The sequence below is a fragment of the Primulina eburnea genome, chromosome 11, assembly GCF_022965805.1.
Source record: "Primulina eburnea isolate SZY01 chromosome 11, ASM2296580v1, whole genome shotgun sequence".
Lineage (NCBI taxonomy): Eukaryota > Viridiplantae > Streptophyta > Magnoliopsida > Lamiales > Gesneriaceae > Primulina > Primulina eburnea.
This window is the reverse complement of record NC_133111.1, coordinates 40,666,374-40,720,252: the sequence shown is the minus strand read 5'-3', so window position 1 is coordinate 40,720,252 and position 53,879 is coordinate 40,666,374. Positions and strand designations below refer to the sequence as shown.

The 53,879-nt window shown below is 36.0% G+C and overlaps 6 protein-coding genes across 7 annotated transcripts; 4 read left to right on the top strand and 2 right to left on the bottom strand.

The window, feature by feature from the left end:
- Window positions 1–12,440: 12,440 nt before the first annotated feature.
- Window positions 12,441–14,633, bottom strand: LOC140805630 (protein FAR1-RELATED SEQUENCE 5-like). The gene has a single exon (XM_073161889.1). The coding sequence runs from the start codon at window positions 14,631–14,633 to the stop codon at window positions 12,441–12,443; it is 2,193 nt and encodes a 730-aa protein (XP_073017990.1).
- A 10,435-nt stretch (window positions 14,634–25,068) lies between these two features.
- LOC140806082 (U-box domain-containing protein 9-like) lies at window positions 25,069–27,611 on the top strand. Its single transcript, XM_073162545.1, has 2 exons — window positions 25,069–25,479; window positions 26,518–27,611. Exons 1-2 carry the CDS (start codon window positions 25,160–25,162, stop codon window positions 27,368–27,370), a joined length of 1,173 nt encoding a protein of 390 aa, XP_073018646.1. The 5' UTR covers window positions 25,069–25,159; the 3' UTR covers window positions 27,371–27,611.
- A 1,351-nt stretch (window positions 27,612–28,962) lies between these two features.
- Window positions 28,963–31,851, top strand: LOC140804958 (probable aquaporin NIP-type). Its single transcript, XM_073161125.1, has 5 exons — window positions 28,963–29,441; window positions 29,533–29,757; window positions 30,654–30,851; window positions 30,976–31,037; window positions 31,441–31,851. The coding sequence occupies exons 1-5, from the start codon at window positions 29,301–29,303 to the stop codon at window positions 31,640–31,642; spliced, it is 828 nt and encodes a 275-aa protein (XP_073017226.1). The 5' UTR covers window positions 28,963–29,300; the 3' UTR covers window positions 31,643–31,851.
- A 1,519-nt stretch (window positions 31,852–33,370) lies between these two features.
- On the top strand, window positions 33,371–33,944 carry LOC140806081 (uncharacterized). Its single transcript, XM_073162544.1, has one exon. It carries the CDS (start codon window positions 33,472–33,474, stop codon window positions 33,685–33,687), a length of 216 nt encoding a protein of 71 aa, XP_073018645.1. The 5' UTR covers window positions 33,371–33,471; the 3' UTR covers window positions 33,688–33,944.
- A 3,563-nt stretch (window positions 33,945–37,507) lies between these two features.
- On the top strand, window positions 37,508–40,050 carry LOC140805629 (uncharacterized). Its single transcript, XM_073161888.1, has 3 exons — window positions 37,508–38,636; window positions 38,852–39,342; window positions 39,463–40,050. Exons 1-3 carry the CDS (start codon window positions 37,508–37,510, stop codon window positions 40,048–40,050), a joined length of 2,208 nt encoding a protein of 735 aa, XP_073017989.1.
- An 8,354-nt stretch (window positions 40,051–48,404) lies between these two features.
- LOC140806079 (transcription factor MYB3-like) lies at window positions 48,405–50,658 on the bottom strand. Of its 2 annotated transcripts, XM_073162542.1 has the most exons (4): window positions 50,532–50,658; window positions 50,315–50,466; window positions 49,104–49,236; window positions 48,405–48,862 (listed from the first exon to the last, which is right to left on the bottom strand). In XM_073162542.1, the coding sequence occupies exons 2-4, from the start codon at window positions 50,442–50,444 to the stop codon at window positions 48,634–48,636; spliced, it is 492 nt and encodes a 163-aa protein (XP_073018643.1). In that variant the 5' UTR covers window positions 50,445–50,466; window positions 50,532–50,658; the 3' UTR covers window positions 48,405–48,633. The 2 variants fall into 2 exon arrangements, with proteins under 2 accessions (XP_073018643.1, XP_073018642.1); XM_073162541.1 differs by having other exon boundaries at window positions 50,315–50,599.
- Between the last annotated feature and the right edge of the window lie 3,221 nt (window positions 50,659–53,879).

The following is a 53,879-nucleotide window of genomic DNA, read 5'->3' as shown; positions in this document are numbered from 1 at the left end:
TTAGTCGACACCGGCGTTGTTCAACAATCACATAATCGTCAAACAACAAGCCTCGTAGTTCAGTATAAACCAAAACCAGTCTATTTCATAAATAACTCAAAATAATCTTGTCTTACAATGATAAATTCCAAGACGAAATGAAATGTGCGGAAGCAGTGTACAACTTGAATCGAAACTTAGGAAGAACATAAGCGAGAAATCTTCATATCTCGAAACTTCATCACCAACTCCAAAGCATGTCTTATTTCATCCTCGTCTACTTGATCTGCATTCTTATCTGGGGAGGAATGTAAGGGGTGAGTGTTTGGGAAACACTCAGCAAGTGGGGGCCGATCGATTACCACAAATACATATAAATATAATTTAAAACCCATATTGCAAACTGATTTTTCAAAACATAGTATCTTATATCAGATCAGAATCGGAATCGAAGTGCGAAACAGAGATTATCAGACAATTCAGAACAGAACGAATCAGAGCAAACGAAAACACTGTTATTCATCTCGTTTTCCATGGTCAAATTGTCCCCAATATGTTAGTCCTCTAAGGGTGAGGCCAAAACACAGTTTTATACCCACTGATGGGGGCCGAAACACAGTTTTATACCCACTGATGAGGGCCGAAACACAGTTTTATACCCACTGATGGGGGCCATATATAATTTACAATCGTCGTTCCATATCTCACTCGAATCATAACAGTGCACCACAGAATCAGGTATATCAAACAACATTTATCGCAATTTTTGAAAGAACTCATCAGAATCAAAGAACATCGGAAATAGAAGAAGATATCGTACATCGATCGAGATTTTATAAAATATATAATAGCATTTTCCAAAAATGATTTGACACACATAGACGCATGTCATGAAATACTTATACAAAGTTTAAGTTACAAAGAAATACATAGCAAAAGCCCACTTACTTGATTTCGTTTGGGTTAAGGCGCTAGAAGGACATGCTAAAAGAACTTCGTTCGAACAAGGTTGCGGTAGAGCTTCGACTAGGCTGCTGCAAATGCTAAATTTCGAATTCTTGAAGTTATGGGGAGGGAGTTTGCTTCTTATATAGGCTTGAATAATCAACTATAAAGGTAAGCCCGTATCACTCCAAGAATTTCGCTGATTGCTTAATCAACGCGATGATTGCACTTTTCTCTCCCGAATGAACGTGGCCTCTTCTTGATTAAAGATACACACCAGAGATTCATGAGTGATTTTGGTTTTCCTTAAGTGCAAATGGAGAGTGATTTTGGCTGCATTAATTTCTTCCAAGATTGGTGCACTTCCATATAGTGATAAATGGTCATTAATGAAGGGACAATGATTATTCGAATTTTCATGATTATGATTGTATGGAACTAAAAAATGTTGTGTCAAAAATGATCTGAAATTTCCTATGACATATATAGATTTTCTCGTTGCAAAATTTCGGGTTTTCACATCCCTCCCTCCTTATTAGAAGTTTCGTCCTCGAAACTTGAGTTAACTCGATGATTGATAAATTCGAAATTTAAATCAATGTTGAATAATCTATGGTTCGAGTTCAATTGATTCAAGGAAAATTTAAACTTGAATTCTATAATACGAATACGATCGGTTTCAAAACACAAGTAGTGAGATGTAAAAAGAAATAATATGGACAAGAGTGTCCTTATTCCAAAATACTTATGGGATCTTAATCTAATCAATAATGTTTCCGTCTCCTAACTCCTCGTTATCGTCTTCTCCTTGTGCATTTAGTGGTTGTTGCATATGCTCGAGTGCAATTTGTTGGTTGGCGATTTCTACACTCAAGTTTTGGTTGTTGAGCTCAAGTTGTTGCACATAGTTTTCCATTTCCAGACGATAGGCATTGAACTCCTGTTCAAGTTGGTCACAAAACCATTTCTTAGCGTGATAGTGGTTGCACCAAGCTTCGGAGGTGGCAAACATTTGTTGACCATATTTTTGCGACTCTTGCAACTCCTCTTTGTAATCTTTGAGTTGCTTCTCCGCAAATTTCTTGTCGAAAGTGAGTTGTCTCACTTCTACTTGAAGGTGATCCCTAGCTTTCTTCAACTCCTCTTTGTCATAAAGTAAACCCGTAATGGTACTCCTAAGTTGCTCGATTTCGAGCTCGAGTTCCCTAACGGTCTTGGCTTGCGTCGTCATTTGCGAACACGAAATTGAGAATCTTGCTTCAAGGGGGGCACGAAAGTATGAGGGGATTGTGATTTTTGTGTGTGTTTGAGTGACATCCTTCATTTATATAATTACTTTCGGTGAGATGCATGGTAACAAAAATTTTGGCCATTAATTCATTTAATTGTTATAATTTGTACTAATTGAGTGCTAAATTTTGGGTCAATGTTTCTAAATTTAAACAATAAGAAGCCTTAAATCACAAGTTAATTGTGGGTCACGATTTTTTTGGGAAATAAGGCTACGGTGGATTCAAATTTATTTATCTTTTATTTATTTATTATTATTATTATTTTTATCAAACAGAACTTTAATAATAGTTTAGGACCATTTTTAAACAAATGAAAATTTTGTTATTTGACATTAAAAATAGAATTGGGAATGATGTTTCAAATCAAGACCATATATTTTCAAGTCAAGAAATTTATATGTTCACATATATTTGCTTAAAATCCTAAATATAAATTTTTTTTTTTACTCTATTTAGTCATGAGTATCACCTCCACACTTAAAAGTCAATCTAACTTAAACCCAAAAATTAGGACTTAAAACTTTCTATCGATGATTTAATATAGATACTAGTCCCAAAATTAATCTACTTAAATCCAAAAATTAAAATATCAAATTTTCTATTGACCAATTAATATAAAGACTAGTCCCAAATCGACTTCATATAAATCTCAAAAATCATATCTTAATTTTTTTTTTTCTGATCATGCGATGTAGAACTAGTTGTCAATCATTATTATTTTGTATTCGGACACTTGCACTAATATAAAATTCTTAAAAGTCAAACTACGACCCAATACTGTCAAATTAACTTAAATCTCAATAATAATCTCCTAGAAGGTTGAAATTCCAATCGTCCGATTTACATAAACACTATTTCACAATTTTTTTTTGAAACATGCATATGCATATGGATAACAAATTTTCGGTGAAGAATCGATAGAATATTCAAAAGAAAAGTCAGAATAGTTTTATATGAATAATTCATGAGGATCAAGGAACGATTGTCAAATTTGGATTTCAATTTTCTACGCAAAGTTATAAGTTCTACGAGAATTTCAAAATTGGCAAAAACTGAGCATTGTGACGAGGGGCGTATGAAGCCATTTCCTGAAAAACACTGGAAGGCTTACAAAATGATAAGGTCATCAAACAGTAAATTTTAGAGTCATCTCGTTCGAGTTTTGATTCAGAAAGGGTTCAAAGATGGAAAATTCGATAACTGACGTATGATTTGAAGATTATACGTCGAGAGAAATAATTAATGGAATTGAAATCTTGAGTTTCCTATGGGAAGTCACAAATTTCGAATCAAAATTGGGGTGGATATGAATGACTAAGTTTTTACCAAAATCTAACTTCGTCAAATTTTGTCTATCGAAATCCCCAGCCGGATTATGAACCTGGCGGCTCTGATACCACTTAAATGTCACGCCCCGAGACCGGGGTTAGTCGACACCGGCGTTGTTTTACAACCACACAATTGAAAACAACAAGCCTCGTAGCACAGTATAAACCAAAACCAGTTTATTATCATAAATTTCCCAAAAGTTCACTGTCTTTACAACTCAAAAGAAATAGAAACATGCGGAAGCGTAAATACACGATACTAAAATCATAAGACATAATAATCGACCGGTCCCGAATTAGACTGCTTCATCACCATCCCCAAAAGTAGTCTTGCTCCTCATCCTCAATTTGATTCTCATTCTTATCTGGGTGGGAATGTAAGGGGTGAGTATTTTGGGAAATACTCAGTAAATGGGGGCCGATCGTGCATAACAAATATCAAGGATATACTTACGAATAAATTATCGAAATTTCAATATTAAGCATGTTGAATCAAATACTAACACAAATACGAATATAGCACTGAAAATCATCTCATTTTCTATGGTTTTACTGATCAGTCCCCTATATGTTACTCCTCTAAGGGGCGAGGCCAAAGGAACGGTTATTATAACCCACCGCATCAGGGCCTAAACAAAGCATATCAAAGTTCGGAATTTCCTTTACCATTTCTAAATCAAATCATTACAGTGCATTTCAAATAATTCAACATGCTTTCAAATATTATAACTGATATCGAAAAACGAATAATTCAGGGGATTTCATACCAAAAGGAAATGAATATATCATGCCGATCGAATTTTCAAAGTCATATTTAATTTGTTTTCGAAATATATCATGCTCACTTAAAAAGAAAATAAGTGTGCCAAATCTTTTATATAATAATACATATATATTCAAAAGTCCACTTTAAAAATAATTAAACAAGTGAACCGTATTTATCAAAAGAATATAAATATCGAGAGCCACTTAAAATAAACATAAGTGTGCAATTTTATATAATAATATCAAAAATCCGCTTACGAAGGAATACATATATCAAAAGCCCACTTACTGTATTCTGACTGCTCAAGGAAACATGAATGGTGAGATTGCGGCAGAGCTTCGCTACTTGAGAATGAAAGCTTCGAAAATACGGTTATGCTAGAGAGGATTTCGAGATTTGGGAGTGCAAGTTCTGAATGAAGAGTCCTCCTATTTATAGGCACGGAAAATCAGCTTACAAGGTAAGCTCTGAAGTCGCTCCACGAATGACGCTGATGGCTAATCAAATGGGTGATTGCACTAATCTCTCTCGGATGAACATAGACTGCTTTCTTGTACAGGTTCGTGACGTATCTGGACTGTATTGCAAATTTGCTAGCTTCCTTATTGAGAAAACTTCCTTATATACAATATAATATTTCCAATTAAGTGGATATCCAGCATTAATTTACTGTGTATCTTGCACTGGATTTCGATTTCCATGTATTATTTATATTTTCAAATTTATTATAACTCGAAAATAAATTCTTATACATGTCTATATTTGATTAATTATGTGCCCAAAAATTTGGGTTCTCACATCCCTCCCTTCTTATTAGAAGTTTCGTCCTCGAAACTTGAGTCGGTTTGACTTTCAAAAAGGTAAGGATATTGCTTGCGCATTTTCTCTTCAAACTCCCAAGTAGTTTTCTCGTTCTGTGTGTTTTGACTATTGCACCTTGACGTAGGGGATGATACGTCGTCTTAGTACTTGGTCCTTGGTGTCCACAATATGAATAGAGACATCTTCATATTTCAGCTCTTCTCCCATGTTACCTTTGATCATTAGCGGTTCAATATCCATAACATGGCTTTGGTTAGAGGTGTATTTCCTTAGTTTGGACTTGTGAAATATATTGTGGATTCTAGATATATCTGATGGCAATGCTATTCTGTAAGACAATGTGCCAATCTCTCCAGAATTTTGAATAGTACTGCGTACCGAGGTTTCACTTTTTCAGCTTTACTGAATCTAATGATTCCCTTATATAAGCTTTTTCACCCAATGTGAATTCCATTGGTCTCCTTTTAAGATCAGACTAACTCTTTTGCTGGTCTTATGCAACCTTGTGTCTATCTTTGATGATGACCATTTTTTTCATTGTCTCTTGGATTAGTTCTAGCCTAGTTATGACTGTCTCCTCTATTTCTTCCATGCACAGTGATGAACGACACTTTACTTGTTGGCATACTTGTCACTTAGATATAAACTCGGTGACATCTCTTTTCATTATGCTTCACTAGAAACTTACTTTCAAATCCCTGTACATCTTTGTACTACCTGGGTGGGCCGGGAATATTGACTTATGTGCCTCTTACATCACTTCTTATCGAAGATTGTTGATATCTGGCACACATAATCGTCCTCTCATCCCTAGGATTCCGTCTGGGTCCACTTGAAAATCTGATGACTTTATTTTCTTGGCTTGTTCTTTGAACTTCTCTAGTGTCGTGTCTCGACTCTGATTTAACTTGACTGCTTCCCGAAGGCATGGTTGCGCGGAGAATGATGTTATGTTATCTTACCCATGTTTGAATCAAAGGATCGGCTACCTTATTTGCTTTGTTGGCGTGGTAGCTTATTGTCAAGTCACAGTCTTTGAGTAACTCTATCAACCGTCTTTGTCTCATTTTTAATTCTTTTTGAATGAACAAATATTTGAGACTTGGTGGTCAGTGAGTGAATATTTCACACTTGACATCGTAGAGATAGTGTCTCCAAATTTTCAAAGCAAAGATCACTGCTGCCAACTCGAGATCGTGAGTATGGTAGTTTTGCTCCTGTGGATTTAGTTGACTAGCCTCTCTTCCATGAGTATGCCTCTGATATCTTCCTTTGATCCTTGTCCTCAGTAGATAATACCAACATTGGTGTAGATGCTAGCTTCTCCTTTAATGTTTGAAAGCTCTTTAACATCTCTCTCTTCAGTTGAATTCATAGTTCTTTTGTGCGAGTCTCGTCAGTGATACGACTAATGAAGAGAAGCCCTCGACGAATTTCCGCTAATAGCCTGGTAATCTAAAGAAGCCTCTAATTTCGGTTCCATTCTTATGTTTCGGCTAATCTAGATTTGCCTCTAATTTCTTAGTTCCACTGATATTCCTGATTTCGATCTCACATGACCTTATTCTGAATGCTGACATTGGGGTGTCTTCTGCTCTGACCTTTAGCTGATGATAGCATGTCCTCGGGTCAAGTTTAGAGAAGATTGTAACTCCTTTACGTTGATCGACAAGACCGTATATTATTGGAAGAAGATACTTATTCCTGATTGTGATCTTATAGAGTTCTCTATATTCTATACACAATCTCATACTTTCATCTTTCTTCCATACAAATAGGACTGCAGCTCCCCAATGAGATGCACTTGACATAATATGCTTTTTGTTTAACAACTCTTAGACTTGTTCTTTTAGCTCCTTGAGTTCATCTGGAGCCATTCGGTACAGTGCATTGGAGATTGGTGCATCATCAAGTACCGAATTTACTCGAAATCTACTTCACCATCCAAGACCATTCCAAGAAGCCTTTCTGGAAAAACGCCCGAAAATTTTCGTATTACTAGAATATTTTCCAACTTCAGCTCATCTACTCTTGCACTTTGTTTACCATTGCTAGGTAAATTTTTTTCGCCCGATATTATGGCTTTCCAAGTCTGGGAAACAGAAAAAAATGTATTTCTGTTCCTTGGCGTTGCCATGGTACCTGATTTCTTCTTGGTTCGGGGTTCAGAGTTTGACATTCTTACTCTGGCAATCTACTATTGCATGGCTCTTAGATAATAAGTTCATCATTAAGATGGCGTCGAAATCTATCGAAGTGAGTTGAATCAAGTCGGCACTCAATATATGCGATTGATGCTTATTTAATCTTATCTTGAAATTATCCCGATTACTATCACAAAAATTAAAACCCATATAGAATATTGAAACTTAACTCAATATCGATCTATAGCTTAAAATCCGAAATTATAACATAGTCGTTACCTCAAATAATTATTCTTTTACTAAATCTTACTTTTATCAAGATCATGAGCCTATCACACTCTAATACAAAGGAGTTCATTAAATGTCATTCCCTTTGAATCATTCTTAGTACCATAAAAGTCAAAACTTATTGTACTATACTTTCCTTGATACCCATCAATATCTCATAACTTATTTTATTTACGTAAGGTCATAGCCTACTTTTTATCCCAAAATAATATAAATTCTTTAACCTGGAGATATTGTCTCACAAGATATTCCAAGGTTGAAGGTCCTACATATTTAAAGTTAGCGCTTAACATTCTTAATAACCCAAACTTAATACCCACACAGTTAATTGTTACTACAAAATCAACTTATCTATTGGAATACCCAAAACTTGTGATATAGTTTTTATATCATCTTTTCTGATAATAGTTTCCATAAATAACTTATCATCCCCGAGTCAAATCTTTTATCTTAAATTAGAAATTTCAGTCAACTTATCTCTTATAGGTATATTCCCAAAAATAAATACAAATACTAATTGTTCTCATAATACAATTCCATAAAATTTCGACAAGTAGTTCAAGAAACACGTTGAACGGGATTTTTCGAGAAATTTTCCAAAAGTAGAAAGTTTGGACGTTGACCCATGGATAAAAATAATACGTTGAGAGGAATCTAGAACAGTTGACGGAATTAAATTCTGAGTTTTCTACGAAAAGTTATGAGTTCTACGAAACTTTCCTAAAATAACAAAAACGCAATTTCGAATATCTAAATAAAGGAATTTCGTGTTTTCAGACTATGCCTCGCAACAAGTTGTGATATTACTCGTTGGTCGTTCCGAATGGGACTGCATTGGCCGATTTTTAAATTTCCACCGATTTTTTTTTTTCCGAATAATTTTCTTCCCCAACCGGATTATGAACCTGGCGGCTCTGATACCACTTAAATGTCACGCCCCGAGACCGGGGTTAGTCGACACCGGCGTTGTTCAACAATCACATAATCGTCAAACAACAAGCCTCGTAGTTCAGTATAAACCAAAACCAGTCTATTTCATAAATAACTCAAAATAATCTTGTCTTACAATGATAAATTCCAAGACGAAATGAAATGTGCGGAAGCAGTGTACAACTTGAATCGAAACTTAGGAAGAACATAAGCGAGAAATCTTCATATCTCGAAACTTCATCACCAACTCCAAAGCATGTCTTATTTCATCCTCGTCTACTTGATCTGCATTCTTATCTGGGGAGGAATGTAAGGGGTGAGTGTTTGGGAAACACTCAGCAAGTGGGGGCCGATCGATTACCACAAATACATATAAATATAATTTAAAACCCATATTGCAAACTGATATTTCAAAACATAGTATCTTATATCAGATCAGAATCGGAATCGAAGTGCGAAACAGAGATTATCAGACAATTCAGAACAGAACGAATCAGAACAAACGAAAACACTGTTATTCATCTCGTTTTCCATGGTCAAATTGTCCCCAATATGTTAGTCCTCTAAGGGTGAGGCCAAAACACAGTTTTATACCCACTGATGGGGGCCGAAACACAGTTTTATACCCACTGATGAGGGCCGAAACACAGTTTTATACCCACTGATGGGGGCCATATATAATTTACAATCGTCGTTCCATATCTCACTCGAATCATAACAGTGCACCACAGAATCAGGTATATCAAACAACATTTATCGCAATTTTTGAAAGAACTCATCAGAATCAAAGAACATCGGAAATAGAAGAAGATATCGTACATCGATCGAGATTTTATAAAATATATAATAGCATTTTCCGAAAATGATTTGACACACATAGACGCATGTCATGAAATACTTATACAAAGTTTAAGTTACAAAGAAATACATAGCAAAAGCCCACTTACTTGATTTCGTTTGGGTTAAGGCGCTAGAAGGACATGCTAAAAGAACTTCGTTCGAACAAGGTTGCGGTAGAGCTTCGACTAGGCTGCTGCAAATGCTAAATTTCGAATTCTTGAAGTTATGGGGAGGGAGTTTGCTTCTTATATAGGCTTGAATAATCAACTATAAAGGTAAGCCCGTATCACTCCAAGAATTTCGCTGATTGCTTAATCAACGCGATGATTGCACTTTTCTCTCCCGAATGAACGTGGCCTCTTCTTGATTAAAGATACACACCTAGAGATTCATGAGTGATTTTGGTTTTCCTTAAGTGCAAATGGAGAGTGATTTTGGCTGCATTAATTTCTTCCAAGATTGGTGCACTTCCATATAGTGATAAATGGTCATTAATGAAGGGACAATGATTATTCGAATTTTCATGATTATGATTGTATGGAACTAAAAAATGTTGTGTCAAAAATGATCTGAAATTTCCTATGACATATATAGATTTTCTCGTTGCAAAATTTCGGGTTTTCACATCAAATCCAAACCTTATTTTTTCGGGTTGAACTGTGTCGGGTTGATGAGTCGTGTCTGATTTTGACACCCTTATTTAAAAAAACATAAATTATTATTTTAATAAATTTGTTATTTATCTTATCTATATAATTGCCTTATTACATACCCGTTATAAAATTATTAATTTTTTTTATCTTTATTTATATTTTTAAATGTATAGAGAATGCAACTTTCCAAAACTTTTGAAATTACTTAAATATGTATTTATTCTTATCTTTTTTAAAATTATAAAAAATAGAGAATTTATCACTTTAATCATAATAATGATGAGGCAAAATTTGTGTAAGACGGTCTCACGAGTCGTATGTAGTGAGACAGATCTCTTATTTGGGTCATCCATGAGAAATTATTACTTTTATGCTAAGAGTATTACTTTTTATTGTGAATATCGGTAAGTTGACCCGTCTCACAAATAACAATTAATGAGACCGTCCCACAAGAGACTTACTCGATGACGAATGATTTAAAGAATTTTAAAAATAATTAATTTAATTTTTTAAAAAAATCCTAATCCATGAATGCATGAATGGCTAGTTGTTGATGGCGATAGCTGATTAGTTAACTTTCAGCCCAATAAGGGGCCCAAATACTTTATTGGGCCATCATATTTGTTTGTGTGTACATAGTATAAAGTTTTCTTATATTACACGTTCTGCTACATTTATCGTTACAAACTATCCTATACTTTACATAAACAAGTTTTGTTTACGAAAATTATGAACTTTTTTAAAGAAAAATGTTGAGGTACACACTAAGTGTAATGTAAGAAAACTGTATCTTTTATCATAAACATGTACTATCTATCCGACATCGATTTATAAAACCTTAATGAATTAATGTTGAAGAATTTAACTATATGATATTTAATATTATGAATTATTTTTCATAATTAGTCATGCATAAATATTGTATTTCTTCTTTTTAAATCTATGCGTTTTCAATAATGATTTTTTTTAAAAATATTTATTATTTTTATAAAATATAAGTAATGAATATTTAAAATACATCATAAATAAATTATGTATATATAAATATATGAAATCTGTAAATTGACCGTGTGAGTTGATTGTGTGATCTATTACATGATAGTCGAGATATTTAAATTGGGCATAAGGTCCATAAAAAAGTTAAGGATTTTTTCATAGTGGAGAGTTGAACGGGGTACTTGTAGGGTTTTTAGGGTTGTAGATGTCCTAAAACAAAAATATATAATTTACAAGTTATATATATTTTTTAATTTACTTCTGGATTAAAATAGATTTCTTGATATCTCAACGCTTATTATTTGGATAAAAACTTGTGTGAGACAGTCACACGGGTCGTACTTTGTAAGACAGATCTCTTATTTGGGTAATTCATGAAAAATTATTTTTTTTTTATGCTAAGAGTATTATTTTTTATTGTGAATATCGATAGGATTGACACATCTCATAGATAAAAATTCGTGAGATCGTCTCACAAAAGAACTACTCTATTATTTGTATAATAATTTTTTCGATTATATATATATATATATATATATATATATATATATAGGGAATTGATACCCTGGGCGCCCTTTGTGAGCGCCCAGTGGGCGACAGCTCACATGTGCAGTTTATTTTTTTTTAAAAATTTGACGTTTCGCGACGGTTTTAAATATCCGTCGCAAATCAAGCTGACGGATTTTAACAAACCGTCGCGAAACCCACATGTGCAGTTTATTTTTTTTAAAAATTTGACGTTTTGCGACGGTTAAAAAATCCGTCGCAAAACGCGACGGATTTTAACAAACCGTCGCAAAACGTCAAATTTTTTTTATAAAAAGAAAAGAGGGGACAGAGGGGCGTTCCCAAATTTCGTGTCCCACCTTCGCCCAACAGCCCACAAATGCATTAGACAGGTGGAAATTAGAAATAATTTACTACGCGACACAAACATGATGTTTTACGTCGACCACAGCGGGTTTTTATACATGTTCCATAAGTCATATGAAAGAGAACGATACAACAATATGGCAGCAGGAAAATTAAAACACCAAGATTTCTTGACAGAGAATGGTTATCATATTGAATTTGAAAATTCTACAATGCTAATTCTTGAATTAAGCAGAGGATCCTTCTCATGGTGACAGAAACCTCAAAGCTCGATGTTTCATCCACGACAGAGGTTTGATAAAGCACTATAAAATGGTTACCCCATCGCACATATTCAACTTGATAAAATAATAACCTTTATCAAATCCAGTTGTTAGAACCTGTAAAATTCAAAACAGTTATGAATAAAAAAAATATTGATGATTAACAACATATATTTAGAGATTTAAATTACCATCTATCGATCCAAAATCTTCGTCATCTGAGCTTTCTTCTTCGTTTTTATTATTAATAGTTGACCTGAAGAACGTTGAGTATGCCACCATATATTAATTTTGATGATTAACCAAATATATACAAAAATACTAAAAATTTACATTGTTGATAAACACATACCTGTCTTGCAAATTTGGACAGTTACGCTTGTCATGCTGCACACCTCGGCGTCCACACCCACGACATTTTCTTCCCTGTGTGGTTGCCTTCTCCTTTGATGACTTTAATCTCTTCCCACATCCCTTTGTTCTAATTTTTTGATGATCAACGATATCAACAGCCCTATCTGTGGCTCTTCTACATTGACTTCCACCGCTTACTGTTGTAGTCATATTCAAATCTTTCATTTTGTTGCCAATATAATCAAACTGTGCATTCAAGAAATTTGTTCCCTCAACAGTCAATGATGCAATATCAACTAATGCAGAAGCTTTATAGGATAACCTCAAATGTCTTGACATCAAACATCTTTCTGGAGCTTCAACCACATTTGGCTCATCTGTAGGAAAAAATTCTACATTCTTTGCTGCTTGCGTCCAACGTTTCAGTATATATTTATCAGGCAAATGAAAGACTTGGTTTATACGAAAAAATGCTAACATATGCCTGCATGGAATGCCCTCAAACTGAAATTTCATACAACTGCACAATATATCATCCCCTTGTATGACATGTGTAAGCACTCTTGGTTTCGAAGAAGAAGAAGCTTGAAAATTCATTACCTTGTAAATCCCAAACTCATTTCCCACAGATTCTGTTTGCACGTAATAACCATGACTCTGACTCATTTCTTCTAGAAACTCCAACCATTTCTTTTTCGTGTAAACCGTCACCATCTGAGATTCCATTGGCCATTTGGACTGTAGCTTGGGACGCTCATTCATATCGACATGATCTGCAACTAACTCATTGTGTCTTTGGTGCCGGAGTGCCTTATTGAAACGAATGATAAAATCCATCAATGAGTTCTTGCTAGATATATATCTCTTGAAAAAAGCATGTGAACTTTCGGACCGCTGACTACTTGACATACCCGCAGAAAATACATGATTAAAATATGCTGGCACCCATTTATGTCGCAAATCAAACATCAACGACAGCCAATCATGTTGTTCCAAGTTAGCATTAGACATAGCAGCTTCCCAGGAACTCTCAAATTCCTCATCTGTGGAGGAATGTAGAATGGCATTCCTTATGCTTTCGTAGTGATCACGGAAAGTCATTGGGTTTAATTTCTCAGAGAATTTGTTCAGTATATGCCACAAACAATATCGATGTGTTGTTCGAGGAAAAACTTGTGATATGGCTTTCGTCAGAGCCGGATCTTGGTCAGTGATAATCAAGTTTGGGGCACCTTGACACATGGCTTCTAGGAATTTATTAAGCAACCAAACAAAAGAATCTGTTTTTTCGTCACTCAACAATCCACAACCAAAAAGAATGGTCTGATGATGATGATTAACTCCTACAAATGGTGCGAAAATCATCCCATATTTGTTGGTGTTGTATGTAGTATCAAACACAACCACGTCACCAAAAGCAGTGTATGCCCTTCTTGACACATGATCAGTCCAAAAACACCTGGTAAATCTGTTGTCCGAGTCAGTCTCATAATCAAAAAAGAACAATGAATTCTTCTCTTTCTCAGATTCGAAGAAATCGACCAATGTTTCTGCATCAATACCCTTATGCTCATCCCTAACACTTTGCTCGTAGTTTCTGATATCTCTTTCTATGAAACCTACATGTTCAGGCCCACCAGACTCTATCTCAAATAATCTCATTTGTTGACAAGTTGGCACATTAGCTTCTGCAAATTGTTGACTCAACATTTTTTTTGATGCAGAAATACCGCGATGCGAGCGTAACAAATGCACCTTCGACGGAGTCGATAATGAATGATTATGACTTTCAACGAAAGTACTGACAACCCAACCCGGACCTGTTTGTTCCTTGACAACTGAAATCTTGGACAAACATCCGGTTCTAGTCTCACCACGGGCTCTTTCTTTTCTTGGTTGATCTTTTTTTGTCTGTTTGCTCCATCGAATATCATCTGTATGCCCTTCTTTAAAGCATACAAATTTCTTCCATACAATTTCGTTTGTTTTCTTACTTTTCTTGCTATTACTCATTCTCGCGCTAAAACCGGATTCTCGGGCATATTGGTTGTAGAATGAGAATGCATCCTCTAACGAATCAAATCTCATACCAATCTGGGGTTTCTGATCATCACCGACTTGGGGGATGTACGATTGTTCATCTCCACTATATTGATCCATTTCATCTACAGTGGCGCTAGGCAGACGTGGGGTGGTGCTCGAAAATCTTTGCGGGCGGTAAGGTGCTGGCGAGGATTGTCTGGGGATTAACCGAGCACGATTAGCGACGGTAACAATATAATCATATGAGAAACAACATCAAGTATAAAATATATTTTAACAAAACATACTAGAAATGAATAAATTTATAAATACTCCAGATACATAAATAGCTAGATCATCAACACCATTTCCTAGTGCAATTAATTAAATATGCAGACTTACACTTCACAAACATTAAAGAACATGTATGCCAATACACCGGAAACCTTCAAAATCATAAATTGGAAATTTCTTCGGAATATGAAATTTAGAACTACATCGATTTACCTTCTGATGTCGTCGGAATATTTCCCCGCACGAGAGCTCCAGAAGTTCGCTCAATCTTCTTAACGTAAAGATTTGAGCGTAGGTGGGAGAAGGGCTGTTGGGCGAAGGTGGGACACGAAATTTGGGAACGCCCCTCTGTCCCCTCTTTTCTTTTTATAAAAAAAATTTGACGTTTCGCGACGGTTTATTAAAATCCGTCGCCAGTTGCGACGGATTTTTAAAACCGTCGCAAAACGTCAAATTTTTAAAAAAAATAAACTGCACATGTGGGCTTCGCGACGGTTTGTTAAAATCCGTCGCCATTTGCGACGTATTTGTAAAACCGTCGCGAAACGTCAAATCTTTAAAAAAAAATAAACTGCACATTGAGCTGTCGCCCACTGGGCGCTCACCAAAGGGCGCCCAGGGTATCAATTCCCTATATATATATATATATATATATATATATATATATATATATATATATATATTGTATCTAATTTGTAGCTCGAGGGTGTAATAATGAGGTGAAAGTTCCCCTTGATTAAATTTCGTGCCCATTATTTATTGATGACGTGACAACTCTGCAAGATTCAACCATTTTTTCTTCCAAAAAAATCTAAAACAAAAAATTTGAAACTCGGATAATACAAAAATATTTCAATAAAAGAAATAAAAAACTATTACAAAATTAAATTTAAAAATTATTTAAGTAAGTGTTAAATTTTTTTAATGAATATTTATTTATTATTCAGGAAAAAGGCAATTGATTTTCAAAGCATAATTTTAGGTACTGGAAGTCAATCAAGTCGGCTAATTAATTCCTCTTAACAACACTATTAGTAAGTTTAATGGGACCATCTGGTCCCATTAAATTTAATTTGGCAGACTAAATATTAATTTTTTTTAATAATAATAACAAAAACAACGACAAACGTAACTATTATATGTTTGGGATATTTAAATAATCGCTAATAATCTATGTACGCGAAAATCCAAAATCATAAATAATTTATGTTATATATTAAACAAATTAATAGTTTAGCTATTTTTAAATTGATATAATAAATATAAAAGATGATAGTTATAAATGATAAATAATAAATTTATTGAAATATGACAGAAGCGATACTTCTGTTCACCTATTAAAATGACCAAAAATAGTTACTTAAGAAGTTTGTGTGTTATTATATACATATATATGTCGCGGATTTCGTATCTTCTAATGAAGTAGGTTTCTTGTGAGACGGTCTCACGAATCTTTATCTGTGAGACGGGTCAAACCTACTGACATTCACAATAAAAAGTAATACTCTTAGCATAAAAAGTAAAAAAAATTTATGAATTGTCCAAATAAAGTTCTGTCTCACAAAATATGATCTGTTTCATATATTAAGTGGGGTGGGTGTATTCAATTCAGAGTTTTGATGAATTTTAATGACTTTTTTAAATGATAGACTTTTATGGATTTGATAAATTTTTATTGACTTTTATGGAATTTCACAGATTTATAAACAGATTTATGTAGATTTATGTAGAATCCATTCAAATCTTTGGGGTGAACCAAATACAATTTTTTACAATTTGTAGTTGTACCTTAGGCTTTAATGTTTGTATGCCAATGAATTCCATGGAGTTATTAAAAGTCCATTGAAAATTTGAATACCTGTAGACTTTTATAGAGTTTATAAAAGTCATAGTTGAATACCACTTGACTTTTTAAAACTCCATGAAAGTCTATTTTGAATACCACAAGACTTCTATAGAGTATGCAAAAGTCTTGATTGAATAACTCTAGATTTTTAAAATCTACAAAAATCATTAAAAATCAATAAATTTCCTACGTTGAATACACCCCCTAAGAATATTTTGTCATCTCTGAGAATATTCACGTGGACTTAGAGTCTACGACAGCTTTTTTCGGGGTCTGGGCCCCACTTTATATGGGCCCATCTGATATTTATCAGCAAACTTTCTGGGCCAGAAAATGCTAACGGGCCCAACGTACGGAATAGTTGACTTCCTTCTACTTGGGCCGTAGCATGCTCATTAGCCATTATACACAATGCGTTAGCTTTCACATAACTTTTATAGAATCACTTCGTTTAAAATATAAAATAAAATAAATATACATCCATAATTGGTATGTCCTTTTTGTGTATTATTTAATTTATTTAACGAGGAAAATATATATTTTTGGAGAAAATAACTAATATTTGATTTAATTTAATTGAAAATATTATTCGCCCGTATAAAATACATTAATTGTTATACATTTGATGTGAAAAAAAAGGTTTACAATTATTCGGAGACAAAGGGAAGAATGGCTCATACATTGTAAATATCGAGACTTACACTAATATATATTTATTATGAACTGTCTTCTAAACCACACGATAAAATCTTATAAACTTTACGTTTTAATCGTTTATTTATGGACATAAAGTGATTGATAAATGTCCAATATCGATAATATTAAGTCCTCAGGCCACCCTCACATCAAAAACTAGTTCAAATGAATAATTATTCAAGTTCATATACAACTCTGAATAATTTAATATATATAATGTTGGATATTTAATACACCACCTCACGTCTAGAAATAGAAAACCAGAGCTCGAAGTTTACAATAGATGAATAAATTAATATCATACTTTAGTTTATATTATGTTTCAATTTTCTAAAAAATATTTTCCTTGTAGAATTAATTTTATGGGTCCGATTTCGATTTCTGGCTGCTCGAAAATCTAGAGCCCCCACGAACACGTGGGGATAGGCCAGTGTTTGGCGTGCCGCCTAACCTAACGTTTCCAGAAGAAACTTCAATAATTAGGTATAAAATATATAGAAATTATTATTTTTACTTTTTTTAGCAGAATATATAAATATTATTTTTCTGGAATTTATCAGGTGGTTGTGGCCCCGATCTTGATCTTTCCTCTTTACGCTCAAGGCTGCTCTATTTTTTCATCATTACCCACACCAATCACCATGGTCTATGTTTTTGCAATAATATATATATTTCAAGTTTTTTAAAAATAGTAATTCCATTTTTTTAATAATAAAACTCTAAAAAGTATAAAATTAAAAAGAAGTGGAGAAATATCGATTCATCGATGACGTAACGGTAAAGCAAAGCACTATAGGTGATAACGTAATTTAGATGGCATTTGCACATATAGTGCACATGAGATCTGAAAACGGAATTCAAATATATGAAGAAGACATAAAACAGAGGTGTCAAAATCAGTTAACGAGGTAGGTCGAACTCAGGTGGGATAGAAAGAATGATCGATCCGTCTTTTAGGGGTTTTTTCAACCTACTGCCTGCACGGGCAATGAACGGCCCGGATCACTCCACATGAGTAATCCGGGCCCACCTCCAATGAAAAAAAAAATTGACTCGAAAAAATCGAGGGTAGTGTCGAGTTAAACGTTTTTTAGACACTTTAGAAAAACACCAACTCAATATTAGGTGACGAGTAAGCCAACTCGACAGACCCAAACAATTTACATGTTATTTGGCCGATTGAGGTGAATTGACCTGCGAGGTAACCTACCGTTAGGTGGGACGAGTCAGTCCTAATTTTGGTTGTTTAAAAATTTGTCAAACTAACTCACTTATTTTCATATGAAAAATAAGTCAATCCGATGGTCTAGCCATTATGATATTTTTAGTTATAAACTATAAGAAAATTGAACTTTTAGGTATTAATACATTTTAGAAACTGAGAAAATAAGAGTAAATGCGATTGCATGTAACTTTTTTTTTTATATTGAGAATATGAAAATTCACGAGATTTTGTTTATAATTTTTCAAGAGTTAGTCGTTTCATGAATATTATAATTGAGAAAAGCTCGATTCAGTTCCAGATGTTTTGCCATTCTCCTTAGGTCATAATTATTTCGATAGTCCTGTTTAATCATAAACGTTTCAAAATTTTGATCAAATCGGTCATTGTGTGAATTGAAGGTTAAAAGTAACGGTGAAAAGTGTTGTGAAATATAAGCACACAGCAACCTGGAAAGAATATAAGGAAACAATCTGTCTTTATTGAATGCAAGCCGTTGGCTTATATAGCCTTACAAAAGAGATAAAATTGAAATAAACACACCATGTTTTACAGTACCTAATAACATGGTAAGTAGCTAAGGAAATAGTCAAACACTACCTACATATCCTAAATAACAGGATTTATTAACTGAATCAATTTGACAACTTCAACTTCAACAATTTCTCCCCTAAACTGATAGCAGCAGTGCTTTCAGTTTATTCTTGGTACCTCGCACACACCCAAGGACTTGCGCAGCTTCAAAAACACATCCAGCTTAAGTGGTTTTGTCATGATGTCTGCAACTTGTTCTCGTGTGACACAATGCTTCAGCTCAACCATTCCATCTTTAGTCAAATCACGCAGGAAATGAAACCTTACATCAATGTGTTTGCTACGTCCATGCATGACTGGGTTCTTGGATAGCTTAATTGTAGAACTGTTGTCACATAACACAGTAGTACACTTGTCTTGAGAATGACCAAGTTTCTCCAATATTCTCCTCATCCATACCCCTTGACAAGCACAAGAAGCAGCTGCCACAAACTCTGCTTCAGTAGTGGACAAAGTTACTACAGGTTGTTTCTTTGAGGACCATGACACAGCTCCTTCATTGAGTAGAAACACATAACCTGAAGTGCTTTTCCTGTCGTCCACATCTCCTGCATAATCACTGTCTGTATATGCCATCAATTCTCCTCTACCTTTATTTTGATAAAAGATTCCCAAATCCACAGTACCTTTCAAGTACCTCAACACCCTCTTTGCAGCTTGTAAATGCAACTCGGTTGGACTTGCCATGAATCTGCTAATGAGAGAAACCACATACATCAAGTCTGGCCTTGTTGCAGTTAGATACATAAGACTTCCGACCAATTGTTTGTACATGGTAGCATTCACCTTGGCTCCTGCTTCATCTTTCATCAATCTGACACCAGGAACAATGGGATTCTTCACACTATTACTCTTCCCCATCCTAAACCTCTCCAAAACTTCTTTTGCATATTTTCTTTGAGTAATATAAATTCCTTCAGGATTTTGTAAAACCTCAACACCAAGAAAATATTTCATCTTACCCAAATCAGTCATATCAAATTCAAGTTTCATAGAGCTTTTGAACTTAGCAGACATACTCTCATCATTACCAGTAAATATTAAATCATCAACATATAAGCTAACAACCAAAATTTTACCTCCAACATTTTTTTTTATGAATAAAGTGTATTCATAGTTGCACCTTTCAAATCCCTCTTTGACAAAGTATGCTTCAATCCGGCTGTACCAAGCACGAGGGGCTTGTTTAAGACCGTATAATGCCTTCTTCAATTTGTACACTTTATACTCTTCACCTTTCTTCTCATAACCTTGTGGTTGTTCAACAAACACTGGTTCATTTAACTCTCCATGCAAGAAAGCGCTTTTGACATCAAGTTGATACACAATCCAACTATTTTGGGCTGCTAAAGCAATTATCATTCGAATGGTATCCCACCTAGCCACAGGCGCAAACACCTCAGTATAATCTATGCCCTGCTGTTGTGCATATCCTTTCGCCACTAACCGAGCCTTACACTTGTCAACCTCACCATTTTCATTAAGTTTAGTTTTAAAGATCCACTTTACCCCAATCTGCTTTGTTCCTTGAGGTAAATCTGTCAGCTCCCAGGTTTCATTTTTTTCAATTGCTGCTATTTCTAAATCCATTGCAGCTCTCCACTTGGAACTTTGAGCTGCTTCTTCAAAGGTAGTCGGATCAGTAGTTGAGGCAAAAAGAACCAAGTTGTTGTGCGTAACTTCTTCTTCTGATAATTCTTCCCCACTTGCATAGTCTCTCATCCAAAATGGTACTCTTCTATTCCTCCCTCTTGGCAAGTTTTCTTCAGAGGTTAGAGTATTATCTTCAGGTGACTCAAGTGATGAAAATTCATTTGAAGATGAGCCAATCTCCCTCCCTTCTTTTTCTGCTGCCAATTCCTCTTCAGATTCTGCTTCACTTTGATCTTGTTCAATTCCTTCCTCATTACTCTCTCCCCACTCAAGGATATCTGATCTTACTGCTTCATCACTTCTCCCCCAAACCCAACACTTATTTTCTTCAAAAACCACATCTTTGCTTACAACTATTTTCTTGGATGCTGGATCATAAAGTCGGTATGCTTTAGACTCTTCACTTATTCCCAGCAGCACACACTGGAAACTCTTGTCATCCAACTTCGTTCTTTTATTATCTGACACATGAACATGACCAATGCATCCAAAAACCCGAAAATAATCAACATTGGGTTTGATACCAGTCCAAGCCTCTTCAGGAGTCATGTCTTTTACTGCCAATGTAGGACTTCTATTGAGCACATGTGATGTCCAATTTATTGCTTCTGGCCAGAAATTTTTTGGAACTTGCTTCTCCGATAACATGCTTCTAACCATGTTCATGATTGTCCTGTTCTTGCGCTCAGCTACTCCATTTTGTTGGGGAGTATATGCTGCAGTGAGCTGCCTTCTAATACCATTAGATTTGCAAAAAACATTGAACTCATGAGAGGTGAACTCTCCACCCCTATCTGTGCGCAGACAACGAATGAAAGTCCCTGTTTCTTTTTCAACAAGATTTTTATAATCCTTGAAGATAGTAAAGGCTTCAGATTTTTCACCAAGAAAATATATCCACACTTTACGACTGTAATCATCAATAAAACTTATGAAATACCTCTTATTACTGTTTGAAACAGGCTTAATGGGTCCACAAATGTCAGCATGTACCAACTGTAGTTTTTGTGATGCTCTCCATAAGCTTTTCTTTGAAATTGCATCCCTGTGTTGCTTTCCCACCATGCAATCAGTGCATATTTTGGATGGGGCATTTAACTGTGGTAATCCTCTCACCATTTGTTTATACTGTAAGGTTCTTAGCCCTTTGAAACTTAGATGCCCATATCTACAGTGCCAAAGGTGAGTGTTGTCTTCAAGAATTGTTTGGAAACAAGTGGGATCTTTAGGCAGAATTTTTGCAAGCACTACGAACATTCTGTTTCAGGACATTGTTGTTTGCATGATGAGTCCTTTCTTTGGATGATAGATTTTACACACTCCTTGTTGTATCAAAATAGTTACCCCTCTTTCTTGCAATTGTCCAATACTTAATAGGTTATTCTTTAACTCAGGTACATAAAAAACCTCAGTGATTACCTGAGTAATTCCAGCAATGTGCAGCCTAATGTTGCCCTTTCCCAACACTGTCATCTTGGAATTATTCCCGAGCTTCACAAATTGCCGGAAGTCCTCATCAAGATCCAAGAACCACTCCTTATTTGCACACATGTGATTGCTACACCCTGAGTCAAGGAACCAGACTGCTCCACTCCTCGATTGATTAAGCTCCACGTATGACATCAACAACATTTCTTCTTTCTCCTCAAGCTCAGCATAATTTGCTTCCTTTTCCCACTTCGGACACTCATATTGAAAGTGTCCTAATTGATGACACTTATAACACTCAATTGTAGCTTTGTTGAATATTTGTCTACCTCTTCCTCTGCCTCTTCCACGAAAGGCTCCACGAGCTCGACCGCCACCTCTTCCACCCTGTTTATCATCATAAGTTACCTTTAATGCCTGATCATCGCCTCCATGCCCATTCATCCTCTGCTCATGTACTAGTAGACTGCTCTGTAATTCATCAATGGTTAGGGTGTCTAAGTTATTAGACTCTTCAATTGAACACACAACATAGTCAAATCTTGAAATCATTGATCTCAAGATCTTTTCGATAATCACCACTTGCTGCATGTTTTCACCATGAATTTTCATCTTGTTTGCTATGATGAGTGTTCGAGCAAAGTATGCATCAACACTCTCCCCCTCTTGCATATGTAGAACCTCAAATTCTTTCCGAAGAGCTTGAAGTTGTGCTCTTTTTACTCTTGTAGAACCTTGGTACTTCTGCTTCATAGAGTCCCAAATGTTCTTGGCAGTGTCTTTGTTGAGAATTGTCTCCATAATAGTTCGATCAATGGCTTGGAACAAATAATTCTTTACCTTCAAGTCTTTCAGCTGCTGATCTGCAATTGTTTTCTGTTGGGCTTCAGTAAGCTCAACTCCTTCTGGTGCAGTAGGGATTCCAGTATCTACCAAGCCCCAATACTCCTTCGAACGAAGGAAATTTTCCATAAGCATGGACCAATGATCGTAATGGCCATCAAACTTAGGAATTGCAGGTTGAACGAAATTATTTTCAGTTGCCATACTCCAATGACTAAACTGTTGTTTCTTTTCTCTCACAAACAGGCCCTTGATGTGGCTCTGATACCAGATTGTTGTGAAATATAAGCACACAGCAACCTGGAAAGAATATAAGGAAACAATCTGTCTTTATTGAATGCAAGCCGTTGGCTTATATAGCCTTACAAAAGAGATAAAATTGAAATAAACACACCATGTTTTACAGTACCTAATAACATGGTAAGTAGCTAAGGAAATAGTCAAACACTACCTACATATCCTAAATAACAGGATTTATTAACTGAATCAATTTGACAACTTCAACTTCAACAGAAAAGCCATGTGCAAGTCACGATAAAAAAAACTAGAAAGGCCCAAAATAGAATCTCTACTTTCAGTCCCCAATTTCGTGCTTTACTTCTGAAAAGGTACCTATTCTTCTCGCTACATCACACTTGAAGATTTGTCTCCAACTTGAGGAATGAAATGGATGTTGCAACAACTAACTTTCAGCAGGTACATGACATTTACTGATACTTTTAATCTTAAATTGATTGGGAGGCCAATTTGGTAAAATTTTGAAACATTTGAGATTAAATCGAAAAAATCAAAACAACTGAGATAGAACTGAAAAAAAATCTCAAAAATTTTGAACTAGAGTGAGTCTCATGTGAGACCGTATCAGGGATCTTAATCTGTGAGACGGGTCAACTCTACCCATATTCACAACAAAAAAATAATACTCTTAGTATAAAAAGTAATACTTTTTCATTGATGACCCAAATAAGAGATCTGTCTCACAAATACGAACCGTGAGACCGTCTCACACAAGTTTTTGCCCTTGAACTAAATCGTGTATTTCCCGTAATTTTTTGAACCGGTTGAATATGAAGTGCTCGCTGAAAACTTTTGTGATGTGCGTCAGTGCGTGAGCATGACTCCTGCTCGATACATGATGGAGAGTTAGTTCAATCAATTTGTTTTCATTTTCATTAAAAGAAATCCACTTGGATGATTAAAATTTATTAAACCAATTTCCTAATGCTTCGGCAACTTTCTTATAAATTGATATTTACATATTAAATGAACATAGTTGGTGAGCAACATATATTTAAAAAATATAATTACTTTTATTATAGTAGGTCTTTTGTGAGACGCTTTCACGAATCTTTATATGTGATACGAGTCAACCCTATCGATATTCACAATACTTTTTCATGGATGACCCAAACAAATGATCTGTCTCACAAAATACGATCCATGAGATCGTCTCACACAAGTATTTGTTCTTTTATTAATCTCTTGCTATTTCTATATGGAGTGGGTCTCATGTGAGACCGTCTCACGGATCTTAATCGGTGAGACAGGTCAACGTTACACATATTCACAATAAAAAGTAATACTTTTAGCATAAAAAATAGTACTTTTTCATGGATAAACCAAATAAGAGATCTGTCTCACAAATACGACCCGTGAGATCGTCTCACACAAATTTTTCCTTCTATATGTGTCCTTTATTATTTTATTGTTGGTTGATATGAAAAACACATATCAAACAACGTAAATTGGAATCAAAATCAAACCGTCAATTAAAAAACAAATCAAAATCAGAAGTGAAATCGAGTTTATATTGTTTAGTTCTACATCTATAAATAAGAAATCGGTTCAAATCAAAACCAAAACATTATGAATCGAAAACAAAATTGTAATAACCAACGCATTTTGATCCATTGTCGGAACAAATTTATATATTAAAATAAAAATTATATAATTTTTAATAAACCGTTCCAACTTCCAAAACATATATAATTAGTCAATCAGCAATGCAGGAAAAGCTGCAACGGTGCCACATCTCCTTCGACTCGTTTTAGTATTTTTTATTTCTCTCTCTCTCTCTCTCTAGAATCCATGGGCCTCGAAGGCGGCGGTAGCTGCCACCTCGCCGCCACGATTTTCGAGGCTGATACTGCTGCGAATTGCGCTTCGATCAGCCCATCTTATTCACCATCCGTTGTCAATCAAACGCTCTTTATGCTTCAATCTGACGACCCATATTCGAGGCTGCAGGCGGCGAAGGATATCCGGCGGATGACGAAGACGTCGCAGAGGTATCGGCGTCATTTCTCCGCCGCTGTTGGGCCGCTTGTGGATATGCTCTTCTGCGGAGACGCCAACACCCACGAGGCTGCGCTGGCCGCACTCCTTAACCTTGCCGTCAAAGACGAAAGGTCAGCTCGATACACTGTGTGTGTGTGTTGTTCGGGGCTGGTGTTTATTTAATTTTTTCAGTTATAGTCCCAAATTGAAATTTCAGTTTGTCTACTGCCATCGATTTTGAATTCATTGCAATTTCAAGGTTTTGAATTTTGTTGAGTAATTTCTAATTTGATGCCAATAAGTTTGATTCCTCTCAACAGAAATATTTTTATTGCTATTTTTTTTTTTGTTTTCGTGGTCAATTTCTCGCTCTCTCATTTTCCTTTAACCTTTCTTCAATCAGTGGTTTGGTCCCATCAAATAATTATATTCAAGAGAGTATTGAAATATTAACATGTATTTAAAGTCTTCACCGAAATTAATTTGGCTTCAAATCAAATTAATGTCCAATCTTTTATGAATTAATTCTTGGACTGTTTTTAGCTTATTGGTTGCTGCAGAAGAATTAGGTGGGTTATCCTTTTCTTTTTCTTCCCATATTTTATATTTTCGTTTCGCTTTAGCCTTTGATTTTATGTCATTTAAACCTTTATCTTTAATCTTGGTCTTTAAGCTATCCTATGGATTATATTCCCCTTTTCTTTTCTTCGAAGAAATTATCCGCTTTTTTACTGACTTACTGCCTCTGGCGTCTTTAATATTAATTAAGAACGAAACCAAATCAAAAGGGCTCTTTCTTTTTAATTAATTAAGTTCGGTTCGAATTCAATCTTTTTCAAATATTAAGCAACAACAAGCACTTTGGGTGGTTAATAATTCTGGAAGCACGAATCTCGAATAAGAAAACTGTTAGCAAGTTGGGATTTTTAATGTGAGGTTACTGTGGATTGAAACTAAGGTGGCGTTTGTGATTTTGACACGTAAATTTTTTTTTTGCTGGGAAGGATAATATTGATCATAGATGTCTTGGTTAAATATATGTTATCAGTGTGTCATAGAGGATTGGATCTTTTTGTGTGTAATTTATGTATTATAGACTGCATTTTTAATCCTCTGCGGCTTTATTTTATCATAAAACTTAAACTTTGATTCGGTTTTGTTTCTTACAGAAACAAGATAAACATAATTGATGCTGGTGCCTTAAAACCAATTATCGGTTTCCTTCAATCTGAGAATCTAACTCTTCAAGAGCACGCGGTTGCAGCGTTGATCACTCTCTCCGCATCATCAGTCAACAAGCCAATTATTACTGCTTCTGGTGCCATCCCTCTCCTTGTAGAAATTTTGAGAAATGGCACCTCACAAGCTAAATTGGATGCCGTGTTGGCTCTTTATAACCTCTTGACTCATTCAGACAATCTTAACCGCATCCTTCAAACGAAGCCAATTCCGCCTTTGGTAAATCTGCTAAAATCGTGTCCAAAGTCCTCTAAAGCAGCAGAAAAATGTACTGCATTGATCGAATCTTTGGTGGGTTTCGAAGAGGGAAGAACAGTACTGACATCTGAAGAAGGTGGGATACTTGCTGTCATAGAAATACTCGAGAATGGATCCCTTCAAAGCAGGGAACACGCAGTAGGATCACTTTTAACTATGTGTCAAAGCGATCGATCCAAGTATAGAGAACCGATTCTTAAAGAAGGCGTAATACCGGGACTTCTTGAGCTTACCGTTCACGGAACTCCCAATTCTCAATTGAAAGCCCAAATGCTTTTGCGACTATTAAGAGACACCACTTATGCAAGGTCGGAACTTGAACCCGATACACTCGAGAACATAGTCTCCAACATTATATCTCAGATGGATGGGGAGGAGCAAACCGAAAAGGCAAAACAAATGCTTGCTGAGATGGTTCAGGTCAGTATGCAGCAGAGTTTACGACACCTGCAGCAAAGGGCCCTTGTGTGCACTCCAGCTGATATATCTACTAATAATCGTGCTTCCGAAGTTCCATCGAAGTGATCTGTCTCTCTACTCGAGGTAAAAATCATATTGATCAGTGTTCCGATACATGTAAAGGAAAGAAAGATGAAAAACACCACGCCAGTCCAGGCCTTTAGTATGGGTGCAGGTGATTGGTAAATGTCAATAATTGGATACTATTAGTTTTAGGAACGAAAATGCATGGTTCATTTGCTTTGGTTTCTGTAAAATAACTTGTGTGTTGAAAGGCATATAAATAATGAAGTGAAGTTTTCTGGTCTATGCTTTTCATCGGGAGTGGGTCTGTGTGAGACCGTCTCACGGATCATAATATGTGAGACGGGTCAATCCTACTCATATCCACAATAAAAAGTAATACTCTTAGCATAAAAAATAATATTTTTTCAAGGATGACCCAAATAAGATATCCGTCTCACAAATACGATCCGTGAGATCGTTTCACACAAGTTTCTGCCTTTCATCGGTGTTCATGTGGTATCTTTTGGGAATTCATTGAATGCTTTACTTTGGAAATATTCCCTTTGGTATTTTATCCATAACTGTATAATTTTTACTTTCAAGTGTCATTTTCTTTTTTAATTAATTACTCCTTTTGGAATCTTGGATTTCTCTCTTCTTGTTTATGAGACATAAAAGTATTAACCATTTATGGAAATCTGAAATCTTAAATAATTAGTAGAAGAAAGAAAAGTATTTTTTACTATTCTATTTGGGAAATCATTTTGTTTGGTGAAATGACTTGTTGATTGGAAAATTTGGAAAAGAAAAATAGGACAAAATTTTAAAAAGGGTTTAAAAAAAAGTATTTGGTTGGGCTTTTTAATGGAGTTTCTCTCCAGACCTCACTCAAAAGCCCGACCAAACATAGCCCAGGTTTTATTGTAAACGGCGTGCACGGATGGGAAATTATTCATATTCAATCACTTTTTCTTACGTTGTATTTGGTTTGAGTAATTTGAAATTCATGATTTCAAATTTATTTTTATTGTAAAATAATTTAAATTGAGTAGTTTAAAATTCATGAGTTCGAATTTATTTTTACACAACTTTTGAGAGAGTCTCGCAAGTCAATTTTTTGATGTATATATCTAATCCGGTCCAATTAATAAAAAATAGTTTTTTTTTAATGTTTAAAAAATAGTTTTTTTAATACAATTTTCATAAAAAATAGTTTTTTAATACAATTTTCATTAAAAGGAATTAATAAAAAAGAGCGAGTCTCATGTGAGACCGTCTCACGGATTTTAATATGTGAGACGAGTCAACCCTACTCATATTCACAATAAAAAGTGGTACTCTTAGCATAAAAAATAATACTTTTTCATGGATAACCCAAATAAGAGATTCGTCTCACGAGTACGATCCGTGAGACCGTCTCACACAAATTTTTGTCAATAAAAAATAGTTTTTTAATACAATTTTCATAATCTTATACCACGAGCGGAATGAGGCCTAATATATCAATTTTGTTAGATAGCAAATCTTATCTACGCTCTATTTCATATTTAAAATATGTGTCGAATTTATTCACAAATAGAATGCAAATAACATTATTTATATTGTTATACCGTTTGTTTATGTGGAAATTGATTTATATTAGGAGTGCAAATTACCACCTTTATTCAACAGATCTTTTGTTCTCCAAATTAAAAAGCCAACCGATCGATGGATTTATTCACACATGAGTACGGGAATTATTTTGAGATCCCAAAGATTCGGCTGCGTGCTTCTAAAGGAGAATCTTGTAATCCACAATAAATTGAAATTGTATCGATCTGATATCCTACAAACTCGGAGGAAAGAATCATTCGAATTCTCTAATAATAGAAACGAAGCATCAGATTAACAGATTGCAATCAATCTTTTAACCCCTCCCATCTTCTTTCTCTCCAAAACCAATAAGATAAACAAAATCTTCTTTACTCCGGAGAATCATAGTCCCACAACAATGGCTACGAAAACCGAAGGAATCGAAGAAGAACAGATCTACAAGATGGAATCAGGCTTTACGACGACAAATTCGTCGTCCCAATCTGATGAAAACGGTGGGTTTTGTTCATCACTTGCAGTAGTTACTACCGGACAAAAGGTAACAGTTACGAAACCAGGTTCCCTGATCAAATCTGGCATTTTTTTTAAAAGCATGGATTGATTGTTTCGAGGGTTTTATCAATGATCAGGCGCTGGCGGAACTGATTGGCACTTATTTCTTGATATTTGCTGGATGTGGTTCAGTGGCTGTGAACAAGCTTTACGGGGAGAAAATCACGCATCCTGGAATATCTGTGACCTGGGGGTTAACAGTAATGTCGTTGATATATACTGTTGGCCATGTTTCCGGGGCTCACTTCAATCCCGCAGTCTCCATCACCTTGGCCACCTTTCGCCGTTTTCCCTGGAAAGAGGTTCATTTTTCGTATTTCTCTTTTTTGGTTTTTTATAGCTTGGAAATTTTGAAGCACTAAGATCAAATTTTGACAAACGAAAAGGATCAAACTCTAGAATATTTTATTTTCTCATGTTGGTTCATATAATTTGGGAAAAATTCTTAAGTTGATCTTGTAATATGATAAAGAGCTTTGATTATCTAATTAAATAAATTTTGTTTTAGGATAAATTGTTTTTTTTAATCCACTAGAGTTGTTGATATATGTTCGACGTCATGTCAGTAACGGGTGCGATGTCAACCACCGATTAGTGAAATTGGGCTAAATATGAAAAAAAAATAGTATATCATGAAATTTTTTGACTAATTGAAATACCAAAATTCCAACCAGACCAAATTGCAACATTATTTCAGAATTTTTTTCCATTAGTTTTAATCAGCTTTGACACCTGTTGACGTTGCCATTGAAATAATTTGGAGTCTATTCTGAAGTTTGGAGCAATATAATTTTATAATTTTACATAAGGAAAAATATTCAATTTAGTTTTCTGAATTATCGGTTTTTGGGTTAATTTCTTGTTTCAACTCATAAAAGGTGAGATTAGACTTTTAATTCAGCAACTTCTTTTTATTTTTGTTTTGTTTTTAGTCATGTTTTGCTATGGAGTTAATATGACTTCGATAATTATCAATATGACACCAATATACTGACATGATATCGGTATTTGTAACGTAACATCAAATATTGTTGACATATTTGGTGTCACGTCAGTATTAATGTGTGAGCTAATGCTAACCAAAATAAATATTTTGCACTAAGACCTAACTTTGACGAGTGAGACGAACTTGGCTATTTTCGCTTTTAAGTAATTATTAAATCCTGAAATTAATTATTGGTGTTTGATATATATGCAGGTTCCTTTGTACATAATTGCTCAATTATTGGGATCTATTCTTGCGAGTTGCACTTTATGTATGATGTTTGATGTCACAAATGAATCTTACTTCGGCACCCTTCCCGTCGGATCAAATGGACAGTCTTTGGCTATAGAAATAGTCATCTCTGCTCTTTTGATGTTTGTTGTTTCCGCTGTTGCTACAGATAATAGAGCGGTACGTGACATATTATATAAAAATAATTATTTATTTATTTGACATAATATATATACATATTATATAAATATGTATATACACACAGACACAATATATATTTTAATTTTCTTGGATTAAAATTCAGATTGCAGACATGGGAGGAATTGCAGTTGGAATGACAATAATGTTGAACGTCATAGTGGCTGGGTAAACAAACTTGTGCACTTCATTTTATTAGAAAAAAATATATGCTTTATTTCCTATACTCGATATATTAAACACCCGTTTTAATATCTTTTTTTTGTTTGTATGTATTACTCGACGGTATTTCGTGGAAACGTAAAAAATTGATTTGTAAAAAAAAATAGATTATCAGTTAGTAATGTATGATGCGAAAGATGACATTCAACATCATCGTATCATCTCATGGCTCATCTTTTACGATACTTAGATTTAAAAGATAATTATCATCCTTATCTTTCAATTTACTATATCATCTTTCGTAATCTTATCTTACGAGCCAATATCTATTACAATACATAATAAGGAGGATACTTTTTTTTTTTCTGATTTAACTGAATTATTATGTGATACATTTCAACGAGTGCAGGCCAATATCTGGAGCCTCGATGAACCCTGCAAGGAGTATAGGTCCAGCCATCGTGAGACACACATACAAAGGACTTTGGGTTTACATAATTGGTCCCGTTATTGGAACCATGGCTGGTGGATTTGCTTACCATTTAATTAGATTCACCAACAAACCGCTTTGCGAATTGGCTCAAAATGGGTCTCTGTGTGGTAAAAGATGAGTCGAGTTTGATTCGGCTTGTCATCAGAGGAGATTTTCACACGTCAGTTCCGATAGTTTTAAATTTGTTTTTTCGTGAGCTTTTAAGCTTCAACGATGCAATTGTTTTGGCTGAACTATGGCTAAGACAAATCAAATTATCGTAAAAGAGTTATCACATAGAATGGTCTATTTTGATTATTGGTTTAGTGTATGATCAAACTTTGGTCATATTTCGGCGAGTTCTTTTTATTTTTAAAAATTTTAGTCTTTTTTTATCATAGTGCTGATATGATGCAAAATATTATTGTCACGGCACTTGAAATTGCTGACATGATGTCGGATATTGTTGATATACCTAACACCACATCATCACACTGACGAAACAGCTAAATGAAAAGAATCAACATATAGTATTGAGATCAAACTTTAAATAATTACAGGACTCTAAGTCAAAACAAACGAATATATGAATCCAATATGACCAAGTAAGGAATTAGGGATGAAAGGGATTTAGTCTTATTCCAGCATGATAATGTAAAAAGGCTTGTTTTTTGAAAGTGATAAAAATAAAAAGAGTGGCATCCCAAGAAGGATAAATAAGTTCCATTCTTTTAACTAGTGGAGGCAGAATATATTAATGTTGTATATTTCCATAAAAGGGAAATAAAGAAAAACAAATCATATCTTTATTAATTATAAAGTGACAGAAGTTTCCAGCTCCTTCAAGGGCCCCACCAAAGCATCCCTTTGACTTCAATTTGAAGTTGTTCAAGTTGGATTATTATCCAACCCCTTGCCGTGCCTGCAGGGGTACATCCAAGGGTTAGAATTTTTTCTGGCCCAATTTTATTTTTTTTTAATTTTTTTTTTCCCCATGAGGTAGAATCTCAACCACGCATATGGGGTGTGGACACTGCCCACACACCCATAATCGAACTAACCGTTCAAGTTATTTGTTCTTATTCCATATTGGGGATATTATTAAGATTATCTGTCATGGTAGTATAGGGGTATTATTCCATATATAGTAATATAAATCTGTAGAAAACAAATTTTAAAATTACAATTTTTTTTTATGTATTAGAGAATGGAACTTCAATTTTGAACAAAAGTAAATAAAAATTTAGGCATGTCATATTTGATCGGATTGCTGGTGCGACAACAAAAAATATTGATGTTTTATAGGAAAGTCCTGATATAAAGACATACATGACTTACGTTACCATGACAAATCAATATTCCGTCTCTGATGAATAAAAACTAAAATCGAAAAATAGAGTAGTTGAATAAATTGTGAATTAAGTGATGATAAATAAAAAATAAAAGACATAATTTCCTTTAATCACAATGTTAGATGACTCTTCGGTTCTAGATTTTGAATATGAGATTTCATAACTTCTAATTCTAAACAACTTAACCATTTTCTATATATGGAAAGAACTTTGGAAAGATTAAAAAAAAGTACAACTTGATACGTGTTGAAATCTCGAGTTTTTTAAATTATTTACGCACAAAGGTGTCACATACTTTAAACATATATAGTCGATATTATATGTCCAAATAAATTAAACGTAGCACAAGAAATTTGTAACCACAAGAGAACAAACATGTGTACGCCACCTAAGCTCCAATGACAACTCGTCACGTGTACCGTAACGTGGCTAAATCAGCCGTCTCCACCAAGGAAGACCCACCATTTTTTAATCGGCCATCTCTTTCGAAGTTCTCTTTAAAACCCACAATTCGAACATTACAGCTTCATATCAAGATTTCCTTTGTTTCCATCTGAATTCACATTCACTGCTTATTCGAAATCAATTATCCAGGTTAAGAATCCAGTATACGATCATGGTGTTTTGCGTAGAGTGCGGGACTACGAGGAATCCTTGCAGGTGCAGGGTGGTGGGGCCGACGCTGGGCTTGTTGGCCTTCGCATTGGCGGCGCTGGTGGAGTGGCCGGTGGGGGCTCTCATTTATCCCTTCCGCCACTCGAAAGGTCGTCGGATAATGGGACACCCTTCAAACGTGGTCTACCCCAGGGTCTCTCGCGCTTTGCCCATTTAAATATTCCTGCGACTCCATTGTTATCTCATGAAAATTTCTGTTTTCGGTTCTTTTCTATTGCTATATTGTTTGTAAAGTATATATAACGATCGAGTGTTGTATTTTTAAGTTGTGTTTCGCGTTGGATTCGAAGAAGTCGAACCACAGGGTTGCAACGCCTTGGTTGAAGAGGTTCTTTGAAGTTGAAGCGCAGCTACCTGTACTGTGTTCTGGTTTCTCTATTAATAAGATCAAATATATTATCTTGTGTGATTCAATTTTCATGTCATGTTACAAATAATGTCTTAATTTTCGACAATTCAACTGCAAAGACGATTGCTTTCCGTACAAATTTAAAGCTTCGAACCTTCGCTGAAAATGTCCTCGACCACATGACGATGACACCTAGACGGTAAAACAGTTTCTTGTACAGATACATTTGTGCACGGCACATAGAATCCTAGAACAGTCCAGAAATTAGTTGTTGGGAAGATGTGAGTACTTCCATTATTGGCGAATGAAGAGGATGGTGAGCGAGTATTGATAATTGTCAATTAAGTCTTCGTACGGTCGGAAAATTAAACAAAATTTTATCTGAGAAAAAGATCGAGTCAACAATGAGACAAAATTTTATCTATAAAAAATATAGAAACAAACCTGAGTCACCCGGGCGGTAGCAACACTTGTCTCGGCCCGTGAGTGCTTCAACCATCGGATAAATGAACAGCTGCCCTATCGTCGAGAATTCAGCGGTGTTGCGCATTCGGGAGTTGAGCCCCATGGCCCCACACACTAAGTGGCAATGTCACATCAGTATTTGGGAAAGTCGTCTTTAAGCGCATAGCTACGTAGGAGAGACCAAGACAAGCTGATCTTAAGGCTACTCAACCTGCAGAATTGTGGAACAGCAAGAGCGAGTAGCTGCAGAGGGGTTGGCAGCTTGGCAGAGCACTCTCTTAAATTGGAACCATTGGTATGCCATGTGTTAAAGAAAATGCTAATAATCGTAGAAGTAAACTCAGTTTATCAGATGCATGGGTTCACCTAATGCTACCCTAAACATAAGGACTCCGAGTTCCTTGTCACAAAGGAAATAAATCCCAATATTGTTGTATCCAGTAATCACACAGAAGTATAATAATCACACAGAGTGCTATCCTTTTAGGCACCTCGTAAACACAAGTATCAAATAACTTGATGACTTTTTCTTTTTTTTTTTTAAATAAGGATGAAAATATTATTCTCTCAATTCAAGAACATTTATACGAGAAATAAGTGTGAAAGCCGTGAAGACCGTGCATCAATATTGGAGAAGGAAAGTAGGGGCACCATTCTTGGAGGAGTTTCATGCGGCTGATTTTCCTTGCAAACTTAAGGAAAGCCAAGATCACTCCCTCATCAAGCAGCAAGATCCTCGGGCAAGCACAGCAACTAAGGAATGAGAATTATGGAATGGGCACTTCAGCCGGGTGATACAGCCCTATTTAAGTGGCGTCCAACCAGAAATGACAATCTCTGTCCATTTTCTTAGCTTCCGTAAGAGCCCTCTCACAACTAATTCACTAAAGCTTCTCTGTCATCTTTGAATGGTGTAGCAGCAAGTTGTCCGAAACCCCCAAAAATCCTCCCCACAAAGTCTTCAATTTGCGGTCATCTTCCTTGGAGTGGAGCCACCCGAGAGTGAGACTAGGAGTCGTCCGAGTACCACACAAATTCCTACACTCCCTCACGTTTTAAGCATTTCCCAAAATCAGTAAGTGGGTTTCTTTTATTTATTTTATAAAAATTTGCACAAATATGATTATTTTAAGTAATTATTAGTATTGATAAATATGATTCATTATTTAATTGTTTTAAGGTAAACTTTTGAAAATATATAATATTATATAAAAGATTTGGGCACAATAAATCCTTTTATTTTTGTGAACATGATATATGTAGGAAATAATTTAAATACGACTTTAAAAATTCGATCGGCATAATTTATTCATTTCCACTCGGTATAAAATCCCTTGAACTATTCGTTATCGGTTATAATATTTGAGAGCATGTTGAATTATTTAAATGCACTGAAATGATTTGATTTAGAAATGGTAAAGGAAATTCCGAACTTTGATATGCTTTGTTTAGGCCCTGATGCGGTGAGTTATAATAACCGTTCCTTTGGCCTCGCCCCTTAGAGGAGTAACATATAGGGGACTGATCAGTAAAACCATAGAAAATGAGATGATTTTCAGTGCTATATTCGTAGTTTGTTATTATTTGATTCAACATGCTTAATATTGAAATTTCGATAAATTATTCGTATGTATATCCTCGATATTTGTTATGTTCGATCGGCCCCCATTTACTGAGTATTTCCCCAAAATACTCACCCCTTACATTCCCACCCAGATAAGAACGAGGAACAAATCGAGGGTGAAGAGCAAGATCACTTTTGGGGATGGTAATGAAGAAAACTCCATTTGAGACCAGTCGAATTTATTCTGTCTTTAATTTTATCATCATGTATTCCGCTTCCGCATTTTATTTCTATCGCATTGTAAAGACGATTATTGGTTATGAAAAAGACTGGTTATTTTGATTTACTACGAGGCTTGTTGTTTTGCAATTATGTGATTGTGAGACAACGCCGGTGTCGACTAACCCCGGTCTCGGGGCGTGACATTTAAGTGGTATCAGAGCACACCAGGTTCATAATCCGGATGGGAGATTGCCATAGGAAATTTGACGAAGTCAAATTTTGGCAAAAGCTTAATCATTTTCCTAACCAACTTTGTCATCAATATCCTTATGATCCATTCTTTAGAACCCTTGGAAAATATTCCTTGTTTTGTATCATGTTCCTTGACCGCTTTTCCGATACTTGTTAAACATTTCCTCTCGTTATTTCAGGAAATGGCTCGCACACGTTTGACTGCCCGTAAGAGTGTAGCTTCGATTACTCATAGAGAGACGTTCCAACTAGACAGTCCCTGACCTCGCCCGCGCGCCCAGTCCCTTCTACGTTTAGATGATTTGACTCTAGCACGCCACGATAGGACGGCTAGGAGGCTAAGAGCTAGCAACCTGGAGAGGAGGAAGCAAGTGGAGGATCTGACTACCAAGCTATTGGCAGCAGAAAAGAGGGTCGATCAGGTATATGAGATGTTTCAACTCGTGAATGAAGATAACGGCGAACTGCGAGAGTCACTACAACTGACGAGGGTCCAAACCAAACGAGCTATGGATGAATTGGACCGACGTACCGTAGAATTGGCTGAAGCTCGTCACGCACGGGTAAGAGATAAGGAGAGAGTGGAAGAGTCGTGGAAGGTGGTCATGCAATTGTCAGAAAATAACCAAAGGCTATCAAGGGAGATAGACGAAAGGAAGGCAAGGGAGAAGGCACTCATCCAGAAGGATCAAGCCAACTGCGCGCGTGCAAAGAATGAGTTGGACAACGCGATAGGGAAGATTCTGACTCATAAGGAACAGATTGCTGAATTAGAATCGGAGAATCAAAGTCTGCAGATGCAGCTGGCAGAATTTTTAGACCCGGAGATGCCGGAGGAGGATTCCGAAGAGGAGGAAGCCCCACCTGACGTAGCTGTGGGGAATGGAGAGATATCAGATTAGAATATTTTAGTGAACCTTTTTTTTTTTTTTGTTTATTTCCGTTGTTGCCATTTTTTTTTCCATTCCAATAAATTCCCATTCAGTTGTTTATGTTTAATTGAGAAATCAATAAACGTTGTTAGTTCGATTACTTGTTGGCGTCAATTTACTTTCGCACAAATTATTCAATGCATTCTATCAAATTGTGCAACAAATATCTTAGAAACTTGTACACTTGTAGGAAATGGCCGGAAGACCTCCACGAGCCAATCGCAACCCACGGTACGCCAACAACCACAATGACAATAATGAGAATCCGAATCCTGACGGAAATCCACCTCCACCGCCATCACCTCCCAGAGTGGGCCTGAGCCAAGCAGATTTAATAGCTATAGCCACCATAGTGGCAACAACCATCCAGGGTTTGGGAAACCCCAATGGTAATCAGCAGCCACAACCACCACCGGCACAGAATGGGATCAAGCATCATTATGAGTCCCTTCGTAAGAACCGTTGCCCAGTGTTCAAGGGAGACGCCGACCCTGAGAGTAGCCAGAGTTGGTTGAAAAGCGTGGAAACCCAACTGCGACTGCTGGAAATACCTGAGGCACTTAAAGTAGAGGTGATAGTGCCATTCCTGGAGGATAAGGCAAGCAAGTGGTGGGAAACAGTCTCACCTGCCCTGACAGACGCCGGAGTAATCACCTGGCAACAATTTCGAGATGTCTTTCTCAAACATTATTTCCCAACAGAAGTCAGACTACAGAAATTGAGTGAGTTTGAGAATTTCTCGCAAACTCCAGACATGTCAGTGGTAGATTACACCTCCCGATTCAATGACCTTGGAACTTATGCCCCGACAATCATGGCAGATGGGGTTCTGAAAATGCACCGATACAAAAAGGGATTGAGCAGCCGTATTCAGTCATCCTTAGCAGTTTACCAACCTACGAGCTTTACTGATTTAATGGGAGCATCAATAAGAGCTGAGACAGACATCAAGCGTCGTGAGGACGAGAACAAGAATAAGCGGCACCTTACTGGACAATCATCCCAGGGGAAGCCGCCATTCAAGAGACCAAATCAGTCCAGTGGATCCTTCAAAGGTGCTTCGTCCCACCCAACTTACCAAGAACCAAAGATGTGCCCCAAATGTAATAATCGTCATTCTGGAGAATGCCACCGACAGACGGGAGCATGTTTCAATTGTGGGAAATTAGGGCATCGAATTGCTAATTGCCACGAGCCATTGAAGAGAAGTACCAAGCCTAATGCTGATGCGAACCCCAACAAACCAAGGGAGAATAAGCCCAACGCTCGTGTGTTTGCAATAACCCAAGAAGAAGCAGATGATGCAAACGATGTCGTGGCAGGTACTATTTTTGTCAATGAATGCCAGCTTATGTGTTGTTTGACAGTGGTGCTACTCATTCATTTATATCTAAAAGGTTCACTAAGAAACTAGGGCTTACACCTGAAATACTAGTCGAACCATTTAGAGTAGCAACTCCTACTAGTAAGACAATCGAAACACATAGAGTGCACCGACAGTGTAAAATCTGTATCCATGAGCACCTATTCCAAGCAGAATTGATACAACTGAACATGGTGGAATTCGACATCATCTTAGGAATGGATTGGTTAGCAAGAAACAATGCGATGGTAGATTGCAAGGGAAAGAGTGTTAGGCTCCGAACCCCGAGCCAAAAAGAAGTCGTGTATCATGGAAAATCCAAGGAACGGAAGTCACTTCTTTCCGCATCCCAAGCATGGAAAGCCATGAAATCTGGAGAAGATATCTATCTAGCAATGGTTAATGTAGTGAAGGAGGAGATTGAACTTAAACCAGAGGACATCCCTATCGTGCGAGATTTCCAAGACGTCTTTCCAGAGGAACTACCAGGGACAATCCCGGATCGTGAAATTGAGTTCGAAATCAACTTAGTGCCGGAAGCGGCACCCATCTCCAAGGCACCGTACAGGATGGCACCAGCTGAACTTAAGGAGCTAAAGGAGCAACTTCAAGAATTGCTAGACAAAAAGCAGATTCGACCAAGTGCGTCTCCATGGGGAGCTCCAGTACTTTTTGTCAAGAAGAAAGATGGGAGCATGAGGCTGTGCATTGACTATAGAGAATTGAATAAGATCACTATCAAGAACAAATACCCTCTTCCGAGAATAGATGACATGTTTGATCAGCTTAAGGGAGCCACAGTGTTTTCCAAATTGGATTTGAGAACGGGCTACCACCAATTGAAGGTCAGGGCTGGAGACATCCCAAAGACGGCCTTTCGGACAAGGTATGGACACTACGAATTCACAGTGATGCCCTTTGGTCTGACAAACGCACCAGCAGCCTTTATGGACCTAATGAACAGAGTATTCAAGCCGTTCCTGGATCGGTTCATAGTGGTATTCATTGATGACATCCTTGTCTATTCTCCTAGCAAAGAAGATCACGAAGAGCATCTCCGCCTCACTCTACAAACTTTAAGGGAGAAAGAACTCTACGCCAAGTTCAAGAAATGCGAATTCTGGCTGAACAGTGTGTCCTTTTTAGGGCATGTGATATCGGAAGCAGGAGTATCAGTAGATCCAAAGAAAGTGGAGTCAATTCTAGATTGGCCGAAACCGAGAAACGCCACAGACATTAGAAGCTTTCTCGGACTGGCAGGCTATTACAGGAAATTCGTCGAAGGATTCTCTTCCATAGCCGTGCCATTAACAAGACTTACTCAAAAGAATTCTAAATTCATTTGGGATGGCAACTGCGAGAAAAGTTTTTAGACATTGAAAGAAAAGCTCGCGTCTACACCAGTGTTAGTCTTGCCCACTGAAGATAAGGATTTCACCATCTACAGTGACGCATCGAAGGAAGGGCTGGGATGTGTACTCATGCAAGAAGGAAGAGTGATTGCCTATGCATCAAGGCAGTTGAAGCCGCATGAACGAAATTATCCCACTCACGACCTCGAACTGGCAGCAGTCGTCTTTGCTTTGAAGATATGGAGACATTATCTCTATGGCTCCAAGTGCGAAATCTTCACGGATCACCAGAGCCTCAAATACTTGTTCACCCAAAAGGAATTAAATATGAGGCAAAGACGATGGATTGAGCTGTTGAAGGATTACGACTTGACTATAAACTACCATCCAGGTAAGGCAAACAAGGTGGCTGATGCTTTGAGTCGGAGGAATATGAGTAAGGTTACCTTAGCTGCACTCTCCGCTCAACCATGTCTGCGAGAAATCGTCAAGTTGAACCAGGATCGAGACCCAGTTCTAGTAAAACTTAAGGAACAAGCTAGAGAAGCAAAGTCTCAAGATACTCAGATCGACGACAAAGGAGTCCTTTGGATGAAAGGACGATTGTGCGTACCGGACATCGATCACCTTCGACAAGAAGTAATGTCAGAAGCACATAAGTCGAAGTTTTCAGTCCATCCTGGCAGTACCAAGATGTACAGAGACCTAAAGAAGAATTTCTGGTGGAGTGGAATGAAAAAGGATGTTGCGATATTTGTTTCCAAATGTCTTGTGTGCCAACAGGTCAAAGCAGAGCACCAAAGACCTGGAGGACTTCTTCAACCTCTAGAGATTCCAGAATGGAAATGGGAACATATCTCCATGGACTTTGTGGTCGGGTTACCAAAGTCTAGACAAAGCCATAATGGCATCTGGGTAATCGTAGATAGACTCACAAAATCTGCGCATTTCTTACCAGTCCGCATGAACTATAATTTGGACAAGCTAGCCACATTGTACATGAACAATATCGTACGATTACATGGAGTTCCAGCCAGCATATTGTCAGACAGAGACCCGAGGTTTGTATCTCGTTTTTGGAAGAGTTTTCAACAAGCCATGGGAACTAATGTCACCCTCAGTACGGCCTATCATCCTCAGACCGATGGCCAAACAGAGAGGACAATTCAAACTTTAGAAGACATGCTGAGAGCATGTGCTCTAGACTTTAGCGGTAATTGGAGTGAACATTTGCCTTTGATTGAGTTTGCTTACAACAATAGTTATCATAGCAGCATCGGAATGGCGCCGTATGAAGCTCTGTATGGGCGAAAATGCCGGTCACCACTATATTGGGATGAAGTAGGAGAAAAGGCCATCACTGGACCCGAATTGATCCAAGAAACAGTGGATAAAATCGCTATAATCAAGGAGAGACTTAAAGTGGCACAAGATCGACAGAAAAGTTGGGCTGATTTGAAAAGAAGACCAGTGGAATTCATAGCGGGAGATAAAGCATACTTGAAAGTATCACCAATAAAAGGTGTGGTTCGATTCAACAAACCCGGGAAACTGAACCCTAGATATGTTGGACCTTTTGAAATCCTGGAGAAAGTGGGAACACTCGCTTACAGACTGGCACTCCCACCGAGTATGTCTAGAATCCATAATGTCTTCCATGTTTCACAACTAAGAAGATATGTTTCAGACCCAAGCCACATCCTTGAAGCTGAACCACTCTTAGTCGAGGGAAACTTGAATGAAGGACTTACTTATAAGGAAGTCCCGATCAGAATCGTGGATACCAAGGACCAAGTACTAAGGAGACGAACAATTCCATATGTCAAAGTACAATGGTCTAATCATACCGAAAGAGAAGCCACTTGGGAACTCAAAGAGAAAATGCGAGACCAATATCCCTACCTTTTCGAAGGACAAGTTAATCCAAGTTTCGAGGACGAAACTTACAATAAGGAGAGAAGAATGTGAAAGCCGTGAAGACCGTGCATCAATATTGGAGAAGGAAAGTAGGGGCACCATTCTTGGAGGAGTTTCATGCGGCTGATTTTCCTTGCAAACTTAAGGAAAGCCAAGATCACTCCCTCATCAAGCAGCAAGATCCTCGGGCAAGCACAGCAACTAAGGAATGAGAATTATGGAATGGGCACTTCAGCCGGGTGATACAGCCCTATTTAAGTGGCGTCCAACCAGAAATGAGATCACACCACATAGAGCTTGCAATTTCGATCACCTCCTTGCCCTTTCCCGAAAATTTTCCAGCGACCAAAGCTTCATCCAGAATCTCGAGATTTCCGCGGCGGTTCGAACAAGCTGTCGTCCATTGTTCCGTTAACATTTTCTGTCAATCCTCAAAGCCGGAATTCAGCCCAAGTTCGAAGCGTTGCCACAGCGGTGTGAAGTCTAGATTCCACCACTTCCGAAGCTTTCCAGTAAGACAATCTCTGTCCATTTTCTTAGCTTCCGTAAGAGCCCTCTCACAACTAATTCACTAAAGCTTCTCTGTCATCTTTGAATGGTGTAGCAGCAAGTTGTCCGAAACCCCCAAAAATCCTCCCCACAAAGTCTTCAATTTGCGGTCATCTTCCTTGGAGTGGAGCCACCCGAGAGTGAGACTAGGAGTCGTCCGAGTACCACACAAATTCCTACACTCCCTCACGTTTTAAGCATTTCCCAAAATCAGTAAGTGGGTTTCTTTTATTTATTTTATAAAAATTTGCACAAATATGATTATTTTAAGTAATTATTAGTATTGATAAATATGATTCATTATTTAATTGTTTTAAGGTAAACTTTTGAAAATATATAGTATTATATAAAAGATTTGGGCACAATAAATCCTTTTATTTTTGTGAACATGATATATGTAGGAAATAATTTAAATACGACTTTAAAAATTCGATCGGCATAATTTATTCATTTCCACTCGGTATAAAATCCCTTGAACTATTCGTTATCGGTTATAATATTTGAGAGCATGTTGAATTATTTAAATGCACTGAAATGATTTGATTTAGAAATGGTAAAGGAAATTCCGAACTTTGATATGCTTTGTTTAGGCCCTGATGCGGTGGGTTATAATAACCGTTCCTTTGGCCTCGCCCCTTAGAGGAGTAACATATAGGGGACTGATCAGTAAAACCATAGAAAATGAGATGATTTTCAGTGCTATATTCGTAGTTTGTTATTATTTGATTCAACATGCTTAATATTGAAATTTCGATAAATTATTCGTATGTATATCCTCGATATTTGTTATGCTCGATCGGCCCCCATTTACTGAGTATTTCCCCAAAATACTCACCTCTTACATTCCCACCCAGATAAGAACGAGGAACAAATCGAGGGTGAAGAGCAAGATCACTTTTGGGGATGGTAATGAAGAAAACTCCATTTGAGACCAGTCGAATTTATTCTGTCTTTAATTTTATCATCATGTATTCCGCTTCCGCATTTTATTTCTATCGCATTGTAAAGACGATTATTGGTTATGAAAAAGACTGGTTATTTTGATTTACTACGAGGCTTGTTGTTTTGCAATTATGTGATTGTGAGACAACGCCGGTGTCGACTAACCCCGGTCTCGGGGCGTGACAATAAGAGGCCGAAGGGGAAAACACATCCCGCATGACCAATAGCTTTGGTTAAGATACGAGTTGTCTGATTTGCTGACTGATGCACAACTACAAAAGTATAATTAAGTAAATCAAATGATAGATTGTTACAATCATCTACAATCAAACCAAAGCTGGAAGGCACTGAACTGGAATTATGGAAGGCTTCAATAACTGGTTGAATATGATCAGGTTCTACTATTACATTCTGGACATGTAAACCATTGAGCCAGCCGAGAGCTTTACGAATTCTCAATACTTCTGCGGTTGCTGGAGAATGAATGGTGGCCCGGGATACAATCGTCTACAACAGCAAACAAATTACCTTATAAAAGTCTAAGAATGCATCCAAAACCGGGAGTCCGGGATGATTGAGAAGGGTTTGAACATTACATTTAACACGGCTATAATTCTACTGTTCGAGAGTTGGCAGTACCTCTCGATGTCAACAAGAATTATCGTGTACACAGACTCTAACCACCAGTACTGCACCATTAATTTTCATAATAAAGCTGCTGCCTATCTCCTTCTTTGCATTTTCATAACTATATAATATTCAACGTTTTATTTCGATAAAATATTGACTTCATCTCTATCCTCCTACTGTCTCCATCCAGGATTGATAACCTTTTACAAACGCAAGCAACCGTGTCCTTGTATTTTGGCCATGCATCAGCTTTGAACCAAATATATATATATACCTCGTTGATACACCATAATTATGAACGACCCGGATCCGAGTTAAACCAACCCGATCAGTGCTATAGCCCATTAATCAGAATGACGAGTCTATGTTAAATACAAAATTTAACATTCGAGCACAGTACTGTTATTAAATAACCGAGCACAGGGTTACCGAGCATCCAGATTAAGAGCTCTCCGATCCGAATATATATCTGAATGAAGATGAGTAAAGTCCTATTTGTATAAAACTCTTGAACAAATATTACACGATAAGGAAATAATCCCGAGAGAACAAGGATATGCTATTCGAATTTATAAGATAAGGTAAGGTCAACACAGTCTTGTTATAACCAGAGTGCTTACAATATTGAAGTTCTTTCTAAAGAAAAGTTCTTTCCATACAAGAAACATAGCCCCCTCTATAAATACCATGTATTCTCTGTCACTTTAATTCATTCATTACTTGCTTGCTATATACTCGCACTTAATTTTTGCTCTTCGCACTAACTTAAGCATAGGAGAGGCTACATCAAAATCCTCTTCCCTAACGTTTGTTTGTTCACACAGGAATTTAGCTCGGGAGATTATTTGTCACGCCCCGAGATTCGAGATTGACACCGACGTTGTTTAACAATCACACAATTGAAAACAACCAGTCTTGTAGCACAGTGTAAACCGAAACCAATTTATAAATCATAATTCAAACGAAATAGCATTGTCTTACAACTTAAAAAACAACAGAGTTTAAATGCGGAAACGTAAAACTGAATTAAAAGTTCAATTTAATCTAAATCTCGAATTCTCGAATTTCACCAGCCCCAAAACTGGTCCGAATCCTTTTCCTCAACTTGTTCTTCGGATTTATCTGGGAGGGGAGAGTAAGGGGGATGAGTATTTAGGAATACTCAGCAAGTGGGGCCGTATCGAGCACAACACAAAAAAAATATTTACTCTATTTTCGAAACAACACATAATACATCATGCTTTTCGTAACGTCATATTCATAACATAACAACACTGCGATTTTTTCACCTTCTATGGTTTACTGATATCAGTCCTTAATTTTTAATCCTCTAAGGGACGAAGCCATAAAACGGTTCTATTCCACCGTGAAAGGCCATATGTTGGAATTCCACCCATTTTCAGGATATCCTCACAGTGCCAACACGTAGACGTACCAAAATTTCGAAAAAAACATATGGACAGAACGACGGTTCTCGACCGTATTTTAAAAAAAATGAACACATGCGTAATCTGAAAATTTGAACATTTAAAACAGCCCACTTACAGTATTTTTAATTGCTAAAGGCGTAGGTGCTTGGCTTCAGGAATTGGGCCGCTTCTTGTTTTTGCTCGGACAGTGCTTCGGCTCGATTTCTTGGACGATTTTTGTGCAGAGTTTCGGCTAGGAAAGCTGCTGGAATTCTCAAAAATTGAGCGCAAGGATTTCGAAATTTGTGTGTTGAATGGCTGTGAATGATGTGGTATTTATAGGTGAGGGAGAGAGAGTTAAATATGACACTCAAATAATGCCTAAACTTGTGCCAAATCCCATAAGATTTGACTCCAACTATGCCTTCCATGGTTGATGATTTTTCTCCCAAATTGAGCTATTAATTCTCTAGTCTAGCACTTTGATTGGCTCGAAAATTGGTGCAAGGGAGGGGAAAAGATTTGCTTCCATTCTTTGGCTCAATCTTGCATGATATCAAATAATTTGGCACCACCATATTTAGGAAAAATCCTAGTAAATTTGAAATCACCATGCCCATGTAACAATTCTCCTAAACCTTGCATGATATCTCTCAAATCTTGCAATATCTCCTTCCCAATTTCGAAAATTTGCATGCTTAATCATAAGTTAATTAACTTAATATTGTCTATCCAAGAGTATCTCCACATTTCCTACATAAATATTCTCCAATCTATACATCTTATTTTAATACAATAAAAAAATCAGATGCTAAAATTTCCTTACAATTATCTAATAAAATGTGAGAAAAATCCGGTTTTTACATTATTGACCAGAGAAATGTTCCGCTCGGATGATAATGAAATAAGGGAAGCTCGGCCAGGGCATTTACCAAAAAAATTGTCACATTTTAGCTCATCAGACCGAGCCCAGTGTACGTAAAATTTTTAGCACATCACTCATAATTTACTTATACATATATCCGACGAACAGTATACCTCTTGACTATCATCCATCTGAAAGTTATCTGGCTGCTGGCGCCCGTGGGTTGAAGGTGGGGTCAGACATTGACAAGTCGACCTTTGTTTGGTTTCAATCATCTAAATTAGTTTCTCATTCCTAGATAAACTCACGGGGCCGTTTACTCGGATGGATAAGGCTGGATGTGATTAAAAAATCACGTGATTAGTAAAGTATTTAAGTTGGATGTGGAATAAAAATTAATAAATAATATTATATTTAGATTGATTAAATTTGGAAAAAGTGGTAAATTTTATTCTTGTCTCATTTATGTGTGGTAAAGATTAAGTGGGGTGTATTCAATTCAGAGTTTTGATGACTTTCAATGACTTTTTTAAATGATAGACTTTTATGGATTTGATAAATTTTTATTGACTTTTATAGAATCTCACAGATTTACAAAAAGATTTATGTGGATTTATGTAGAATTTTTTGCAAGATTTTTATAGACTTTTGTGGATTTCTTTTTTTTATAAAATTTTATAAATTTTGTACTTAACTATAACATTTGATTTTTTTATTGATTTCTTTGAACCAATAATTAATTGACATATATAACATATTCAGTTTGAAATTATTTTCAGTATTTATATTAATAAATAAATTTACTTATTTAAAAGTTAAATCTTAATCCTTACATGTGTATATTTGTGGGTTTATATGCATGTTTGTAAATTTTTTAAAATACATCAATTGATTAACATATAACCTTCTTTTTAAATTGATAATATACATGTGAAAATAATATTATTTATTATTGTGTGAATATAATTTTGTATAAAAATATTATAGCTTACATATTAATTGAAAATACTAAAATGAATTTAAAAAATCATGGTTGTTACCAGACTATTTAATTACTAAGAATTAAGCAACATTTTTTGATCATCTTTTATTATTATTGAATATTACATTAATTTGTATAAATCATAAATTAAAAAGCACAAAATCAATTCTATAATTCAAAATTTCCCGTTATATTAAAATAAAAAAATATTAAATGAACAATCAGCCAAAAAATGAAAATTTTGAAAAGGAAAGATGAAAATATATATAGAGATACACTTCGAAAATTTGAGAGAATGATAGAAATAGATGAGAGGAGAGAAGATAGGAAGGGATGCGATGTGAAGCGACAGAGGGAAAAATAAATAGCTTGTGTATGAGTTAGAAGTTTTAAAAATCCATTCAAATCTTTGGAGTGAACCAAATACAATTTTTTACAATTTGTAGTTGTACCTTAGGCTTTAATGTTTGTATGTCAATGAATTCCATGGAGTTATTAAAAGTCCATGGAAAATTTGAATACCTATAGAATTTTATAGAGTTTATAAAAGTCAATGTTGAATACCACTTGACTTTTTAAAACTCCATGAAAGTCTATTTTGAATACCACAAGACTTCTATAGAATATGCAAAAGTCTTGATTGAATACCTCTAAATTTTTAAAATCTACAAAAGTCATTAAAAGTCCATAAATTTCCCAAGTTGAATACACCCCATAAGTCTTAGTCTTGTCTCATTTATGTTTTGGCAATGTTCGTCCTTTCTTTTGCAATTTTATTCGAAGTGATTATATTGCAATGGATATGCCGGCAATGCATCAGCACCACATAAATACCATGTGGAAAAAAAACTAAAATTACAAAAAAAATTATAACAAATTAAGGCTGAAATTTGACAACGTAAAACAACAAAATCGGAAAGAAAAAAAAAACATAAAGGAAGAAAATCTTCAACCATTCAATATTTATTATGATGGTGAATATGTATCATTTTGATACGTTATATTTTTAATATAATGTGCATTATTCATTACTTTATCTTGCAACATAGTATTACAAATTTACAATAACATACCCTTCTGATGCATTCATTGAAGCAGTAACTATAAGGATGCTATCTTCTGCTCGACGATATTTCGAAAAAGCAAAGAAAGAACTGAACTATGTCTCGAAGACTCGAACACACAAAGTAAACAAATAAATACATCGACATTTATGTCTACTTGAGGAATTCGATAGATCAAGATTAATCAATTTATTCGAACTAGACACCATTTCAATTCGTGGGGACACTCCGATCTGCAAGTATTACTCATCGGGTCTCGAGGTTGTTTATCGAACCAGATGATTCATCTTGCATATCTCCGTGGTGGTCCGGTGTCTTATTACATGAGCTGAACGTAGTAAAAGGGCATAGTTTCAAGCCATGTTTACTTGGGTCGACGCCCATTTTTATCAACTTTTTCTTAGTATGTGAATGCCAATGATTCCTTACTTCATCATCCGTCCGACCCGGCAAACGCCCAGCAATCAGAGACCACCTAACAATCAAGAAATCGATATTATGTTATAGCTAACGTCCTGGTTAATTTTTTCGGCACAAAAGGGAAGAAGATTTTCCGTCCCGTTTTGATATTACTCCTTTTCATATCGGCACTTACCAATTTCTCAGAGTAAGACCAAATTCTGACCGACTTACCAGACAAAAAAACATAGACAATATACTAACTTACATGACGGAAATTATAATTTTTCCATTCATTGTAAAATTAGACGACGTACCGATTGCCGAGGAGTGCGTAGAGCCTAATAACGAGGTCTTCTTCATCTTCACCGAAGTAACTACCTCGCTTGATATTTGGCCTTAGGTGGTTCATCCAACGCAGTTTGCAGCATTTGCCACACCGGTGCAGCCCTACAACATAAAAGTTGTAACGTTTTCGTTATCAATATTCTATTCTATTGTATTAAATCCATCAACTATCCTGCTGACGTATTAAATGTAGCAGTAAACTTTATATCTATCTTGTACGTTGTGTTTGCGTTTTGCAAAATATATAATAATGCGATTTATGTAATACTACAAAATACATTTGTCACACTGTTTCAGGGGAAAAAAAAAGGTTTTCATACTATACGAATATTTTTAAGTAAAATAAATGAAACTTCAGTAACAATATAATCTAATTAGCCTTTCAAGAATTTAGATTTAAGAACAAAAATGATAATAGACATCAATATTCAAAGCTCTACTTGAACCATGTCCGAAAGATAATGTATTAACTTATTTTTTAATGTGTCGGTACAGTTAACAATTAATTGAACATAGGTGCCCTATTAAAGTGTACTGTCCTAAAGATCATAAATACATATATTTGTGAACTTTAATTTTTTTATGTGTCGGTAAAGTTAACAATTGATTGAACATATAAAAGTTAAAGTGCCCTCTGTGCTGAATTTTTCAATATCGCTCGAGAAACAAGAGATTGAAATCTGAGAACCACCAAAGGAAAGTGAGATCAAGAATGGAGGAGAACTGATGCTGTGTCTCTGATCATCGAAAGAACCTTATTATGATGCAAAGTTATTTACTAGAAAAATTCAAGTATGCAAGAAAAACAACTTTTAAACTTGTCATTTGGTTTGAAACTAAACACGAATTTATAAAATGTTTGAATTTGAACCGTATATTCATTAAGGTTCCTCCTCCCCATGCACTCTAATTTTTGGCTCCATCTCCCTATGGAAGTATGAAAACAGCCGAGGTTCCTAACAGCTTTATTCATCTAAATACATGAAATGCTGCCCAAAATCAAGATTATAAGAATTAAGAAATCAACATGCATGCATTTGACCTACTTTAGTAGAAAAATATGGTAAAGAAAATGCATCAACAACTTATTTCCAACAAATTAAAATATGAACATGCCAAATTTTTCATGCTTGAATAATCTCACGAAGGCTAAAAAAGCAGGATGAGTAGTAGAAAAAACCTGCCGATTTGGGGACTTTGTTCCAACGCCCTTCGCCATGAACGTTGATGTAATCGGTCAACTTATTATCTTCTCGGTCGCTCCACGAGGACTCTTTAATCTCCTTGTGTTTCTTACAACATTTCCTCATCCTTTGATGACAACTACTACAACTGAAATATGGAAAGAACTAAAGTTTATATATTATTACAGAAGCAAGAAATCAAGTTTAGTGTACCTCTAATCTAAATTTATGTATTGGGTGCAGCAAACCCTAGTGGAATGGCATTGGTATTTATGCAAAGAAGAGGAAGGGCAGTGGATATGGACTAGTTAAAAGAAGAATGTGGAGGCTGACTTATTGACTGGTGGATTCCCCCAAATTGGTAGGTTGAATGAGAGTGTTGATCGCCAAACAACAGTGTAGTGGACCAAGTCTCTTGTGCACTCACCAACCATTTTCACACGTCAAAATCGAACTCAAAATATTCTAGAATATATATATATATATATATATATATATATATATATATATATATATATATATATATATATATATTAATGATAATATTGAATTTTTTTTCCTGTACTAAAAATTTTCTTGGAGATAAAGTACGGGCCCGGTATATGTCACTTTCAAATAAAAATTTTGTTATATCCTTATATGATAACAAATATTGTTACACTTATGAGTATAAATGCACAATATATGTTAATTTACATTGCACTATGCCATGTGGAAATGTGTATTTGAAATTCAATTAAGGAAAAGTTGTAATTTTTGATCTAATATTTTTGTTCCTTCACAATTTGTCATCTATGTTGTTAGATTTAATTTTAGTCCACTATCTTTATTCTTTTTGCATTTTTTCTTGGGAGAATAAATTTTTTGATCCAATATATTTGCCACTTTTGGTTTCGGTATATTGCCGGTCTTGATTTCGGTATATTATTTTTTCGTATTCGGCTTTTTTGGTCGATTCTATCTCCGGAGTCCAATTTCCGTTGGAAAAGGTTGACGAGAGAGTGGCTGAAGATGATGTGTCTAAACAATAGGCATTTTTGTGTTTTTTTTTTTGCCAACTAGGGACTTCACTTAATAGGGAAAATATTTTTTTTGGTCATGTAATTTGTCACTTTTATTTTTATTTTGGTCAAATAAATTTTCAGTTTTTTGTCTTGACACAATAAATTTTGAATTTCGACTATTTCGGTCCTTCTACTGCTGAAATATTCAATTTTGGCCAAAAAATTGCTGATTTAATGATTGTTAAATCACATATGAGTGTCACATCATTGAAAGATTACGGTGGTATGCATAAAACTTTATAAATTTGTTTGATTTGTTCCACACTTTTTTATGTTAGGTTGCTTCCAAATAAATTGTTTTAATTTCAAAACCTAGGAATCCACAAATTTTTGGTAACTTTAGCTTTAGCTACCATCTAATCAACATTTTTTTGACAAAAAAAAACATTATGGAATATTGTACTAATATCAACAATTGAAAAATTAGTTGACCTGAACAAAAAAAACACAAGTTATTGGACCAAAAAATCCCTGTATTTTTAGCCACATCAGCTTCAGTCTTCGTCTCGTCGGTCTTTTCCAACAAAAATTGGCAAATCCAGGAGAAAATTGACAAAATAGCCGAATTTGAAAAGATAAGGTATCGAAATAAAAAATCGACAAATTAGTAGGCCAAAAACCAAAATTAGTGAAGATACTAGATCAACAAAGAATTTCCCTTTCCGCTTAGTGTTATATAATATGGGGTCACGTAGTACTAATATGTAATCAATCTAGCAGAAAAAGGTTACATTTTCGAAAATAAAGGTTGGCCATTATGGAATGATTATTTCCCCTTTCATTATGGAATGATTATTTCCCCTTTCCCCTTTCATATGGAATGATTATTTCCCCTTCTTTCGCACGTTACTTTAAGCATTGTGCTATTTTTTTGTTCGCAATAATAGTTCAATGTTCTCGTGTACCTTTCTGTTTGTGCATATACATTTTGTATAACAATCTTAAAACAGATTACTCATTACGTGCTGTTTCAGATATGGCTACTGAATCCAGTGTGCAAAGGAAACTGCTCATGTTGTCCATCCTCAAGTTGTCCCTCTTGGTACCCCACGTGCTGCTGCGGTTACTGTTCCAGCAAGTCACGGTGAAAAACCCGAGAAGTTCACTGGTGTGGACTTCAAAAGGTGGCAGCAGAAGATGCTGTTTTACATGACGATGCTGAACATGGCTAGATTCCTCACTGAGGATGCTCCTAAACTCAACGAGGGTGAGGGAGATGTTGAATCTGTTAGTGCGGTTGAGGCATGGAATCATTCTGATTTCTTGTGCCGAAACTATGTACTAAACGGATTGGCATATTCGCTCTACAACGTGTTTTGCGAAAAGAAAACGGCTAAAGAGCTGTGGGGAATCCCTTGACAGAAAGTACAAAACCGAGGATGCCGGGGCCAAGAAGTTTCTTGTTGGTCGCTTTCTGGACTTTAAAATGGTGGATTCAAAGCCGGTTATCAGTCAAGTTCAAGAATTACAAGTGATTCTTCACGAGATTCACGGTGAGGGGATGACTTTGAGCGAATCATTCCAAGTGGTTGCTATTGTTGAGAAACTACCACCAGTTTGGAAGGATTTCAAGAATTACTTGAAGCACAAACGAAAGGAGATGAATGTTGAAGAGCTTATTGTTCGACTTCGTATTGAGGAAGAAAACAAGAGTTCGGAAAGAAGATTGTTCTCTCCTGTTGCTGCTAAGGCAAATGTTGTCGAGCATGGTCAAAGCTCGAAAAAGAGAACCTTCTCCTCCTCCAACAGAAAGTTGAACATGGGACCCAAAGGAGGCGTTTCAAAGAAGAAGTTCTCGGGAAAATGCTATAACTGTGATGGCATGGATCACAATGCATCGGAATGTAAGAAGCCAAGGAGAAACCGAGAGGCAAATGTGGTAGAGAACATTTCTCAGGAGGTTTCAAACATGAATCTCTGTGCTGTAATATCAGAGGTTAATCTGGTGGGTTCGAATCCAAAGGAGTGGTGGATCGACACGGGTGCCACTCGCCATGTTTGCTCGGATAAGGAGATGTTTGCAACTCTTGAGGAATCTGAGAATGGGGAAAAGCTGTTCATGAGAAATTCCGCCACTTCTGAAATCAAGGGTCAAGGAAAAGTTGTCCTAAAGATGACATCGGGAAAAGAACTGACTTTGAACAATGTGTTGTATGTACCTGACATCCGCAAGAACTTGGTGTCCGGGTCGCTTCTTAACAAGCATGGTTTCCGCATTGTGTTTGAGTCAGATAAGGTGGTTTTGTCTAAGAGTGGAATGTTTGTTGGCAAATGTTATGTTTGTAATGGTTTGTTCAAACTAAATGTAATAGCTATTAAGCCCGTGATGAATAAAGTTAACACTTTTTCTTACTTGCTTGAGTCTTCTTGTTTATGGCATGGTAGACTTGGACAAGTTAATTATGATACAATTCGTAGATTAATTAACATGAAAAGCATTCCTGCATTCCAAATTGATAAACAACACAAATGTGAAACTTGTGTTGAGGCAAAACTA

Bases quoted from the DNA above. Each gene is read 5' to 3' on its own strand.
- LOC140806081 (XM_073162544.1), top strand. From the start codon at position 33,472: ATGGTGTTTTGCGTAGAGTGCGGGACTACGAGGAATCCTTGCAGGTGC.
- LOC140806082 (XM_073162545.1), top strand. From the start codon at position 25,160: ATGGGCCTCGAAGGCGGCGGTAGCTGCCACCTCGCCGCCACGATTTTC. The intron at 25,480-26,517 runs GTCAGCTCGATA...TGTTTCTTACAG, and splicing joins CTTGCCGTCAAAGACGAAAG to AAACAAGATAAACATAATTG.
- LOC140806079 (XM_073162542.1), bottom strand. From the start codon at position 50,444: ATGAGGAAATGTTGTAAGAAACACAAGGAGATTAAAGAGTCCTCGTGG. The intron at 49,237-50,314 runs GTTTTTTCTACT...TTTATGTTGTAG, and splicing joins CAAAGTCCCCAAATCGGCAG to GGCTGCACCGGTGTGGCAAA. The intron at 48,863-49,103 runs GTACGTCGTCTA...CTTGATTGTTAG, and splicing joins TACGCACTCCTCGGCAATCG to GTGGTCTCTGATTGCTGGGC.
- LOC140805630 (XM_073161889.1), bottom strand. From the start codon at position 14,633: ATGGATCAATATAGTGGAGATGAACAATCGTACATCCCCCAAGTCGGT.
- LOC140804958 (XM_073161125.1), top strand. From the start codon at position 29,301: ATGGCTACGAAAACCGAAGGAATCGAAGAAGAACAGATCTACAAGATG. The intron at 29,442-29,532 runs GTAACAGTTACG...ATCAATGATCAG, and splicing joins TAGTTACTACCGGACAAAAG to GCGCTGGCGGAACTGATTGG. The intron at 31,038-31,440 runs GTAAACAAACTT...CAACGAGTGCAG, and splicing joins TTGAACGTCATAGTGGCTGG to GCCAATATCTGGAGCCTCGA.
- LOC140805629 (XM_073161888.1), top strand. From the start codon at position 37,508: ATGGCCGGAAGACCTCCACGAGCCAATCGCAACCCACGGTACGCCAAC. The intron at 38,637-38,851 runs GTACTATTTTTG...TATTCCAAGCAG, and splicing joins TGCAAACGATGTCGTGGCAG to AATTGATACAACTGAACATG. The intron at 39,343-39,462 runs GTACTTTTTGTC...ATGTTTGATCAG, and splicing joins CGTCTCCATGGGGAGCTCCA to CTTAAGGGAGCCACAGTGTT.